Consider the following 71,777-nt stretch of genomic DNA (forward strand, 5'->3'; position numbering starts at 1 on the left):
TGAGTGGGGATTTGCTAGCAGCCTTCAACTTCCTGAAGGGAGGCTTCAGAGAGGATGCTCTCAGTAGTGACAGATGGCAGAGCAAGAAGCAATGGTCTCAAGTTACAGTGGGGAGGTCTAGGTTGGATATTAGGAAAAACTCTCTCACTAGAAGGATGGTGAAGCACTGGATTGGGTCACTTAATATGGTGGAATCTCCATCTCTAGAGATTTTTAAGTCCCAGCTTGACAAAGCTCTGGCTGAATGGTTTAGTTAGGGTTGGTCCTGCTTTGGACCAGATGACCTGAGGTCTCTTCCAGCCCCAGGAGTCTATGGTAAGGTGCTCTTTACATGTGCACTGAATTATTCCTTTAGGAAAGGTCCTGCAGCACCTTTAGTGCCTGCAACACACCCTCTCCATCACCCAGCCAGGCTTGTCCCTTACAGGGTCACAGGTGGCGCATTGCTACCATGGGGACAGAGGATTCGAACCGACACCTGCCGAAACTCTTACTGCCTGTCGCTAACCCCTCCACCACGGGCTACTAGGCGAATGCAGCGCTGCATGCCGGGACGGATCTCTACACCCCAGCCTCCCGCTTCCCCCTCCCTCTCGGGGAAGGAGGGGTTTCCGCTTCTGGACACGTCGGTGTGCGTGGGTCACGTGGCGCGCTCCCTTTCCGGCCCAGCAGGCTGCCTGTCTGGGCGCACGCAGCCGCCCGCCGCCGCCCCGTGAGGAGACGCCGCTGCCCCCGCCGCCATCATGCCGGTGTATTTCCAGCGGCCCGAGAATGCCCTGAAGCGGGCGAACGGTGAGTGCGGGCGGGACCCGCGCCCGCCCCGCTCCCCTGCCTGGCGGCGAAGGGCCGGGCCTAGGCCCAGCCGCGGCCCGGCGCAGGGACCATCGCCCGGGCAGGCCGCGGCAGGACCCGTCCCAGGCGCGGAGGATCCGGGGGCGGAAAGGGGGGGGGGCGTTTTCAGCATTTCCCCGTCTTGGGCCTCGCTCCCGGCAGCCGCGGCAGTCGCCGCCTCAGCGGGGCCATGTGGCGCGGGCGGGACGAGCGTGACAATGAGCCCTCGCGCCTGCCCGGCGCTGCCCGCGGCCGATTTGCAGCGGAGCCGCCTCGGGCCCGCAGCTGCCCGGGTTTTGTGCAGCGCGGAGCAGGTTGTGCTGGCCCTCAGCCCGATCCCGTGTAAACGCGGCCTCTCACGCGGCGGCATTGCACGGACTGTCCCCCACTGCGGCTGCCTCTGATGAAGCGAAGGGAAGTTGGCAGCTATTGTCCAGCACTCTGCGTGGCACCAGGCGGAAGGCAGGTCAAGGGCACCCCTTCCCCCCTCTATTTTTCTGTGTTGAAGCAGCCTCTTGAACCATGAATCCGCAATCAGACTGTTGTACTATGTGCTCCGCGGGCGGGCGCGCAGCCCTCAATCACATGTCATCAGAGTGTGACAAAACGCTGCCAGATGGATGAAATAAACCAATGGGATGAGGCTTCAATGAAATGGGCAAGGTGCTGTACATCACTCTGACCTCTGCCTAGCCAGTTGATAAACTGAAGTGTAGGACAAAGTGTAGGACACTTCATTTGCATGCACTTGTCCTGAGGCATCTGTCATGATATTTTTAATCTTGATGCAGAGTGAACAGAGCTTTTTTTATTAAAGGTCTTGTCTGAGAGACATCTTCACAATACATTCTAGAATTCTCTCGATATTTTTGGCTGAATCAGGCCTGCTACAATTTGAGATGTTTATGCAGTCATCTACTTTCCTCATAGTGTTCTTTGCAGGTCCCATGTTTAACAGCCCACCCCTAGTTAACTGATCTTATTTTATAGACAGTAAAATGTCAGTTTTTTATTTAATGTATAAATAATATCCTAGGACAAATGCAGACTAGGGATGTGAACCAGTAGTTGACTGTCTGATAAACACATGCTTATAGGATAGTCAGCACAGTAATAGACTAGTCATTCTTCCCCCTTGCTGTCTCTATCAGAAAGAGGAAGCAAGGGGGAGAAATATGGGGGACAGCTGAGGAGTCCCCAAGCTGCACGTGGTGTTTCAAAGCAGCAGCAATACGTGGAGCCCAGGATCAGCTGGGGACTCCCCTGCTGACCCTGGGCTCCACACAGTGCTACCGCTTTCAAATGCTGCGGGAAGCATGGAGCCAGTGGGGGACTGCCCCACTGGTTCCGTGCTCCCTCCAGCACCTTTGCGTTTAAAGTGTAGCAACAGCTCTGGGACCGCTTCTACACTTCAGAGGCGGAGGCACCCATATTGACTAATCAAATATGCAATTTGCATCGACTATTGGATTACTCAATTAATTGAAATTTAACATTCCTAATGCGCACAGGGTTTTAAAGCAAATATCACTAAGGACTGCTGCTGAAGTATCCCTTACCAGCTTCCAAGAGTAAAGCCTGACTGGCTGTGGGTATCAACAAACTCCTGCCAAATTGAATATGCAGACTTAACATTTTTTATGTTCAGTGTAACCTGTTTTAAATAGCCAGCAAAACTATCTAACAGAGATGATGTCTGTCTAAGGCTCTGATAATACTAGATGCGCTGTGTGTGAAAACAGCACAAAGTTTTATTGGATGGCATGTGGGTTCGATGTGCCACACTAGTTTGTAATTTGAAGACGGTCCTGAGTACAGATTTCTCTGTCAACTTAATAATGAAGGTTGGAATTGTCAAAAGCCCCTAATGGAGTAGGACACCTGATTCTTAGCCTTTTCGGATGGGATTTTCAAAGAAGGCTATCTTCCCTCCAAAACAATGATTATACAGTAGTCTTTAAGAGTGTGTCTAGACTATAGGGTTTTGTTGACAAAAGTGGACTTTTTTGACAAAACTAAACCTGCGTCTACACTACCGCTGAGTTCTGTCGACATAACGTCAGCAGAACTCAGCAGTTTTGTTGACGCTGGTAAACCTCATTTTACGAGGAATAACGCCTTTTGTCGATGGAGTTCTGTCGACAGAAGATGTTATTGCATCTACACCGTCCTTTGCGTCTACACTGCCATGTCGACAAAGCAGCGTGCTTTGTCAACAGAACTGAATGTAGTCTAGACGCTCTTTGTTGACAGAAGCTATTTACAAAAGCCTGTAGTCTAGACGTACCCTGAATTACATCGGTCTGACAAACTACCCATGTTCTGTATTTCCTACTCTCAGCATACGCAGGTAGGTCAGCCTTCGTCATTCACCTGATGACAGAGTGCATAAGCACCTCATAAGATTTTGAAAGCACATCACAAATATTAATTAAACTTAACAATTTTCGTTGTTTTGATTTTTATGGTACTTCACACAAATTAAATGATACTTAATTTAAGATTTAAATCAATATTTATAGGATTGTCATGGTGAAATAAGCCGAATAAATGATCTTTGTAACTCCATGGTATGGGGGAAAAGAAGATCTGATGTTTGTATTTTGTATGCAATGTATTGAAAAGAGGTGGTTGCATTTTATATTTGGTTCCATTTCTGAATGAGCAATACATATAGCCTTTCATAGATAATGTTCCAGTCATCTGATCTTGCAGAAACAAAGGCACAGATAATTGTAACGATCTATGTAAAAAAAGGATAGTTTTCCTGTTTAGTAACAGATGGGGTAAAAGTCACACATGGCCACTGCCATTCATTTGTTTTTTCCTGTCCACTTGCACAGTGAAAACTCTGTCCAGGCACTCACATCTTAGTTACTGAAACATCCTTTGCTTTAATTTTAACAAATACAGTCTCACCTCATTCAGAACGCTGTGCAAATATAATTTTCCTAGCCTGTTTCTTAGACCATATCACTCTATTTGAATCCCTCTACTGGTATCCCTTATGAAATGTAAGCTGCTTCACTTCATTTTCAAAATCTTTCAAAACTTATGCAGGCTCTACATATTGTGTCTCATGCACTAGCAAAATGACAACTCCCACTTCTGATTCATCAGTGATGTCAGATACCATCACCGACTTTTAAATATTCAAATAGTTACCTTTGTGCTTTCTCTCATGCTGCCCCATATGCTTTTGAACAGCTTTCTGTACACACCCTCATAGCTATTCTATTCTTCTTCAGATCTCTCCTTAAAACTCTTCTTTGTCATAGTGCCTACAAAAATTTGACCACGGTTAGACCACTGGTGTATCAAGATGTGGGATGTGAAATCTAGTGACGTGAAAGAATAGTCAACTATACAATTAACTGTCAACCCTAGGTTAATTGTTTAATCTAGTCAACTACTTGCATCCCCTTTACTATGCTGCCTCTGGGAGGAGGGGAGGAAGGGAAGCAGGAGCTAATGCTGGAGGGATCTGACTTAAAAGCCAGTTTCCCGCTAGCACTAGCTCCACAGTGCTGCCTGTTTCCCTCTCCCCACCAACTGCTGCCTTTATCAGAGACAGCAGTACAGTGAGGGGCTTAGGGGAAGCTGCCACAAAACAGCCCCTGCCTGCAGTGGGCCCAGGCTCACCACAGACAGGCTGGTGCTCAGCAGCAGCCCCAGTCTGCAGGAGGTCCAAGCTCCCCTCTGGAGCAGCCTCTGTCCATGGAGAGCTTAGACTTCCTGTGAACAGGGGCTGCTGCCACCCTGCTCTGTATCAGAGGCAACAGTGCAAAGTGGCAGGATGCTGCCCAGGAGTGGGGCTGGAGCACATTGTCTGCTAGCCCTGGGAATATAGAATAGTCGACTAACCGCTAAGAATTCATGTGGTTAGTTGACCATTCTACTACCCGTGATCTAACATCCCTAGTAAAATCCTATTTAATCAGTTAACCGGTTAAACGTTAGACTTAACCGATTAAGCAGGATCCAGGCCAAGGACCACTCCAGCCCAGCTGGCATTGGTTCCAGCCCACAGGGCACTGCTGGCCATGGCCCCAGCCTGTTGGGCCTTATCTGTCCACCTGTTTTGTTTTACATGATGATTCTAAATTCTTTTGGGAAGGGGTTGTCTTTTTTATTTACACAGTGTCTTTCGCAGTGAACTCATGGCCTGTGACGGGATCCCAGACACTGTGGCAATACAAATATTTAATAATAATCGGAGAACTGATAAATGGCCAAAGATTTACTATAGTTTCTGTGTTGCATATAGTGGACATGCTCCCTCAGTGAAGCGTGTTGCCCAGCTTTTAAAAACAGAAGAATGGCCATTCTGGGTCAAACCAATGGTCTAGCCCAGTGTCTTTTCTTCTTATAGAGGGCAATGCCAGAATCTTCAGAAAGAATTAATAGAACAGGCAGTCATTGATTGATCTATCCTTGCCCCACACATTTACCTAATTCTTAATTGAACTAGGCATATATGTGAGTAGTTGACTACAGGATAAGCGTAGGCTTATCAGGTAGTTGAGATGACTACTTGCATTCCTCCCCACACCTTGCTGCCTCTATATCAGAAGGAGGGGGGAGCAAGAGCTGGTACTGAGGGGAGCCAGCTTAAAAACCGGTTCCCGCCAGCGCTGTCTCCGCTGTGCCGCCTCCCCCTTTTTTCAGAGGCAGCAGCATGTGGGGAGTGGGGAAAGGAACAGAGGAGGCTGCCATGAAGCAGCCTCTGCCCACGATGGGCCTAGGCTCCATTCATGGTGGCTGGGGCTGGCTGCAGCTGGAGCAGCCCTGACCATAGGGCCTTCCATAGTGAGAGCCCCTGCAGACACTGGCTACTGGACCTGGCGTGAATTGAGACTGAGAAAGCCTGGCTCAGTCGCACCTCGTGCTGAGTCCAGGAGCTGGACCTGCTGTAACTCTGCAGTTTAAATGTAGTATGAGCCAAGCTGCCTGCCCGTCTGGTTCTTATGACATTTAAACTGCAGAACCGCAGTGGGGGGTATCTCCTGAAGGCTTCCTCTCTTATTGACTAATTGTGTAGTTGCTAGAAATTCTATCGACTACACATTTTTCTATTTACTCACTTCCTAACATCCCTAAATTAAACACAAGTATACTTTTGCTGTTCACAGCGTCCCTGGCAAAGAATTCCACAGATTAAGTGGTGTATGAAGAAATACTTGCTTATGTTTGTTTTAAATCTGCTGCCCATTAATTCACTTGAGTGATTTCTGCTTCTTTTTTATTTAAAATAGTAAATACTCACTTTTTCCACACCATTTATCATTTTGTAGATTTCTGTCATATCCTCTTTGAGTTTTTTCCAAGTTAAAAAGTCTGTTCTTTTTAATCTCTTCTCATTTGGAAGCTGTTCCTTATGGGTGAGGCTCACCACTTCTGGTTAACTTTTGGGGGCTGGAGCAGCTCCTTGCCCTCCTTGGGGCTAGTCCAGCCGGAGCAGCCCCTGTCTGAGGCGGGTGGGAGGGAGGCTCCAGTCCAGCCTTTAAAAGGCTGGTGCACAGCAGGGGGACCCTGCACTAGTCAAGAATCAGCCATCCCAGTTTATACTGGGTCCCTCCTGCTGTGCTTTAGCCTTTAAAATGTATTAAGAGCCAACAGACTCTTAATACATTTAAAAGGCTGGTGCGCAGTGGGGCAACCTGGTTTGAGCTAGGAGTCAGCTGTTCTGGCTCGTGCCATGTCCCCCTGCTGCGCTTCTGGGACTGGGTGCAAGCCGGGAATCAGCTGATTCCCGGCTTGTGCCCGATCCCCACTTCCTTCCCTGGGCCTGCAGAGACAGTGCTGGGGAGAACTGGCTTTTAAGCCAGCTTCCCCCAGCACTGGCTCCTGTTCCCTCTCTTGCTGTTTCTGATAGAGGCAGCAAGGGTGGGGGAGAGTGACTAATCAAGGACTAGTCCATTATAAGCTTTTGCTTATCTGATAGTCAACTAGACACTTACATCCCAAATCTGCAGATTTTGCCACCTTAATGTTTATCTCTTTTTCCAGATCATTTATGAATATGATGAATAGCACTGGTCCCAGCACAGTGGGGACATTGCTATTTACTTCTTTCCTTTTGAAAACTGATCCTTTATGCCTACTCTTTGTTTCCTATCTTTTAATCAGTTACTGATCCATGAAAGATTCTTCCCTCTTGCCCCATGATTGCATACTTGTCTAAGAATCTTTGGTGAGGAACTTTGTCAAAGACTTTCTGAAAGTTCAGGTACACCGTATCCACTGAACTATCATTCTGTGTTTGTTGACACTCTGAAAGAATTCTAATACAGTAAAACTCCAATGGTCCGGCATCTGACAGTCCGGCACTCCTGATGGTCCGGCACCATCAGGAACCCGGAAGTGCTCCGGGCAGCCGGACCATTGGATCTGCTCTGCTCCCAGCTTCCCCGATTCAGCCGCTGCTAAAACAGACCAGCACTGAATCCGGGAAGCAGGGGGCAGAACAGCTGGAGTGCTGCTGGGTAGGTCCAGTAGCACTGCTCCTCGGGGCTGCGGGACCAACCCGGCAGCACCCCAGCTGTCCCCGATTCAGCCGCTGCTGAAATTGACCAGGGCTGACTCCAGGAAGCTGGGGCAGAGCAGCTCTGTCTCTGGCTTCCTGGAGTCAGCCACTGATCAGTTTCTGCAGCATCTGACTAGGGTACACCTGGGACAGAGCAGCTGGGGTGCTGCTGGGGTGGTCCCCGCAGCGCCGAGGTTTGGTGCTACCAGACCAACCCAGCAGCGCCCCAACTGCTCTGTCCTAGGCGTCCCGATTCAGCCACTGCTGAAACTGACCAGGGCTGACTCCAGGAAGCTGGGGCAGAGCAGCTCTGTCTCCCGCTTCCTGGAGTCAGCCACTGATCAGTTTCTGCAGCAGCTGACTTGGGGACACCTGGGGCAGAGAAGCTGGTTGGTCCAGTAGCGCCGAGGAGCGGTGCTGCGGGACCAACCCGTCAGCACCCCAGCTGCTCTGCCCCAGGCGTCCCCAAGAGCAGCTGGGGTGCTGATGGGTTGGTCTCGCGGCGCCAAGGGTCGGTGCTACTGGACCAACCCGGCAGCACTCCAGCTGCTCTGCTGCAGGCATCCCCGATTCAGCCACTGCTGAAACTGACCAGCAGCGGCTGAATTGGGGACTCCTGGGGCAGAGCTGGACTATCAGAAGGGAGGACTATGAGGGGGTCTGGGGTAGCATCCCCCCACCCCACCCCAGACCCCTCATAGCCCCCCCCCTTCTGATAGTCTGGCATATTTGATAATCCGGCACCCCCTGGGTCCTAAAGGTGCCAGATTATTGGAAGTTTACTGTAGATTGGTGAGGTTTGATGTCTATTTACAAAAGCTGTGTTGACTATTCCTCAACAAAATGTGTTCATCTTTTTTCTGTCTGATAATTTTCTTCTTTACTACTTTTCAGGCAGTCTGCCTGGAGCAGAAGTCAGGCATATCAGCCTGTGATTAGGGATGTGAATGTTTAACCGGTTACAGTTAACTAGTGGGGACTGGAGCAGCATCCTGCCCCAGGTGTGGAGAGTTCTGGGCTGGAGTGCCCCCACTATTTAATTAACGGGTTAAACATAATATTTAACTGGTTAACCAGTTAAATGTGATTTTACATCCCTACCTGTGATTGCCGGGATTGCCTTTAGAGGTTTTTAAACATATTGAAGTCACATTAACTATCCTCCAGACATCTGGTACAGAAGCTGATATAAATTATAGGTTACATACCCCATCACTCTTGGATGGATAGTAGTGATTCATTACTGTTTAAATAATCAGTTTGTCCCAAAATCTCCTTTGATACCTTGATCTGGGAGAGTCCCTCATATTTGTCACTTAAAAGGAATGGCTTAGGTGTAGGAGTCTCCTTCACATCTTCTGTAGTAAAAATTGATGCAACAAATTCATTTGGCATCTCTGTAAATATCTTTTAAGTGCTCCTTTAGCACCTGGATAGTCCAGTGTCCATATTAATTGTTTGGCAGGCTTCCTGTTTCTGATGTACCTAAAAATGTTTTTTTGTTAGTTTTTGCTAGTTTTCTAATATTTCTATCTTGTCAAATTGAGCTCCCAGACTAGTATAGAAACTGGCTAATTTGTTCCAAGGAGAGTGTTTTCATAACCAGTGAAGGATGAATAATTTGAAGTTGGCTACATTTAGAATTATTGATCTTCCACATTCCAGATATAGTGACATAGAAAGGTTTTGTTGCAATTTGGCCCTTCAGGACTCTTTGGGTGTTCTTGCTTTTGTTAAAAGTTTCTGCTAAAATACCATTAATTACTTGATCTTCTGCAAGACTTGCCATACATGAGCTTAGTAATTAAAAGCTCCAAAATCAGAGGCATTAATTGTGTGCTGTAGTCAGCACTGAGAATCATGACTGGGCAGACTAGCATTCTCATTCCAGGACTGGACTAGCCTGTCATGTTTGTTCTCATATGTTAAAACCTCCAGAGCTGAATAGTATTGCCCCATAGGTTGTGTTCAAGCAGTAGGAACAACCTAAATTTTACATTGCCTGTACTTTTATTTAAAACATCATGGTAAATTTAAAATAATGCTGAATGTCATGGGCTATCCAGATTTTGAATGCTGTAATTTATATACTGTTTTACCTTCAGAGGAGTCAGTTCCTTTTATGCAAAATGATTGCTCACATAAAATTATTACCTAGTATTTAGTACTATGGTTCCAGAATTATATTATGGAAATGTTAGCCATATTATAACTTTATTTTCATGTTAAAATTCTGAGACAAGACAAGACCTAATACACATGTAATTTTCCTATCTAGCTGCTAGCTCTTTCTCCACTTTCTGGCAACTAGATGTTTTTTGAGGTTAGCTCTAATTGTTAGACTGACAAAGCAGGTAATGTGCTGTTCTGGCAAGTTGGATTTTTTTCTGCTCTTGTGTTAGTTTTCTGTCATTTCTTTGTTTCTCTGAGCCCTTCCTCCATTGCCTCTTTCCTCACTTGTGTGGTATAGCACCAGTTTTTAAGGATTTGGAAAATAAATAGGATTTGGTCCCTTGACCCTTTACTTGGTCTGTTTTTCTTCCTCCTTTTTTCAGTCGTTTTTGTCCTTTTCATCCTCTCATTTCTTTTGCCTCCCATTTCCTTTTTTTAATTTTTGTTGCAGTTTAAAAATGCCTTCAGCTAGTGCCTATGTATGTCTTGGCAGTTTTGTAAAGAGCTCCAGTGTAGTTTGTTCCTGAGTGGCTTGGTGTATTTCATGCTCCATTTTATACATGCTACAGGGAGGACAGAATTGAGCCATGATTACAATGTGAGATCCTGTTAATAACTGCACTTAGCCTCTGTGCTTGAGGGTTGGTAAGTGGTAATTGGCTGTCCTCCTTGGAGAAATGATCCTTAAAACTGGGTGTATATATTTTCCTGTATATTATTAATAATACTTACATAGATCCTGATCCTGGATTTATAGCCAGCTTTGCTTTGAGCCTGAATGGAACTCTTGACTTCATTATGAGGATCGTCTATCACTAACAGCACTGAAAGAACAGAACCATGCCTACAGTGCAGTGTAAGCCTAGATCCATGAGACTCAAGTTCACAAACCAGGTGATTCTAAGCTCATAGTGACCGTGGTTTTAGAATTTCTAGGTCTGCGTTTTGGACTTACACTAATATGTCCAAGTGCACTGCACAGACCCAAGTCCAACCAGCCTATCCAAGGCTGTTTAGTGCCCTCCCCAGCGGTAGCCCTTGGTTTATAGTGCACTATGGGAAAACTTGACTCTCCAGCCAGCAGCACTTTACCATAAGTTGCCTCTGCTCATCAGCACATCTAGCTGAGCCATCTTTGGGTCTGCATGTTCTAGGCATTTGGAGCCAGTCTGGAGGCACCATTTGAAGAACTTGTACTGCTTATGTTTTTGCCTCAGGAAACTGGCATTTTCATCCAGGAGATAGTGTTGGGCATTCGGTTGTCGTTTTCTGTGTTCCCAAAACACCTCTTGGAGGAGGAAAATGATACAAATATTGCAGCTAGGGATGTTAGAAATAATTTATTTTAGTGATTGTGTAGCTGCAACAATTCTTAGCTGTTACACAGTTACTAAGAATGTTCCCTCCCCAGGGGTGGGGCTGGCAACCAGTGTGCTCCTGGCCCCACTCCTGGGGAGTCCACTGCTATCCCCTGTTGTCTCTGTATCAGAGAGGCAGCAGTGCAGGGTGGCAGCAGACTCTGTCCATTGTGGACCTGGGCTTGCCGCTGACAGAGGCTGGTCCGTGGGATGCTGGAGTGGCATCTATCCACTGGGAGTTCCAGCCCCTTGTGGACAGGGGCTGCCTTTGCCCTGTACTGCTGATACAGAGGCAACAATGTGGAATGGCAGGTGTGAGCTGGTTTTTAAACTGGCTCCCTCTGCAGACTGGCTCACACCTGCTGCCCTATGCTGAGCCAGCCAGGTCCAAGTTTTAAATGCAGAGCATGCAGGGAGGGAAGGTTGTTTCAGTTAAACAGGATCATTAACAGATAAGCAATCACTTATTGGTTAAACAGTTTGCCAACTAGCTGATAATATCCCTATTGCAAACTCCAAGTGGCAAATGCTGCTTGTGGCTCTTGATGCTCCTTTTGTAGACTGGCACTTTTGGAACAGAGCCATAAGCAGAAACTGGTGGGATCTCATTATATAGACATAGGATGTCCAGCAGTGGGCCCAGAACTTGTGTGTGAAGAAAACAACATTTCTAGAGCTTTGTGAGCAGTTTGCCCTGACCCTCCAGCATCAAGAAACACACATTGAACTCGGGATGTGAATGGGTAACTGGTTAACCCACAGTTAACAGTGTAACAGAATTTTTATTGGTTACATGGTTAATATTTTATCTATATTTTTACATCCCTACCATGAATTGTGTTTTTTACAGATTTGAGAAAATATGAGATGTTTTGTTGCATACAAGTTCTCACTATGCCTCATCATGTTTGTACCTTTTTTTAAACATTTATTTTATACAATTCATCTTTAGAGATGATAATAACATTTGTTAATGAATCCAGCACCTTTGTCATTCTGTAATACAAGGCTGTAAACTGGCCAGCTGTCATGAAATGACCAAAAGAGAATTTAAATAAAGTCATGTGCATACACAAAAAGCGAGCAGTGCAAAACCATGAAACCAGTACAAAAAAAAAAATCTGAACGTCTCTGACGTCTGAGTGTCCCTAACCCCTCCATTCTTGTCCTTTGAAGGCATTTTTTTGCGCTCAAAGCTGCTGCATGAGGATGGAGGACTTTGCACTGTGTACATTTTCCCATCCCAGTTAGGATTAGGTCCTGGTTGCATGGGTCTCACAACCATAGAATTGTCCAAAGAGTTCCTGGTCTGCAGGATAATGCTACTGGCTTAACAGGTGCTGGTGGAGCCAGGAGCCTGCACTCTTGCAGCTGTTAGCAGCAGCAGCAGCAGCAGCCTCTCAACGAGGTCTTTCTCTCACATAACATTCCCCCTCAAAGAACTGCACTGGCAGTCTCTTCTCTCACTCTGCATCCTTTTTGCCTTTTACTGTGTCATGATTTTTTCCCTCTGGTACTGGTGCCTGCCTTTATCCGGAATGTTCACCATGAGATTGTTGCAGGCACACTTTCTCTTTGACTACATTTTAATAGTGCAAAACCCCAACTTCCTTCTGGATTGTGGCTGGCATGCAGAAGGAGACCAGCTTAAAAACTGAAAGCAATCAGGTTTGTTTCAGTATTACAGAAGTGTTTTTAGAATCTCCAAACCAAAAAATAACTCCATCAGTGTGTTTAGAAAGCTAAATTTTAGTTCCTAAATGCTCTGTGAACACTAAGAAGCATTATACATAAAGCCTTCACACGTGACAAAAAGGTGAAATTTATCTTTAAAAATTGCTGATCACTTCAGCCTGGGGTTGGAGGGCAAGGAAATAAACCATGGAAATAAACTTGCTGTGGTTCACTACCTATAGGTTCACTATCCTTTCAGGTTATTAGTATTTTGGAACATAACAGTTTTGGAGATTGCTGAATGTCAAAGGGATACTCTGTTCTAGTGTGCTGGTGGCAAGCCAGCCATTTATGCTAAAGAGGTTTTCAAGTTGCAGCAAGTGAACCACACATCTGAGTTGAATAGGCTGGTGACCTGAAGAAGAGGGCCTAGAAAAAACACCCAGTTCTGAAATGTGACTCTCCTTTTGGTGTTTGTACCAAGGGAAAAATTTGCAGCTATCAGCACCCTGATTGGATCACCGTTTGTAGGGAAATGAACAAAATTCTATGTTATCTCCCATGTGGATTGCTGCTTCTCTGAAAGCCCCATGCAGCTAGCACATAATTATATAGCCTGTCTAGATATATGTAGTCCATAGACTACTAGATGCAAATACCTTGGACAATATGGACTCTTAATTGCATTCATGGACTATATACATATCACAAGGACTCTCTGGCATAATAATGGGGAATGCAATAGGGATGTGAGTGAGTAGTTGAGTACTTGACTACCTGATAAGGCTAAGTTTATTGTGTAGTCAAGTTGAGTACTCAACTACTCACTCCCTGTCGCTTGGAAACAGGATCTATTGCAGTGGGGAGCTGGCTTAAAAGCTGATTCCTTCCAGCTCTGCGGTGCCACCTCCCCCCACCTCTGTCAGTCCCAGATCCACCGGCTCTGGGATCTGTCTGTGCTGCGGCTCTGCATTTTAAATGTAGCAAGAGCCCAGTGGCTCTTACTACATTTGAAATGCAACGCAGCAGTGGTCTGAAACCGGCGAGAGCCAGGACTAATCAGTCCTGGCTCACGCGGGTTCTGGGAGCTGCCCCCACTGCAGTTCTGCACAACAGCTCCCCTTATTGACTAATTGTGTGGTCGATACAAATTGCTCCATAGCATTCTTTGAATGCAGTTTACCCTTTTCCCTCCCCCCCCAATATACTTAGGCAACTAAGACCTGTAATGTGTCCTCATTCTCAGCAGATATTGTGGACTGCATACAACAACCTGATCTATTTCAAACAGTTCTTAGAGACTAACAAAAATGTAGATGGTATCGTGAGCTTTTGTGGGCACAACCTTACGCTTATGATACCATCTACATTTTTTTTTAGTCTCTAAGGTATTGCAGAACTATTTGGGTTTTTTTTGTTTTAAGTTTTTCAGTTACAGACTAACAGAGCTATCCCTCTGAGATTATTTCCAATGGTTAATTCATCACACATGAACTATGTTCCTCTTATGCCAGTTCCATTTAAAGGCAGCTTATTATGCTCTGGCATAGCTAATTTATATGATGCTGTGTACTGTCAGGGAAGTGCTAGCTTTTAGTGCTCCTAAGCAACTTTGCGACAGTCTGTCATTAGCAGATACATACTGCTATGTGTATGCAGCTTGCAACAACAGTTTCAGTGGGATGGCTGGGGCTGGAACAGCAGTTGAAAGTCACCATGTCAGGTCTCCAACTGTTAGTTCCCTTCTTTTCCCCCAACTTTTGCTAAAAACAGCTGAGACAAAATCTTAACCTTAGTCATAAACCAGAAATCTCTCATTGGTATATTAATAACAGTCATGGATATTGAAATTTACCAAGCCTCGGACTACTTTTGTCTTTTCCATTTCTATTGCTTGTTCTGTGGTGGGCTGCTCCTCTAGGAAGTTAGCACACAGGTCCTGTGAGTATGGCCCCAGGATGTGCTGTAGCTGCTGTGGGAGCAAAGTATCCTTAGGGACAGGCCATGAGCACCTGAGTCCCTTCTGGTGCTGTAGTGGATTCAGGAGGTCGTAAGGTCACCATCCTAGCTGATTAGTTGGCTCAGTGCTTGACACAATTCCCAGCACCTGGTGGTCATAAGAGGCAGGATGAAGTATGCTTCTTGTTGATGGCTTTCCAATACTGTGTCTGGATCTACCCTCTGCACTGAATCCCCAACACTGCCAGCTTCACATGTGGTTATTTCTAAGTATTCTTACTAGAATCAAACGTCTTTTTTTCCTCACACTAAAGATGTACCAGAATCTGGCTGTGGTCCTGTGACCAGGTGTACGAGCATGTTTGGCAAAGGACTTCCTAATGTTGGCCATAGCTAACGCAGGAGGTAGTTCAATCTCCTGCAGTTCAGTTGAGCAGTCAGAATAAAATGGAAGGATTAAACACAGAAAATATTTGAACCTGGGAGGGAGTGTCAATTTTCAGAACTTGGCCTAGAAAGGTCAGGAGACCGTGGCCCATCGGATTGTGAGATAGCGTTGGAAGACACCATGCTGAGAACCCTGGCCTGACCCGTGGCCACGCTGCAAAATGATAGTTAAGACTCGAGTCCCAGTGGGACTTTGGCACAGAGTCCTGCCCACTGCCAAGCAATAGGCCTGGACTGCTGAGCGTGTACTAGCCCAGATCTGTCTGACTTAAGTGTACGGGTGAAAAGCAGATTTGGGCTTGAACCTGAGTCTGAGCCAAGGGCTATGTTGTAGTGTAGACATAATTACATCACTGATATTTTTACTCCAGTCAGAAAAAAAAGATCTGCCAATTAAATGTGACCATTGGTTTACTTTGACTGTTACAATTATTGCTTAATTCTAAATTACAATGGGAAATAGAGAAAATGCATACCGTAAGTAGAACTTCTTTGGCATATGTAAGTGATCTGATGAAGAATTTGTTTTCAGAATTTCTTGAGGTTGGCAAGAAACAACCTGCCCTCGATGTTCTTTATGATGTTATGAAAAGCAAAAAACATCGAACATGGCAAAAAATCCACGAGCCAATTATGCTGAAGTACCTGGAGCTTTGTGTGGACCTCCGCAAGAGTCACTTGGCCAAGGAAGGATTGTATCAGTACAAGAACATTTGCCAACAGGTAGGGTTTGTGAATTGTTCATTCTTTACCACTCACAGCATGATGTAAGTTAGAGTTATTTTACTCCTAAAACATGAAATTGTTTTGTATCCTGATCCCCAGTCCTGCAAGTTGCTACGGTCTGCCAAACAACTTGCAGGGCTAGCGTCTAGATAGCAGAAACCCAATATAAGTAGATCTCCAGGTTTGGTTGGTGTTTCTGGGCACTATTACAAATGTAATCAAAGTGATAAAAATAACAACTAGATCTTAGATTTATAATCTAATTCTGTCTTAGCCTGCTTTAGATTTTACTACTCTAATTAGGATATATGCTTTTAATATTTGCTTTCCATGGGGGGGGGGGGGGGAGGTGAAAGCCACTTCAAACGTTCTACTCTTTTTCTAGGTGAACATTAAATCTTTGGAGGATGTTGTTCGAGCCTACTTAAAACTAGCTGAGGAAAAAACTGAAGCTGCCAAGGAAGAGTCCCAGCAGATGGTGCTAGATATAGAAGATTTGGATAATATTCAAACTCCAGAGAGGTAGGAGATCATTCTTTCAATTGTAATCCCTTGTAAGGGTTTATCTCTTCTGTGTTTTTACAGCCCCTAGCATAAGCGTACCTTAATTCCATATGGAGCCTTTAGGTGCTGTTGTAATATACAAATTTACGATTGTTGTGGGGGGGGCGGTGGTTATGCTTTTGCTATCTTTTTAGATAAGACATAGGCTGTATCTATACTTGCACTTGCTTGACAAAACTTTTGGTCCCTCCGTCCCCCAAGAATACGTGTGAGAGTTGCTTTATTGTTGGCAGGAGAGTGTTCTTGTCAAAGCGAAACCTGCTCACTGGGGGTGAAAGTATTCTGTTGGCAAAAGTGCCAACTTATAGCAACTGGGCTTTATCGACACAGCTTTGTCACTACAAGTTACTAGTGTAGATTAAGGATGTTTAATTGTGGTTACCTTTTTACCACTCTGCTCTTACTATATTTGAAATGCAGAGGCTCAGTGTCCTGGAATAGCGCGAGCCAGGACTGCTCGGTCCTGGTTCGTACTGAGTCCAGCAGCCCCTGCTATCCGCCGCAAACGGGCTGATTCCGGAGCAGCCTCTGTTTGTGGCGGACAAGGGTGGCCACCGCAAATAGAGGCTGCTCTGGCACCAGTCCCTGTCTGTGGGAGACGGTGCTGGAGGGACCCGGCTTTTAAGATGGCTCCCTCCAACACTGGCTCTTGTGTGGCCCCCCCGCCCCTTGTGCCTCTCATAGGTAGCTATTCTCTAACATTCCTAGTTCCCACTTTTGAAATGTAGCAAGACCCCCCCCCCCCATGGAAATTGGCTTGAGCAGGGACTGCTTCAGTCCCTACTCGTGCTGTTTCCTCACTGTGCCTCTGCCTCCCCTTTCCTCTGCGGAGATGGTGATGTGGGGAACCTCCTTTTAAGCCGGCTCCCCCCAGCTCTGGTTCCTGCTTCCCCCCCACCCTTGCTGCCCCTCTCTGATAGAGGCAGCAAAGGAAGGGGGAAACGACTAGTCGAGTCATTACTCAACTGTACAATACTTATAAGCTTATACTTATTAGATAGTTGACTACGTCTTTTAGCGAATATACCCCGCACCCAAGAATAACCCGCACCCGAATATACCCCGAGGTTTTTGCAGTTTGAGTAAAAAAAATCTTGTATACCCCGCGTACGAGTATACCCCGCGTACGAGTATAACCCGCAGGGTATACAAGACATTTTTTTCAAACTGTGCAGAGGAGGGGGTGGGGGTGGGGAATTAGCCACCCTCCGGACGGGGGAGCACTCACTCCACCTGGTTCCCGCACAGCCGCACAACCTCCGGGCGGGGGAATGAGAGCGCTCTCCCGCCCCTTCCTGCGGCTGCGCAGCCTCTAGCCTCCGAGCGGGGGAGCGCTCATCTCCTGGTTCTTGCGCATCGGGAGCGCTCCTGCACAAGAACCGGGGGATAAGTGCGCCCCCCACCTGGAGGCTGACAGCTGCAGGAAGGGGCTGGGGAAGCGCTTCTGCGCAGGACCCGGGGGATGAGCACTCCCCCACCTGGAGGCTGCGCAGCGGGGGAATGGGTGGGGTAGTGCGCTGCTCACCACTAGGTGAGTAAAAAAATTTTTGTATACCCCGCACCCAAGTATACCCTGCAGAGGGGGTGCGGGGTTTGTAAAGTATGGTAGTCGCTTACATCCCTAGTGTATATACACCCTAGTGTAGCTCTTACCAAGTGTACATTTTAAAAATAGAATTTCTAATTAACTTATAGATCCTGGTTTTGAATTTATGATTAGGCTTGAGAAGTTTTGAGTAAAATTAAATCATCAGTGTTAGAAAAAATGGCTTTGTTTTATAAATGACATATCTGACTTTTCTTGTAGGGTAAATGTGGCAGGCTATGTGTTGAGCCCTGCGTAAATCCAAGCCGCACCGTGGGCCGAGTAGTCCCGATGTAAATGGTTTTGAGAGTGTCTGGGAGTTGACGGAATCTGTGCCTAATTACAGATTTAAAATAATGTCAATCTTAAATTAGATTTTAAGAAGGAGTGTTTATGGGGTGTGTTTGTGTTTGTGTTTCCTTCAGAAAAACAAACTACAGGTTAAATCTCTCTAGTCTGGCACCCTCAGGATCTGACCTGTGCCGAACCATAGAATTTGTCAGACCATGGGAGGTCAATATTGTCTAGCAGCATAACCAACACTTCACTGCTTGTTGGACTCTTAGAAGACATTTAGGAGTAAAATAGAGTTAAATAACAACACAGAACACTGAGACCCAGGACTGTGGCTGTAAACAAACTTTATGGGACAACAGGAAACCTATGATAAGTGGACATCCTGCTAACTAAAATCATGCTGCACCACGGATGTTGCCGGACCAGAGAGTGCTGAACTAGAGAGATTTAACCTGAACACAGTTATTTAAGAGATGTGCCTGATGATAGGGTGTGGAAGAAACAAGCTTAATAACCTGCGATAAAGGTAACCCTAACAAAAATGATTATTTGATCAAGCATGATCTTGTTCAGTACCAGGGAATAGGTAGTTGGTGAGGCATTGGCAAGTCAATAATTATTTGGTCTAGTACATATACATTCACAAATAATTTAAAATGTGTTATGATATTATAAAAAATGTAAATTTTCCTTGCATTTGATATCTTGCAGATTTTAAACTAATAGGTGGATTTAGTTAGAAGTAGAAAAATATATATTTTAAGTAAGTAGAATGTTGAGCAAATACCCATTGAAGCTGTCACTAACTGCATATCTTCTAGGTTTATACAAAATGCTTTCTCTGATATTGTTTAGGCATATTGCTTTAACTTCTGCTTTGTCATATGCCAGTACCAGAAAGCACCTGAATTGGCTGCTGGTGCCTCTGGTACCATTGCAAGTTTGTTGGAGAGGAAGTCTGGGCCCGTAAGAGAGCAGATCACAGAATTCTAGATGTTTGAATCTGGTAGATGAGTCTGTAGCTCGCTTGATGGAAGGGGGAAAATCTTTTTAGATACGGTGTTCCCAAAATAGTCTTTTTGTCTGGTGGTGTGAGTGACAGAAGCAAGGAAACCTGGGCCTTTCAGGGGTGCCACCCAGTACCATTGGCTATCTACTTAGGAGCCATCTTGAGCTGGATCTAGCTTTGAAATTCATTGACAAGCATGTGAGTTCTTTTTAAATTCTTCCCAACAGCCAAAGTCTTGGGAGCATATGTAAAACATACAGTAAACCTTAGTCATTTCAAGTTTGATTAGGCTTTTTTGCAGGTCCTAATAAGAAAGAGGTGAGCAATGATAGTGGAAATTGTGAGAACTAAACATGTCACTTTCTCAATTATAGTGTTCTCTTAAGTGCTGTAAGTGGAGAAGACACTCAAGATCGTACAGATCGGCTGCTTTTGACTCCCTGGGTTAAATTTCTATGGGAATCATACAGACAGTGTTTGGACCTTCTTCGAAACAATTCTAGAGTGGAACGCCTTTACCATGATATTGCTCAGCAAGGTAAACTGAAAGCATGAAATGTGCTAAGTCACACTGTAATTTACGTCTGTTTGTGCACGTTCTCATCTGAAAACGTAAAGGTTAGTTTTGCTTGAATAGAGCTATTGTTGAATAAGATTACTCTCTCAGGCTTGTGTGAATGCAAACAGTATTTTAGAAATACCCGAGGCCTCTTCATTACAGGATTGCTGAATCTGTAGTTAAGATCTTACCTGGTGCAAGTAGTTTTTTCTAACAGATCTTTCAAGAACAGTTTTATTTTTTGCAGGAGTTTCCTCTATTTAAGAATATTTAGTTAATGCTGTACCTGTGTTAATCTCTTTTCTTAATCACAAGCAGTAGGCACATTTCCCTCTTGTTGTTCTTTATGGCCAGTGTTGTCCCCTTATGAGATCTGACACACAACTTATTTAAGGTGCAATAGTTTACTAGTTGAAACATTATTCTTTCAATCACAAATTATTGAGTTCCATGCAGGAATAACTGGATGAACTGTAATGCCCTTTGCTGAGAAGAAGGAAAGATGAGAAAATCATGATGGTCCTAATGGCCTTAATCTCTGAGTATTGAAAGAAGAGAAATGGGTGAATAAAGAATCTCCTTAAGAGGTTTTTTGTGTGGGAATGTGGAAGAAATAATCTAGGGTTGTCTTCTTCCATTTTCATGATAACATGGATATTTTTATCAGTATCCTCTATTAAAAGAAACAACTACAAGTTACTAGGTGTGCATGCGTCCGTCTGTCCATCCCCCAAAATTGTGTATATTGTGGATGGGTTCCTTTATTCCTTAAAAGATCTTCCTGTCACTCATCCACTGTTCACTACCACACTGATTTTTCTCATCCAAAATAAATCTGCTGATCACTGGGGGAAGGTGATATTTCCAGTAGTAAGTTAGAGCAGAAGTGTCCGAATGCAGGCATTCTTATTTTAAAAAGATAATTTTAAAGGGGGTGAAGTAGAAAACAAGAATTTACCCCCTTTTTGTGAATGTTGAAGTAACTTGCCACAATGGGATAATCTGAATTTTGTCAGAGTTTGATGAGAACCTTTTCCTGTTTTTCATGGAACCAGAAACTTTTAGATTCTGCCACCCAGATAGTTTTATTCAGAATTATTTTGGACACCTTGTGAGAGCCTGGTACAAAGTAAGAGCAAGAAACCATGTTTCCTGTTGAACATTTAAAAAAAAGTCTAATAAAGTGATCTTTTCAGGTTTTCAATTGAGTAATTCTGCAAAAGCACTCAATGTAGCATTATCCTGTATAGTATCTGGTTTGTCTCTTGAAAGTCTTTCAGTGGACTTCTTCAAATCAAGGCAACTTGATTTTCATATAATGCAGTTTGAAGCTTTAGGTAATTTTATAGCTATTCAACAGAAATGTAACTTAATGCTAACGTAAGTGTCATTCAATTTTACAGCTTTTAAATTTTGCTTGCAATACACTCGTAAGGCTGAGTTTCGTAAACTCTGCGATAACCTGAGGATGCATTTAGGGCAGATCCAACGTCACCATAACCAAAGTACAGCAATTAACCTCAGTAATCCTGAGAGCCAGTCTATGCACTTGGAGACAAGACTTGTACAGCTGGATAGTGCTATTAGTATGGAATTGTGGCAGGTATGTGTTAAACTGTATGCTTGTTAACAGGGCACCAATACTGTATCAAGATTCATTGACCCTCAGTCCCAAACTGGTATCAAATTGTGAATTCCATAGCATGTACTCCTAGGTCTAAAATGCATACGGGGATGCAGAGTTGTAGAGTGACACTTTAATATGTTGAATTTAGAGTTATGTTTGTATTACATATCAAACATCTGTTGATTCTGTTGCTGTCTAGAAGCAGAGCATCAAGATAAGCCACTATTTGTAATGGAAAATGAATTTCTTCTTTGAGTGCTTGCTCATGTTCATTCCAGTTAGGTGTGCGAGTGCCGTGTTCACAGATTCTGGAGCTTTTTTCCCTTAGCAGTACCTGTTGGGCCAGACAGGGAGCCCCCTGGAGTGGCGCCGATATATCGGTGCATATATACCCTTTCTGGCTCTCCATTCCCTCAGTTCCTTCTTACCACCCGTGATGGTTGCATAGCTGTTCTTACTTTTAGCTTGTGTACATAGTTCTTACTAGTCCTTCGAGTCTTTTGTAGTGTAGATAGTGTTAATAGTTTTAGATAAGTGAGAGAGGAGTTTTCCCTTCTCTTTGGCTCTCCCTGGCTGGGGCGGGAATGCCCGTGCTGCGGGGATTCAAGCCAGGTGCTAAATGCATTAAACCTGTACCTTGCGGTGATCCGCATGACTCTTGTCTTGGTGAGGGCTTTTGCATAGAAAATTGCCAAATTTGCAAGAGCTTTAAGCCCAGAACTAAGTGGGAATGTGATTGCCATTCAAAGCTCATCCTGATGGAATTGGCACGTCGCACCAGCTTTGGTGCAGGAAACTGCGACGTTCTTAAAAAAAGTCATCCGTGTCGAGGCACCGCTCACAGTCTTCAGCACTGGGGAAGAAAAGACAACATAGGGGAAGATTCCCTGAGCGGCATAGCCACAAGTGCACCCTTTGGAGGAGCACTCGGCTTCTACATCACACCACGATGCTCCCGTGCCAGCGAGGCACCAGTGGAGTTCGGCACCTAGGGAGAGTCTGGTGCCAGTCGTCATGATAGAAGAGATTCAGCAACCATTGATCCCCGAGACCTTCGATGTGGCATGGGAGGTCAACAAGCTGACTACATCCCCATGCCCTGAGGCAAGTCGACACTCATCTTCGGTACCATGTCAGCAGGTCCAGACCAGGATTCTGGCACCGATACCATCGGCACCGGTCCAGTTATCGGCGACAGCACCAGTGCCCAGAGATCCAGCCCTGACCATACTGCCAGCGCCGCTAGGGACACCATTCCAACCAGCATATGTTGCTCTCCTGGAACTGTACCAGCACGAGCCATCAGTCCAGTTGCTTCCCACGGTGATGGCAGCTCAGATGATGTCCCCACTGGTACCAGGACCAGCGCATAGGGGAAAGCCAATTGCCATGTCTCACCACAGGCAATCACATTGCTCACTGGCACCACCATGGTCAGTTTCCAAATATTCCTCCAACTCAGAGGCTGAATCAGTGCACTCCCAGGCCTCCACCTTTAGGTCAAGGTCACGGTACCGATCCAGTTCAGGGCACAGGTCTTGGAACCAAAGCCCATCGGTCCACCAGGCTTAGCCGCCTAGATTGCAGCTGCAGCCTGCCTTTTTGGACCCCTATCACCAGGCCCGAGGCCCCTCTCCATCCAGGACGGTATCTGTGGCTACACATTCTAGGAGTGCTCCCTTGGCCAGCCCCCTACCGAGGATTCTGGCATTAGAATCTGCCCAGTCTTGCAGTAAGGATGTGGTGAGACCCCTTGTGGAAGGGGAGGGCAACCTCCCTCCATCCGCTCCACTCACTGAACCCTCAATGCAATCAGGGAGTCGTCTTCCTTGTTGCCCAATGAGGCTTTGGCTGACCTTACTTTCCCTCAGCCCACTATGGACACCAGGGCTCACCAGGACCATGTTCTCTATTGGAGAGAAGCAGCAAGGGGGGTGGGGAGCAGGAGCCAGTGCTGGGGGGGAGGGAGGTGGCTTAAAAGCCATTTTCCCCCAGCACTGTCTGGGGGGGCAGGAGAGGAAGAAGGGCAGCTGAGTCCAGACGCAAATCAGGATCAGCTGATTCCCAGCTCTCACCCAGTCCTAGATGCTGCACCTCTGCTTTTTAAATGTATTAAGAGCTTAATTTAAAAAGCAGAGGCGCAGCAGTGAGGAAGGGAGGACTGGGAGTGAGTCAGGACAGCTAACCCTGCTGTGGCTCTGCCTTTTAAATGTATTTAGAGCTTCCAGGCTCTTAATATATTTCAAAGGCAGAGGCATGGTGGGGGGACCATGAGCAAGCCGGGGCAGCTGATGCCCAGATCACTCCCAGTTCCCCCACTATGCCTCTGCCTTTTAAATGTCTTTATAGCCACTAGCCTAGTAGCTCGGGAGCAACCCGGGGTCTGGAGCAAACTCTGCTGTAGCTCTGCAGTATCCCCCTTCACCGACTAATTGAGTAGTCAGTGGAAATTCCATTGACTTCTTAGTTAGCTGATTACACACAATTTAATATCCCTACTTTGTTATATTAATCTGAAAAATATTTCCAGTTTGTTCCTTTTTTCAGATATAGATTTGTCATGCTTCTAATATAGTAAATCTTAAACATTTCTGAGAATATTTTAGATTTTTGTAAGCTACTTTATTCAATTATGGTCACTGTTGATTAGCTGGGAGGTGGAGAAAAGGGCAAATAGTGGAGCTCATTGGAAAACATTCCGACGAGACTTTTATCATTGGAATTTGTCAGTTTGTCAAAATCAAAATGTTTTGCAAAGATCTTTCAATTTTGATGAAGTTCTGATGGAAATCAGCTAGGCCTCTGAAACCTTGTATGTCTGGTTTCTTGACAGTTCACCCACCTGCTGCTTTGCATTCCGCCTGGTGGGCTGACAGAGAGAGAGCTGTGAGTCTCGCAGGGAGTTTGTGTGTTATTCCAGGAAATATAATTCCTTTTGCTGTCCAGCTCTAGCAGATATATTGCAAATGTTTAAAACTGTGTAAATCATTTCTGTGTTAGAAAGGAACATATTGATTTTTGGGTAACTGACAAAACTGAAAATTGCAGTCAGTTATATAAAAGTAATAGAATTTAAATATATATTAAATATGCTTCTAAAAGCTATAGCTCTAATTTTATTGCAGGTAATATACTGGAAGTAATTCTTTTGTTCATTATTTTAGGAAGCTTTCAAAGCAGTGGAGGATATTCATGGGCTATTCTCCTTGTCAAAGAAACCACCCAAACCTCAACTGATGGCAAATTACTATCACAAAGTTTCAACTGTCTTCTGGAAATCAGGAAATGCTCTTTTTCATGCATCAACACTTCACCGACTGTACCACCTGTCAAGAGAAATGCGAAAGAATCTCACGCAAGAGGAGATGCAGAGGTGGGCAGAGATGCTTTTCACCTAGCTTCTGGTTTTATCCACTTATGTATAAATTTAGTGTGTAATAAGAAGCAGATAGAATGTGTATTTGAGAGGCTGGTATCAGACACTGAACAGCTTTGTTTAAAGGGATAAATTATGAATGTTTCAATAATTAGGGCAAGAAGGACATTCAACAAATTTTGAAATTAAGGTGAGCAATGGGACCTGGATGTTACATTATCTTAGCCACAGATCGAAACCTAAATATTAGAGGAAGTCACTGAACCTCTGTCTTGCCTCCATTTTCCATTCTGTGAAATGGTCAAATACTCCACATGACTTAGTTATTGTTACTAAAGTATTCTGAGATCTTTGAATTGAAAGCTACTATGTAAATATATGTTATTTACGTACATGGCGTTAATTACTTGGACAAGTTAGATATCTTCAAGTCACCAGGGCCTGATGAAATGCATCTTAGAATACTCAAGGAGCTGACTGAGAGATATCTGAGCTATTAGCTGTTCTCTTTGAAAAGTCATGGAAGATGGGAGAGATTCCAGAAGACTGGAAAAGGCGAATATAATGCCCATCTATAAAAAAGGTAAATAAGGGCAAACCAGGGAAGCTTACCAGTCAGCTTAACTTCTGTACCAGGAAAGATAATGGAGCAAATAATTAAGGAATCAGTTTGCAGACATCTGGAAGACAAGGTAATACATAACAGCATGGATTTGTAATGAACAAATCATGAAAGCTGTCAGGTTGCTTTGACATTGACAGGATATCCAGCCTTCTGGATAAGAGGGAAGTGGTAGATATATACCTAGACTTTAGTAAAGCATTTGATACAGTCTTGCATGACTGTCTCATTAATAAACTAGGGAAATACAACCTGTATGGGGCTACTATAAATTGGGTGTATAACTGGTTAGATAATTGTTCCCAGAGAGTAATTATCAATGGTTCACATTCATACTGGAATGGCATTAGTGGGGCTCCACAGGGATCAGTTTTGGGACCAGTTCTGTTCAATATCTTCATTAATGATCTAGAATTCTAGATAATGGCCTAAAGACTACATTCAAATCTAAAGTTTGTAGATGCAACCCTTCCCAGTTTGGTATCAAGTGCTTTGGAGGACAGGATTATAATTCAAAATGTTGTGGATAAACTGGAGAAATGGTATGTAGAAAATAGGATGAAATTTAATAAGGACAAATGCAAAGTTTCCATTTAAGGAAGAAACAATTAGTTGCACAACATATAAAATAGGAAATGGACTGTCTAGGATGGAGTATTATGGAAAGGGCTCTAAGACTCTCATAGTGGAATAACAAGGTAAATATGAATCAACAGTGAAATACTTTTGCAAAAAAAAAAAACACACCCATTCTGGGATGTATTATCAGGCTGTTATAAGCAAGACACAAGAAGAATTCTTCCATTCAGACTGCACTGGTTAGGCCTCCACTGGAGTATTGTGACCAGTACTAGGTGTCATATTTCAAGAAGGATGTGAACAAATTGAAGAAGATCTATAGAAGAGCAACAAAAATGACGAAAGGTCTAGGAAATATGACCTGTAAGGGAAGATTAAAAGAATTAAATTTGTTTAGTCTGGAAAAGAAAAGGCTGAGAGCAGACACAAGTTTTCATGTGTCTAAAAAGTTGTCACAAGGAGGAGAGAAAAAAATTATTCTTAACCTCTGGGGATAAGAGGCAGTGGTCTTAGATTGCAGCAAGGGAGGTTTAGGTTGAACATTAGGGAAAACTTGCTAACTGTGATTGAGGCTGGTTAATCACTAGAATAAATTGGGTGGAAAGGTTGTGGAAATTCCATCACTGGAGATTTTAAAGAGGTTAGATAAATACCTGCCAGGGATGATCTAAATGGTGCTTGGTCCTGCCATGAATGGAGGGGACTAGACTTGATGACCCCAAGAGGTCCCTTCCAGTTATGTGATTCAGGCAGACAAAGTGCTGGGTATGATGTTCAAAAGGCTTCTGAAGCATGCTAGGGCACTCACTAAGCAGCAGTTGTCTATCCAGGGATGAACTCTGTTGTAAATCTGAAATGTTAGCCCTTGTAAATTCAAAAATGGTAGGAAGGTATAATTTAAGGAATATGTTTACATTCCACTTAAATAAATGTATCTGGGCATTCAGCACATATTTCAAATTTTATTTAATGTCCCTTTCTACTACTGCAACATATTAAGTTAGATTGAGTTTTTTTTTAATTATTATTATTGCATACAATTAATCTTAGGGACATACAAAAATCTATTCCATAGCTAAGGTGCTATGCACCAAAAGACAGACTGAGATGGGACTGGCTACCAGTCCTTTATTGGATGGTTATTTTTTTTTATTATTATTTGGAGAGGAGGATTCTCTTTTAGGAGGTTGAATAATAAGAACGGATATTAACTTAAGTACTTACCTATAGAAGTTAAGAAGCATTCAGAATTAGTCTGAACACTAAAATTGCTGAGGTGTCTTGTTTTCTGGCATTGCTTATATTAAGAGTGTTAAGAATTGAGTAAATGACTAATCATGTACTTGATAATTTGATAAGTGGCCGCTGCAGCTCTGCAGTTTAGATGCAGTAAGAGCCAGATGTGCAGACAGCCTGCCTCCTACTACATTCAAACTGCAGATCCGCAGTGGGAGTAGGTCTGGGACCTGGCCTGAGCTGGGACTGCAGCAGTCCCAGCTCGTGCCGGGTTCTGCACTGTGGCTGTGCCTTTTAAATGTAGAAAGAGCCACTTGGCTCTTACTACATTTAAAAGGCAGTGCTGCTGTGCCTCTGCCTCCCCTGTTCCCCTACAGAAATGGTGGGGGGGGGGGGAACTGGCTTTTAAGCTGGCTCCCCCCAGCACTGGCTCCTGCTCTGATCTGCCTCCCCTTGCTGCCTCTGATATAGAGGCAGCAAAGGGGTGGGTGGGGGAGGGAGGGAGGAGGAATGTGGGTAGTTGACTCGACTACTCTTTTACATCCCTAGTTTATATGGCATAGTTTTTGAAAGAATACACCATTCACCCCGTAGTTCTTATACTGATCGGATGCTTCTGTTTTACACCTGAAATATATGTGTGTGTGGGGGGGGGGGAACACACACACACCACACAGTACAACAAAATGCACACACGAAGAGATTTCTGTTCTTTTATAATTAATTGTTTGTAATTATACTTTACCAACAGGATGTCAACCCGAGTTCTTTTGGCTACTCTGTCAATTCCTATAACTCCGGAACGAACTGATATTGCTCGTCTTCTGGATATGGATGGTATCATTGTTGAAAAGCAGCGACGTCTAGCCACGCTGCTAGGCCTCCAGGCCCCGCCTACACGCATCAGTCTTATTAACGATATGGTAAGTAATGGTGTTTGAGTAAAAGATTTTATATGTAATCTATATAGTTAGATGTAGAGCTGCTGTTAAAAACAGGCCAGTAAATTTAAAAAGTACATTAAAGTAAAAGAATTCAACATGATTAACTGTAAAGTTCATAATTTAACTATGTAGTAATAAACTTTCTTCCGATGTGCTAGAAAAATAGGCTGAAGTTAGAAATACAGACCAAGGAGATGGACTTGTTGCATTTGAAAACCAACATGGATAGACTAACCCTAACTCTGTGTCTTTGTACCCAGTGAAATTTAATATTGCACTGTATATTGATAAATATTGTCCATTTTGTGACAAAAAGCAAACCAGAGGCTTGCTGTGAATGATCTTGCAGCAAGTATCTTTGGAAAGTGTGATAATTTTCAGTTATTTCTTTTGCTTTCCCAAATTGAAGGGTAGTTAATTAGTTCAGATATTTTAATATTACTAAGGTAAGATTAGTACATTAATCTGAATGAAGGTTTGCAAAGAGCTAGGAAATTAGAAACATTTGCCTTTGATTTGAGAGGAGGTTAGCAAGATACAGTTTGCCTTCTGGTGATATCTTCCAGGTTCTCATAGGAAACAAAAATATAGTTTTTCTCCATTGAAAACTGAACTCCTATTACCTCTCATAATTTAAGCATTATTATTTTTGTATCTAGCAGTTTTTTTGCCACTTTTAATTTTAGAACTTTGGGATTTTACCAATAAGCAGTAACATGTGCAGCTGGAGTTTAGATTTACTCATGGATATACTAGCGATGTAAGAGTTTAACTGGCTAATCCATAAGCATTAGATTATCAGTTAACCTTATTGGTTAAACTCCCAGCCACCACTGGAGTCCATGGGGCTGGTAGCCATCAGGAATTTAAATCTGTTACACAGTGGGGTTTTTTTGTTGTTTTTTAATTTTTACATCCTTAGAATATACTCATGCAAGGACTATTTTCATTTGTCTGAGAAGTGCCTCACATGCTATGCGCACTAACCTATCAAAATACTTATCATAGACTAGATTTTTTTGTTTGTTCTGCAAATGTATATTTGCAACTGGAAACAAAATGATATAAATTAAAGCATAATACATTTAAGCATTTCATTGGCTGTATATTTAATTTCTTAGATGCAAAATTTCCGAGTGTAATTATTGCAGTACTGAAACAAATATTGAAGTATCTTGAACAAATATTTTTTTCTTCCATTATGTTGACTTTAGGTGAGGTTCAATGTTGTGCAGCATGTTGTTCCAGAGGTAAAGGAACTTTACAATTGGCTTGAAGTAGATTTCCACCCACTAAAACTATGTGGCCGTGTAACCAAGGTAAGAGTATATTGAGAAACATTAATTTGGGCAGATGATACCTAGCTAGGTTGGATGGATTGTCAACTTTTTGGGCCAGGGTCTTCATTTAGCCCACTTTCGTTATTGCTCTGTGTTAACATTATATACACTGCTGTGCATGCCTGTTTTGCTACATACGTTTTCAAAAGCATTTTTAACCTGGTATATGTGTTGGCACCCCTTCAAGTGCAGCTACAGGGGAGAGAGTTTTGGGAGCAACTAAGGATGTTAAGGACTAGTTGACTATCTGATGAGCAAATGCTTATTGGATAGTTAGTTGACTAGTTGATTTCCTCCCTCCCCCCATTCCTTACTGCCTCTGTCAGATAGAGGCAGCAAAGGGGGGGAAGCAGAGGGTGCTTCAAAGCAGCAGCGCCGCACAGCTGATCCCCGGCTCAGCTGTGCAGCGCTGCTCCTTTGAAATGCTGCCCTTGATGTTTCAAAGTGGCAGCACCACATAGAGCCCGGGGTCAGCTGAGGACTCCCCAGCTGATCCCGGGCCGCCCAGCAGGGGCTCTTGTACATTTCAGAGGAGGAGTGTGGAAGTGCCTATCTACTAGTTGAGTAGTTGATGGAAATTCCATCAACTAGTAAATTAACCACTAGTTAACATCCTTAGGAGCAACTGTGAAGGTGATTATTGGGGGAGGCAGTTAAGCTAAGCTTTTGGTGGCTGACTTTAAGTAGTAATACACAGCCTCAGCGGCTAGTGTAGACAGCTGGCAAGTTTTTCCGCAAAAGCACCTGCTTTTGCGGAAAAACTTGCCAGTCTAGACGCTGCCCTAATGTTTAATGGGTTAACTGATTAAAACAGGATTTTACGTCTCTACTTGAAATGTGAAGAGTTTTTTGCAGGCTATCAGATGAAATAGATATTGTAACTTTCTGGATATTGTGACAGGTTCTAAACTGGGTGAAAGAGCAAGCTGAAAAGGAACCTGAATTGCAACTGTATGTCCCACATCTGCAAAATAACACCATCCTTCGTCTTCTGCAGCAGGTATGATTATTTAAAAAAAAAAAATAATAATTGTAAGAGGTGTCTGAGTTTGAGATTGTTTTGCAAAATCTGAAGCCAAAAATGTAACATTTTGTTTTACGCCCTAAGTAAAAATGTTGCCATTGAATGTAAATGCTCTTAATATGACTTTTAAACAGTCTTTTCCCCTCATCCATATAACCCACCCTTCTTGTCTTGTACTGTGGTGTTAAATGCAACTGAAGTTGTGATCCTATTTTAAATAGTAGTGGTATACACTGGTGTAAGATTTTTTATATAGATTTATTTGTTCCTTTACTTAGCTTTTCAGTCTTATTCTCTCTTTTCAATCCTTTGTTTCCTTGTAGTTGATATGAAGTAGGCTTGTTTTGTCAAATGCACATTTCATTGACCTGCACTCATTGCAATGGTGAGCAGTGTTATTTCTGATGTGCTAGACAATAGCTGAAGGTTAATTAGCAGCATTGCTGTATATAGTTACTGCTGCCAGTCTCTTTCACACAGAGGACCTAGTCAAGAAAATCACTTGATCCTAGCTTATGATTAAATGAAATGTGGGAATTAAGTGTTACAGTAGTGTTGGTAAAATATGAATCATAATTAAACACATCTTGGTTAATCTATTGTCCAAGTTAATCAGGCTAGTTTTATAGCCTGTGCAACAATTTTCGCCTCTATTAACCCTGCTTTTTAATGGGATGAAAACTGAATAGTTATATTGTGCAGGTGGCGCAGATTTATCAGACCATCGACTTTTCTCGTTTGACTACCCTGGTTCCTTTTGTTGATGCTTTCCAATTGGAACGTGCTATTGTTGATGCAGCCAGACATTGTGACTTGCAAGTAAGTGCCATAAAAAGACTACCGAAAAAGTGTATTTGTGTGTGTGATTATACTTGTGGCTTTCAAATGTGTGGCCAAGCTCTGGGGTCAGATGAAAAGTAGCAGGCCCTCAACCCCAATAATATAGAATGGATGCTGATATACAGGGAACGAGAAGCTTGAGGACATGATCTTTTTTGATAGGTTAATTTGTTACTGTTTTAAAGTTCTTGAATTGTATTGCTCACTTACAGTCATGAAGAGGAGTGTAGTATGTAATGTAAGTGCAAAAAAAAGAAAAAGTGAAACTTCAGGTGTCTGCCCAAGGGATCAGATTGTATAATAGACAATGCCCTAATCAAAAAGTTTAACAAAACCATACCGGAAACTTTGGGCATCTCTCCAAAGTAATCATTTAGGGAACTTCCAAAAGCTGTACTTCATGCACAGTTTGTCTATCTGTAGGCACAGAAATAAAGCAGCGGATAGCTTGAGGCATTTTAACTTCCACTGTAGATAATAGATGTATTGCCACTGGAAGTAAAGTATATGCCTATGTATTAAACATATCCTGAGCTATAGCCTGCACTACCATATTTTTGCATATGATCTTGAAGAAACGAACTGTATATATTACAGAGCACTTTACATCCATTCATTTAATGTAGGGAAGATGTAGAGTCTAGTTAGTACCTAAAATAAAACACATGCAGTTGAAGGCCTCATTGAAGTTAGCGGCAAGATTTCTAGTGGGTACATTGGACTTGGGCTTTCACTCTTGGGGTGTGTCTAGACTACAGAGTTTTGTCGACAAAACTAAACCTGCGTCTACGCTACCGCTGAGTTCTGTCGACATAAAGTCGACAGAACTCAGCAGTTTTGTCGATGCTGGTAAACCTCATTTTACGAGGCATAACGCCTTTTGTCGACAGAGTTCTGTCAACAGAAGGTGTTATTGCATTTAGGGTTGTGTCTAGACTACAGGGTTTTGTCAACAAAGCAGCTTGCTTTGTCGACAGAACTGAATGTAGTCTAGACGCTCTTTGTCGACAGAAGCTTTGTCGACAGATACTGTCGACAAAACTTCTGTCAACAAAAGCCTGTAGTCTAGACATACCCTTGGTTTCTACTGCCAAGTGTAAGTATAATAAAGTAGGACAAGTGAGCTGGCAGTAATGAATGGGAAATAGCACAAACTATTCATGTCGCTGGTTTTCACCTCATGCAATGTTCCCTGCATAAAATCATTGAAAGACTGCAACTTACAATCATGCTTCCGCACTTCTCTTTATTCCAACTTTGGAGAGACACTTCTTTAGGGGTGAGCTTTTTTTGTTCTGTTGAATATAAGCCAGATACAGCAGTAATTTTGTTCCCTAATTGTTCAGACAAATTTCCAATATCTAGGTGTTTTTTTTAAAAGTATCCTACATTTAGAGCTTGTCGCATGCTGAAGTTGCACCATTTTTTAACTTGGTTTATAAACAAATTTAGTTAAACTTCGGCAAACCCCTATGTGGACAAGCTTCTTTTGCTTAAAATTATTAATTGTTTCATTTTGTGTCTGTAAATTTAAGCTGAATTTAAACCAGTCACATGCAGTTTCACCTCTTTAAATCAGTCAATTTAAAATCACATGTTAAATTAAATTGGTACATCTTTGTGTGTTGATCTGGTTTTGAAGACACTGTCAATTTAAAATCACACTTCCAGCAATGAAGTTGTTTATGATAGTAGAATTATTTTTTTCCAGTTCATTTTTTATATTGGTTCATATTTTGTGCATATTCAGTTTTACAGTTTCCAGCTATGGGTCGCTTGTTCTACAATGAAGAGACACACATTATTTAAATGTAATAGTTAAAAAAAATGTTTTTATAAAATCACAATGAGGAAGCTAGACGTAAATAGAGGTCACTACTTTTAACTCACTTTTTGAAACTGACTGTATTTCACATTAATGTCTCATTTTAAATATTTCATCGTGCTTTAATCTAATAATCTTTTTTCAATTTATTTTGCAAAGGTTCGTCTTGATCATACTTCTCGAACACTGAGTTTTGGATCAGATTTAAATTATTCAACTCGGGAAGATGCCCCACTTGGCCCTCAGCTGCAAAGCATGCCCTCTGAGCAAATTAGAAATCAGCTGACTGCTATGTCCTCTGCTCTTGCTAAGGCTCTTGAAGTCATTAAACCTCCAAACATAGTGGTAAGATATTTTAAGCTTTTGAATTTGTCAACAAAACTATCAACATTCTATGAAGTGAATTGTGTGTGTGTCTCTTATACTGCTTCTGTTCAACTTTTCAAAAGCACATTTCATTGACTTGCTCTCATTGCATTGCTGAGCAGTGTTATTTCTGATGTGCTAAAGAAACAGGTGAAGGTTAATTAGCAGCATAACTATATGTAGTTACTGTTGCCAGTCCCCTTCAGACAAAACAACTGATCAGGAACGTCAGTATGTAAAAAAATTATGTAATAATAAAATGATTATTAGTAGCAGATGGTTAAATGTGTCTTAGCAGTGATGAGAAGGTTGAGAGTACCTGAAGGAGAAATTACCTATTGTAATGTGAGAATTACTTCATTACTCTTTTTAAACCCTTTTTCAGGGAGTAAAAAGTATAATTATTCACTATGATTGACCCATGTATTATGGCCCATATTTATATTGTGGAGATTAAAATAAATTTTCAATTATAATAGTGTTTAATGTGTACTTTTATTTTTAGGATTCATCAAATAATAAATATTTTCTCCATAGGGACAGTGTTCTCGTAACAGAGAGTGAGTGAACAGTTGAAGTATTACTCCTTTTTTTTGGTAGTCATCTTAATATTTCAACCATGATTTATCAAGTTTCAGTTTATTATTGCTTAAGTATTACTTAAGCAATAAACATTATTCCAGAGTGTATTCCAGAGCTCATTAGTCATATGAGTGCACATTGTGTAATGCAAGTTATCCAATGCTTTTGTTAACTGAACACATCCTGAAATTTTGTGCTTAAAACATTTTTATATAATGCTTTAAATAATGTTTTCCAAATATAGTTTTGTTATGATGAGGGACAACCAATTGTGTGCTAGTTTTTATGAATCTGCCTAATCTGACCTGCAGTTTAGATACCTGCTCGACTTGCGGGTTGAGTGAGCTAACTAGACATGTAAATACTTGCAGTTAAATCTGCAGAAATTCACAACTGCAGAGTTCTGATTTTAAAATCAAGCACCCTTTGTGGTTACAATGGTTATCTTGGGGAAGCTGTAAACCAATTACACTGTTTTTTATGTTACATTCAGAACTTTACTCTGTATCAACACACCCTGTCAGTCAGTGGGTCAAATTCACTACAGTGTATATGGGTGATTTTTAAAATAAATCTTAAGCCTTTCCTCCCCCTCCTCTTTTTTTTCCCTCATACTCCCGTGTCATCTCTCCCTTTAGTAGGACTTGTAAGTGGTTCAAGGGCTTCCAAAAAATGTACATACTTATTCTTTTGTAAAGCTTTGCAGGGCCTGATAAACTAATGTGAAAATGGGTAATGAATAGCAAGTAAAGAAAGTGGCGGACGATACTTAAAAGGACACAGTCTGTGTGAAATATGGTTCTTTTTATAAATAAATTAAAAATAGTCTCAGATACTGCACTTGCTTCTGAGTCATCCTGTTAATTTTTATGGTCCTACAACTTTCTGTCCTCTGTTGCTGTATTAAAGATATAAAGAAACATGGAAAACTGAGTAAATGATTGTACAAGTGAAACTGGCTATACATAAAGTGCTATTTAGTGGATAAAAACAAACTGAAGAAAGTATTCTTTTTCCATCTCTAAGTTGTAGAATCATAACTGTTCTTGTTATAATAATATGTAAAATATTTTCAGACCAAATTGGTATTTTTTAAGGAAGTTCAACATTTCACAACTAGGGCACACTTTATAGTGCGTTGATCTAATACTGTGTTTGATGTGTTTAACTTCATGCATGTGAATAATCTCTTTGAGACTACTGGGATTTCAGTTTCAGTAAAGTTTTTTTATACCAAAATATAGGAAATAAGACCACTTTCAGTATTTGTTTTACAATGTTTCACTTTCCCATTAGGGATGTTAAATTTAGATTAATCAACTAATCAAATAGTCAATGGAATTTCCATCGACTACTTGATTAGTCGATAAGGGCGCCTCTGCCTTTGAAATGTGTAAGAGCCCCATGGGGTTCTTGTACATTTCAAAAGCAGGGAGCATAGGGCTAAGGGAGGACTGCTTGAGTCCCCCGCTCGCCCTGTGCCCTCCACTGCATTTCTGCTTTTGAAATGTAGTAAGAGCCCCACTACATTTCAAAGGCGAAAGCACTGCCAGTTCGCTGCTGCACCCCTGCCCCTCACCCCAGATGGTCCTGGGGGGGGGACTGGCTTTTAAGCTGGCTCCCCCCCCCCCCCCCCGGCACCGGCTCCGTTCCTGCCCCCCTTGCTACCTTTCTCTGATAGAAGCAGCAAGGTGTATGTGCATGCGTGCGCGCGCACATGCTTATCAGATAGTCGATTAGTCACTTACTAGTCCCTATTTCCCATTACTTGGGCATTTTAAAGGGATGCTAACCAATTTGCTTTCTGGTTCTTGATTTGCATTCAGCAAGAGAAAGAAGAACAACATCAGTTGGCTGTCACTGCTTACTTAAAGAATTCAAGGAAAGAGCATCAGCGTATCCTTGCCCGTCGTCAAACTATAGAGGAGAGAAAGGAGCGTCTTGAAAGTCTAAACATTCAACGTGAGAAAGAAGAGTTGGAACAGCGTGAAGCTGAACTTCAGAAAGTTCGTAAAGCAGAAGAAGAGAGACTGCGCCAGGAGGCAAAAGAGAGAGAGAAGGAGCGTATTCTGCAAGAACATGAGCAAATCAAAAAGAAGACTGTTCGTGAACGCTTGGAACAGATTAAAAAGACTGAACTGGGAGCCAAGGCATTCAAAGATATTGATATTGAGGTAAGCAACTTATTACTGGAATATTTGAATTATTCTAGATTCTTATACTGTTACTCAACTGCCTAAATTTCATATTCTCACTTGCTTTGTTTTTATGTCAATAAGATGTTCCTAAAAATATGAGGCTACCTATTTGGGCAACTTAAATATTTGATTTTTTTCAGTCATTGGGGGAGGAGCTATTTACATAGAGGAAAGATGTCCGGCCATTTCAGAGGGGACTGAAGATTTCTTTTATCTAGATACCTATCTACTAGTAAAACATGAAATAGACAACTGGTGACAACCGACTATATCGTAGAGTTCTACTGGTGACAACTGACTATATCTTAGAGTTGAGATAAAAATCCACGAGATGTTGTCAAAGTATAATGCAAGTTACACAACAGATCTTAACAGGAGTCTAAAATTGTTCAGAAAGTCAGCTAGTTTGAAAGTTAAATGAGAGATTGCATAAAAGTTGAAGTAAACATAGTTGTTTCCTGGCATAGGGAAACTACATTCATTTGCTTTTTGTACTGTTTAGTAACTCGAATATCTGATTGTAGGATCTTGAAGAATTGGATCCCGACTTCATCATGGCTAAACAGGTTGAACAGCTGGAGAAAGAAAAAAAAGAACTCCAAGAACGTCTGAAGAATCAGGAAAAGAAGGTATATAAAGCAATACGAGTATGGGTTTGCCACACAGACATTTACACAGGTTTTGTTAAACCATTGGAAACTGCTGTGTAGGTTTATTTTAATCTAAAACAATACCCGTTTACCTTGCTCTAGAGATACAGGAATAAGTTGAATTGATATAAGCCAGGTTTTAATTGACTAGTGTCTCCACACATAAATCTGCACCAATTTATCAAAATTGATTTAAAATCAGACCATGAATTAAACAGGTACAAGTAAGCATGTTTCATAAACCAGTATGCTGAAAATACTGAGGTAGTGAATATATTGAGGTAGAGATTTTTTTTTTTTTTTTTAGCATATCTGGTTTGGTTTTTATTTTGTACAGTATGTGTTATACATACGCTGACCTTCTGTCCCGGATTTTCCGGGACAGTCCTGATTTTTAATCTCCTGTTCTGGTGTCCCCATGAAACACTGAAATGTCCCGAAAAGCCCAGAGACTCCAAGGCAGCTAGAAGCAGCGGTGCACTGTTTCCCCTCTCCCATCCTTGGCTTGGAGAATAAGAGTTAGGGAGACTTCCTGCAGGCTTTCCCTGCTACTCAGGAATCTTCCAATAGGAGCAGTGGGAGGCCTGCCTGTTGGGAGCGTGCAAAAGCAAGGAATTAGCGGGGAGAGGGGGCACTGGTAACCAGCACTTGGGTCACCTGGGGAGTGGGAGGCACTGGACTGGTGCGTCTCAGCTGGGGTGGGGGTGGGGGAGTGCTGGGCCACTACATCTCAGCTGGGCTGCAGGGAGGGGTGGGGGAAGCTGGTAACAAGCACTTGGCTTAGCTGGGCTGTGGGGATGGGGGATTCTGGGAAATCCAATGGGGATGAGGGGGAAGGAAGCAGCAAGGGGCATGAAATGACCTCCCCTGATCCGGAAAAACCCTCATCCAGCACCAGTCAGGTTCTGAGGATGATGGACCAGGGAAGTCCAACCCCTATACCCAGTCCGCTCCTGAACCCTTCTTCCTGTCCAGACTCTGCACCCTCTCTCCTGGTCAGACACGCTATACCCAGCCTGCTTCTGCACCCTACTTCCCACCCAGACCTTGCAACCGCCCCCCCCCCCCATCTCCCTCCCACATCCTACACCCCGTCGTCCCTATTCCACTCACTGGCAGCCCTGTCCCAAACACTGAATCCCTCAATTTTGTCCCCACCCCAGAACCTTAAGGGGGTCCATAAAATACACCAGAAAGATCAGATTTACCTGTGGGAAGACCTGATCCTCAGTCCTCCATGTCGCTTCTCCTCACCCCTTGGGGCTGGAGCACCAGAGGAGTGAGGTATCTCAGTTGGGGGCTACCTCAGTATGGTTTGGGGGTTTTTGGAGGTGATTTTTGCTTCTCACTTGTGTGGCCCTCAACTAACTTTTCTGTGGGTCAGTGGCCCCTGACCCAAAAAAGGTTGACAACCCCTGCTATAAATAAAGAAAACATTGAAACCTTTTGGTTTGACATAAATTCATATTTCATTTTATTTAAAATGAAATTTGATAAACTAACATGAGAATTAAAATGCCTAATCTGTTTAATAATTTAAATTAAGCTGTTCTCCCCTGCTGTATAGAACTAGCAAAATGGCTGGGGTGTAATTATGTAATTAACGGTGAGTTTCCATTAGCAACTCGTAGTCCAGTTGTAAACTGGAAAGGTTTACACTGAGCCAGGTGGTCCACGGGTCAAAAAATTTGAAGACCCTGAAATAGAGGCACCATGTCGCCGCCCACCCCCACCACCATCTCCTTCGGCTCCCTGCTGCTCCACAAGAGTTCACAGAGAGATTGGATCTGTTACCATGGCAGTGAAATCACCGGGTCACCCCGGTGTGGATGATGGACAGACTCTTCTGTAAGTCTCCCTCATCCAAGCAGTTGATGATTTAAACATCATGTTAAGATGCCACATGAAAACACTTGGTGCGTCCACAAAGAGGCAGGATGTATATTTTTCCTTTTCCTTTTCTTATTTTCATGACTTGTGTGTCTGGGTAAACAAGTCCTTGATGAGATATTTTGACCTCCAGTGTCAAGGGATTTGTTCTTCTGTCTTTGGGCTGTATGTTGCCTAGACCTAAATGGAGTTATCTGTGACAATGTATTTCTGAGTTATTCTGAGACACAGTGAAACCTGTGTGAAAGACCCCACGTCAAGTGAGAGAAAGTGCTGCTATCAAAAGAAATCAATTCAAAGTCTCTCCAATTTTCTTCAAAGATCACCTCAGCCAGGCAGTGGGACTTTTACTGATTGGTCCCTTATATTTTTGAAGAGTGACTAAATGTTAACTGAATCTTTTTGGGTAATGTCAGCAGATTGCTTTGGTCCCAATCCTAGCTTAAAGTTTAAATTATATCAGGCCCTTTGTAAGCAGGTTAGGAAGTGGTCTGATTTGGCAATTATTATTAGATATTATTTACATAATATAGGCATTGCTATCATGGTATTGACATACACATTTCTCAGTAGCTTTACATATAAAATAGCCCAGCCCCATTGATCTCCATGGGAAATGTACCTTGCAAGCAGTGGTGGAGGGGGTTAAGTAAAATGGTCTTCTCCACCCTGTAATTGTCATGGTTAGTTCAATATTGTCATTATGGCTTATGGAAACAGAGGATGCTTGATAGTTTTGCAGTAACTTCAAAAAATGCAGTTGCAGCACATCTCATTAGGGATGTAAATTTCTATTTAATTAATCAGTAAACCAGTTAATGTTAGGTCACACTGGGGCTGCCACTGGCTGGACTCCCCACGGAAAGAGGCTGCTCTGGACACTGGCACAATTCCCTGCCTGTAGGACCCCTGAGTTCTGCACAGACAGGGGCTTCTACGGACAAGAGCAGCTGCTGTCTGCAGTGAGCCCTCTGCGGGGCTGAAGCAGCTCCCTGCCTGAAGCAGGTAGAGAGCTGCTCCAGTCCCCCTGATTACCTGTTACCTTATGATGCCTACTAGGCTCAATTAAGAGGACTAAGGAAGTTTTCCCGTGAAATTGTGAGATCGTTCTGGCCCTGAGTCAAATGGGGCTGCATCTACACTGCAGAACAATAGGGTTGGATCTGAAGTGCTGCAGTGTCATGAGACCTTAGGTCTGGGGACTGGGTTAATGCGTTTGCAGTATAGTTGCATGGGGACTCCTACAGTGACCAAACCCATCCCTATTGGTAGAGGACAGTGGGAGTACTTGGAGGAGTCACGTGACACTTTTCCAGTCATGTGAACCTCTTGACCCCAGAAGTACTATCGCCAGGGGTGGGACTTCCTGTGACAGGAGGGTGGGGCCTTAAAAGGTCAGGGGCATGGCTAATGTGTCCCTATTTTTGCTTCAGAAAATATGGTCACTGTAATTATACATTTATTTTTTTATATTTAGATTGACTATTTTGAAAGAGCAAAACGCTTGGAAGAAATTCCCCTGATAAAGACTGCGTATGAAGAACAAAGAATCCGAGATATGGACCTTTGGGAACAGCAAGAAGAAGAAAGGGTAAAGATATTTTGATTTCATATAGCAGCATCATTTGGTCCTAATTATATTAGCTGGCTCTGTGCCATTTCCCCTGTCCAGCTGAATCCAAGAAGAGGAGATGTGATTTAGTTCATAGGGGATTCTTTCAGTTTATCGTTATTTCCTTCCCACTCCTGGACAGCAGAGTATTTTGTGGCAGTCAAGATAGAGTAAAGAGGCAGTTATCTGATAAACTGCCTCTGGATTTGGATACTAAGGCTGGAACAACCTGAGGAGATTTGCTGTGTGTTATAAAGACAAATATTATGTAATTTAAAAAAAAATATTTTTTACTTTTGCATGTTTGCAGATCACGACAATGCAGCTGGAACGAGAAAAAGCCCTGGAGCATAAGAACAGAATGTCAAGGATGTTGGAGGATAAAGACATGTTTGTAGCTAGGCTCAAGGCAGCACGACAATCAGTTTATCAGGTAAACGTCATGTGTTCTTGTTGCAAAAGCATTTCCATAAAGTACAGGACTTAATTTGTGAGATCAGTTTTCCACTTGAAAAATACAGATGAATTAAGAAATAGGCCTAGAAAAGATGTCTGTTTAAATTACAATGATAATGCTCTGCTGTGTTTCAGAAACTATGGGGGAAAGTCCTTTCTGACAATCTAGAACAATCCCAGTTCTGACAGAAGTCCCTTTAAGAGACAAACAGTGGTGGCCACAATGTGACATTGAGCCACAGAACAGTTTTCTAAGTCCAGAAAGCCATGGTTCTTTAATTGAGAGTAACGTTAATGAAGTATGAATGGGAGTGGAGATGTCCATAGGATTATCTAGCGGAGCTACTTCCCACATACCGTCATTTGAAATGGTTGTGGCAGCTCCCACTTTTGCTTACATGGATAAGTAATTATTAAAACATTCCGTTTATTTTAGCTGCCTTTTAATGCAGTTTAGAAGCTGTAAATAAGGGGAACAGCAGGATGTGACTAGTCAGCTCTTCCAGACCACAGATGATCCATGGACCACAGTTTGGAGTTGCTCCTCTGGTTAGAGTAATCTTGAAAATGTTTAATAGACTTAATTTTGAAAATAGACTTAATTTAACACAATTAATGAGTTTCATTTGTATCTTGTTAGTTGCTTCAGCAGATCACCTGTACGTTACTGAGGTTACTGGTATTTTAGATGAAAGACTAGGTTTGTGACCTGAAGAGGTCATACCTAAATTAGATAAATGAAAGGGGAGAAGACATGCACTAGAAATTGTATGACTTGGTTTCCTTTTCTAGCATTTTGAAAACTGTACTGTATTTCTCTTTGGTGTACAAGAGATTTAGCAGTTTTCCTCCTGTAAATATTATGGAATTTAGAAGGGAAAATTATTATGCAAAAATTTATATGTGGAGTAACTCTTTAGGAGTTACCTCAACAGAGTTTTTTCTTATAATTATTAAGGATATGAGAAATTGTTAAACTTAATATTCTGCAGAAGTAGGAATCTAAATTGTTTTGCTGTTCTAACTACTGTTAAAGAAGAGGTTTTAGCAGCTCTCTGATAGTTACGCACAACTTTTTGCGGGGAACTTCATATGATTCCTGAAAGATTGGGCATCCATATATCATACTTGAATTTCTGATCAGCACTGAGGCTGCTTATTCTGTTTCTGAGAGGTGGACATTGCATCCCTGTGTGCTTTCCTTCCCAGAAGAGGGCTGGCAGGAGAAAAGTTCAGCCATTACCCCGTAAAATGGCCAGCAGATGGAAAGTAGTTGATTACTGCATAATTTATTTGTCGTTACTATTTTGTGGTTCTTTGCATCTGTGTTGAGTGACCTAAATAGCTCTCTAGCCATTTAGATTGAGTTCTGAAAGTTTTTCTTGTACTCTTGCTATTCTTCAGGAAAAGCTCAAACAGTTCCAAGAAAGATTAGCAGAAGAGAGGCATAATCGTTTGGAGGAACGCAAGAGACAACGTAAAGAGGAGAGGCGTATTTCTTATTACAGAGAAAAGGAGGAGGAAGAGGAAAGATTGCGAGAGGAAAAAATACTTAAAGGTAAAAATTGAGACATGTATTGAGTAAACAGACTGATATTATATTATATCTCTGTCTTGAACCATCCAAAAATCTTTCAGAGTCAAACATAGGTCACCATATTTCACCGGATAGTAGGAAATTGTTATGTTCAAGAAGGTTCTATATCCATTGCAACCAGATGGTGCATCTTGCGAACTACATGTTTGTGCAGCCACCCAGCCTGCTGGCAGCCTTTCTGCATTTATGCATGCTTGCTCACTCGCTTGGTCACTCTCTCTCTGAAAATGGGGACAGAGGTGTGTGGGATGAAACAAAAATAAAGAGGCAGTAATGAATGAGGGAGGGTATAGAGTAAGAATGCTAGATATTCTCTGCTTATAGGTTTCAAATTAAAATTCTCAGTCTTTCAGTACGTAAGCAGAAAAAATAGAGGGAACATTGTGGATCATTGCAGTGTTCTTTCTAGTCCTACTTCTTTTGTCTGTGGTGGTCAGTACCTGAGATGACAGAAGATGATGCTTGGAAGCCCTTCAATTGGACAGTTATGAAGTAGCTTTCCTAAGGCAAATGTTTTCCCAGCCTGTTAGTGGGTGGCTGAAGTCTTGAAGTGACAGTTGTTTTTCCTTTATAAAAACACTACAAAATCTTATCTTTATTCAGGATTTTTGTGTCTGCCTTATGAAATAATGTGCTGGTTTTTTTTAATATGTCCTTGAGAAGAGCTTCTTGCCTATGCTTGAGGTACATCAAGATTGTTTAGTATTTCACAACTTAGTTTTAATAAATTTGATTTGTGCAGAAGCATATACGTATGTGTATAGTTCCTTTGTTAAATATCCAACAGCTGAGATATGAAGTTATTCAACTATTTTTGTTTTTGTTTTTTTCTGTCACTTAGATGTTAATTATTTTCAAAAGAAGAATACAGGCAGTCCCCGGGTTTCGTCAGCCCGACTTAAGTCGGACCCCTAGTTACGAATGGGGGGGTGGGGGGGAGGAGAGAGAGAGACGCACTAGTGCGGGGTGCCTCCCCCACTGTCGCCGCCTCTGGCGGCGCGGGGGGCACTTCCCCCCAGCAGACCAGGGAGATGCAGAGCTAGCGGGGACCTACCCGGCAGCGCCCCAGCTGCTCTGTCCCAGGTGTCCAGATTCAGCCGCTGTTGAAACTGATCAGCGGCTGATTCCAGGAATCCCGTGGCAGAGCAGCTCTGCCTCGGGCTTCCTGTAGTCAGCCGCTGGTCAGTTTCAGCAGCGGCTGACTTGGGAACCTGGGGCAGAGCAGCTGGGGTGCTGCTGGGTTGGTCCCGCCGTGCCAAGGGTCGGCGCTACCAGACCAACCCAGCAGCACTCCAGCTGCTGTGCCCCAGGCGTGTCCGATTCAGCCGCTGCTGGTCAGTTTCAACAGTGGCTGAATCTGGACGCCAGTTCTGACTTACATACAAATTCAACTTAAGAACAAACCTACGGTCCCTATCTTGTACGTAACCCGGGGACTGCCTGTACTGCTGTTCACAATAGGGATGTCAAAGGTTAACTAGTGAGAGCTGGAGTAGCTCCCTGCCTGCTCTGGGCAGGGGGCTTCTGTAGTCCCATGGGGCTCAGTACAGACAGGGGCATGCCAGCCTGGCTGAACTAGATCCTGTCCGTGGCAGGACCAGGCATGCCATAGGCTGGGTTGCAGCAGATATCCTGCCTGCCCCTCCTTTAATCAGTTAACCAGTTAAATATTATGTTTAATCAGTTAACCAATTAAACGGGATTTTATATCCCTGGTTCACAGTTGCTAAAGTGGTTATTTAGATTTTTGTGGGCCTGAGGAGGACTATTGTGTACCCTTTCTCTTTTCTTCCAGTTAATGAACTGTGAGAGAACATGCTATATCGATAGTTTATTTTATTTTAGTTTTTTAAATACAAATTCTTGTTACAGAGCGCGAAGAGAAGGAACGTGTTGAGCGTGAAAAACGAGAGCAGGAACAGCGTGAATATCAGGAGCGTGTCAGAAAATTAGAAGAAGTAGAGAGGAAAAAACGTCAAAGAGAGCAGGAAATTGAAGAGAGGGAGCGTCGCAGAGAAGAGGAGAGGAGAGGTCTTGATGACCCACTTTCAAGAAGGGTATTGTGTGCGCTTTTTTTTAATGGGATAGTTGCTCTTCTATATTTTGCAAGGAGTTGAAAATGCAGCTTAGGTGAGCTCATGAAAGCAGTGTAGGGGTGCACAGCTTGTAAGGAAAAGTTTAGTTAAATTCTCTGTGACTATTTGCTTGTCTAGTTAGAAGTTATTACTGGGGTGTCAGCAATTGACAGTTTATTCATTGCTTTGCCATAGAAAATTAGTTGTCAACAAATTACACCAATATGTTTAAAGCGGGGCTACTCAACATGGAGCCCGTGGCCCGTTTGTTTGTGGCCTGCAGCACAATTTGGGTTTACACGGGGCACAACATGTGGCCCGCAGGTGGGATCCTTTGAACATGGCCACCACTGGGAACATTCTCCACAATGGCGAGGTGTCTCCTAGGCGGGATGAGCATTGAAAGACACAAGTCGACAGACTGGCTGGAACAGACAGGTACAGGGTGTTGGCGTTTCTAGCCCCCAGAAAGGAGGTGCTGGGAGCGCCGGAGCACTATGGGAAGTGCTGGCTGCTTAGCCTTGTGGGCAGAGCGTTAGAGGTGCTGAATGGCTCTCACTGGCCACATTTGAGTCCGGCATCGCAGCTTAAGGCTTAATCTTTGTATTCATGCCCGTCATGAAAGAAGCTATTTGCATGTCTTCTTTGAGTGTTGTACCTGTGGGTGCTCCACAGTTGGCGTCAGGCTCATCATGGCACCACACATCGGAGACTTCGAGAGCAGTGATCAGGTGGGCTGCGCATGTGTGAGTGGAGAGCAGTGCTCCTGCCTTTGAAGTAGCACGAGCCGCCCGCTTCTCCTCAGTTCCTTCATTGCCGCCCTCAGCCACAGACGGAGCTCAGTTCTCTCCTCCTCAGTGTGCTCTGCAGGACAAAGCAGAACCACCTTATCAGATTAGGTGCCTCAGTACTACCTTCTTTTTACACAGAAAACAAACAAAAGAAGCCAGCGCCGCCACCAGGTTTACCGCCAGGCAGCGGCAAGCAAACAAAAGAAAAAGGAAACAGAAACCCACGACCCACAGTCAGTCTCCGATGCTTGTACAGTTATAGATAGCTTCTGGGACACATGCCAGACTCTGCTAAGGAGAAAAGATGTGGCAAATGCCGAGAATTTATGCCCGCCACTGATGCCCACAGTAAACATATATGCTATGTGGGGTACACACATGTACCTCAGAAATGTGTCCATTGCTGTAGCCTCACAATCAGAGCTTGCAAAGAAAAGGAACTCAGTGTGCACGCAGTCTATGGATCCTTGGACCCCCATAATTATCAAAGGGGCAATAAGGGCTCGAGTGCAGCTTCTCCTCAGGGAAAACATCCAAGCCCTTCTCCTCAGAGAACACGCTCAGAACCTAGACCCTCACCAGCCTGCTCCCTCCCCTCAAGAATTAGCAAAGGAGAGGAGCCAGGCACTTCAGGCACGGCAAAGTCTCGAGCCTCCTCAATAACGGCCTCAAAGACAAGAACATTATGGCAGATACCCTCAACTTCCTCACAGAACACAAGTGGGAACTACATGATCAGATCACCCAGAAGCTGTTCCACCGATGGGGGCGACCACAGAGAGATCTCATTGCCACCAGGCAGAACTCCAAATGTCCCCAGTATTGCTCCTGAGCAGGCACAGGGCATAGCTCATTTGGGGGGAGCCACCTATTGTGTGCTTTCCCACCCATTCTTCTCATTCCCAAAGTCTCCCGGAAGACAGAGACGGATGGGGCCCAGGTGATTTTGATAGCCCCAGCCAGGGCCCGACAGACATGGTTCACATGTCTTTATCACCTGTCTCTACGCTCTACCTACTCACTTCTGAACTGCCCCAGAGCTGCTCTCCCAGAACCAGGGGTCAGTACTTCACCCCCAACCACAAATTCTGCGCCTGATGGCATGGTACCTATCTGGTTCTCGGCAGCAGAGCAACAGTGCTCCCAACAAGTGAAAAATGTTCTGCTGCATAGCAGGAGACAAACAACACACAAGATTTACCTATTTTGGTAAATGCCCTGGTTTACACAATGATGTACACCCAGGGCATTCGAGCCATTCAGGGCTCCGCTCCACCAAGTACTGGAGTACATCATGCACCTGAAATAACAAAATTTGTCAATTTCACCGCTCAGGGTGCACATGGCCGCCATTACAGCTTTCCACCCTCCCATTGATGGGTTCTCCATATTTGCCCATCCCATCTCAAAAAGATTGTGAAAGGGCCTGCAGAACCGTCACCCTCCTCAGAAACCCATTCCCCCCATGTGGGACTTAAAATTGGTCCTACACTCACTCACAAGACTTTTGAACCAATGGCAACCGTACCACTTAATTTTCTTACCATGCAAATGTTGTTCCATCTGGCAATCACTTCTGCAAGGTGGGTCAATGAACTCGCAGCTCTCACGTCCTCGCCTCCAAACACGACCATATGGTCATTCTGCAGCCACACCTGTTCTTCTTACCCAAAGGAAACTCAGAAGTCCATATCAATGAACCGATAGTCCTTTCCACTTTCTATCCAAAACCCCATAATTCCAGGGAAGAAGACATTTTACACACCCTGGACGTCAGAAGGGCATTTGCCTTCAATCTCAATAGGACTCAATCCTTTTGATCATCCCAGAGATTGATGGTTTCCTTGGCTGAGAGGTCCCAGGGAAAACCGCTGTCTTCCCAGTGCATATCAAAACTCATAACATGCATTGCTACATGCTACTTGTTCCAGAATAGGGCATTACCAATGAATCCAAAGGCCCACTCTACCAGAACTATGGCGACATTGGCTGCTTTCCTAAAGGGAGTCTCACTCCAGGAAATATGCAGAGCAGCAACATGGTCGTCTAATCACACCTTCACAAAGCATTACGCTATTCCACCGTGCTCCACAACAGATACCGCAGTAGCCAACGCGGTTCTCTCCACAATCTATATCAATTGATGGAAGCCCACTGTCCATCTCAATGGGCACTGCGACACAGTCACCAACAGTGGAGCACCTATGGGGACATTACTCGAAGAAGAAAGAAGATGCTCAGTTACCCGCCCTTCTCCCCAGTTCTTCAGGCAATAATAGCAGCCCACTAGGGCGTCAAAGAAGAAACAGGGGAGAAGTGGGAGCGCCGCTTTCCACTTTCGCATGAGCAGCCCATCCAATCACTACTTGCAAAGTCTCCGATCTGTGGTGCCAGGACGAGCCTGACACCAACTATGGAACATCCATGGGGTCACCCATCTTGAAGAACAATCGTTACTGCATGAAGTGAGTAACTTCTCTATATATTTGCATGAATATGCAACCACACCTAATTCTGCGGCCCTCAGCATGTGCTGTGAGTATCATTGTGGCCCCAGACTTTCCAAGTTGAGTAGCCCTGGTTTAAAGGAATAGAGAATAGATTTTCTTGGTAAGCACAGATGAATTGGGAGGGACCAATGAGGAACAAAACTGTAATGGCTTATGCTAAAGTTGTGAATCACAATAGCCATTAAAGGAAAACTCCAGTCTAAATATAATAATCTACTCAATCTATCAGGACTAAAAATATATTTAAAAAGTGAGCTTATTTTGAAAATGTAATATGAAATGGGACTGAAATAATACTCTTTCCCAGTAGAGTACACTGAAAATAATCATTTAAAAATCCAAAATTTTAAGTTAAATTGTGTCGTCATTTTTTGGGACTAGTTTAATTATAAAGGCAATCCAAAAATGTGTGTTACATCCTGCATCTTATCTATACAAAACATTGAACTTTTTTCTATTTTTTAATGCTTGCTAATGGGAAGGCTTGTTTTAGGTCCTCCTTTTGATGTGTTGTTCACGGAGATACTGAAACAAGTGTACTTGTAGAAGTATTTTTCTATAAATATTTTTGAAAAAGTGGTGGTTCTTAGCAAACATTTTTTGCTACCTAAATCCACCACCCCATTTAATACAGGTGACACCCTTCACAATCACACTAGATTCTTGTGTGAATCTAGAAATTAAACCTAAAGAAATATAATTTGAAGGGCTCGACAAATTATACATCTACTTGCCCATGGCGAGTAGATTGTAACCCGGAAGAGCCGGGTCCCATCGATCTGCACATGCTCAGATCGCCGGACAACGCGGCCGGCAAGCAGGACTCACCGCGGTTTGGCGAGCCCTGATCATTTGTATCATTTCATCTGATAGGTCTGTACCTCATCTTACCTAATTTACAGTTATTCAAGTTTTACATTGTAGAGAATATCAGATTAATTGGTGCCAGAGCATGGTGTTATGTAAATGGCCCGCAAACATTAAAAGTTTTTTTTTTTTTATGCTACCAAAGCTGATGCTACTCTTTACCTGTGGTTACAGGAATCTCGTTGGGGTGATTCTGAAGGCACCTGGAGACGAGGCACTGAACCAGAACCAGATAGGAGGCGAGCACCACCAGACAGGTAAATAGAAGGAAATACATTCCTATGGTTGCTGCCCACGTGTCTCTCTTCTACAGCTACAGCTCTGGGAGGGGTGGGTGGAACGTGGACAGAGGTAAGGGGGTTGAGGCTGGGTCCGACAGCTGGAACAGTGACTAGATCCCAGTCATGCCCCCTCCCCCCCCAAATGTTCCTCAGCACACCCCTAGAGACCTTTGCCTAGACTCTGGCCCCTCAAATTCCTTTTCTGCTCTTCTTCGATTCCTACAAATGAGCAAGGAAGAGGTAGTGAAGCAGCCAGACTTATTCTCTTTGTAATTCAGCAGGTGGTTAGCAGGGGAGCAAATGTAGTCTGGAAGGGACAACAGTTGTTCCAAGCAATTCCTGGGATAGGAGGGGAGATGTTGCCTCCTACCTCCTCTTGACAGTGATGAGGCTGAATCAGACACTTCCAGTTAAAAATGGCAATGGGACTGGTTGGGGAGCGCATCGCACACTTTCTTCATAATGTGTGTCAACCCACTGCTCTGAAACATAAATCTTTCTTGTATGTAAAGTTCCACTTCTCACTCTTTTCATGTGGTTTCATAGGGAATGGCGCCGTGGAGAAGCACGTGATGATGAAAGACCTTTTCGAAGAGGAGATGATCTCCTTAGACGTGGTGGTGCTGAAGAAAAAGACCCTTCTCTTCAGGAAGCAAATGAAGACAGAGCCCCCAAGCAGGATGTAGATGAGGATGGGGGGCCCAGGCGGGGCGTGGATGAGGATGGGGGGCCCAGGCGAGGCGTGGATGAGGATGGGGGGCCCAGGCGAGGCGTGGATGAGGATGGGGGGCCCAGGCGGGGCGTGGATGAAGATGGGGGGCCCAGGCGGGGCGTGGATGAGGATGGGGGACCCAAGCGGGGCGAGGATGAGGATGAGGATGAGGGACCCAGGCGGGGTGTGGATCAAGATGGGGGACCTAGGCAGAGTGTAGATGAGGATGGGGGACCCAGGCGGGGAGTGGATCAGGATAGAGGGAGTTGGCGTGCTGCAGATGACGACAGAGGACCGAGGCGCGGCCTGGATGACGACAGGGGACCGAGGCGCGGCCTAGATGACGACAGGGGACCCAGGCGTGGCCTGGATGATGACAGGGGGAGTTGGCGTGCTGCAGACGACGACAGGGGTCCCCGGCGCGGCCTGGACGACGACAGGGGTCCCCGGCGCGGCCTGGACGACGACAGGGGTCCCCGGCGCGGCCTGGACGACGACAGGGGTCCCCGGCGCGGCCTGGACGACGACAGGGGTCCCTGGCGAGCTGCAGACGACGACAGGGGTCCGAGGCGCGGCCTGGACGACGACAGGGGTCCGAGGCGCGGCCTGGACGACGACAGGGGTCCGAGGCGCGGCCTGGACGACGACAGGGGTCCCTGGCGTGCTGCAGATGACGACAGGGGTCCGAGGCGCGGCCTGGACGACGACAGGGGTCCCAGGCGCGGCCTGGACGACGACAGGGGTCCCAGGCGCGGCCTGGACGACGACAGGGGTCCCAGGCGCGGCCTGGACGACGACAGGGGGAGTTGGCGTGCTGCAGACGACGACAGGGGTCCCCGGCGCGGCCTGGACGACGACAGGGGTCCCCGGCGCGGCCTGGACGACGACAGGGGTCCCCGGCGCGGCCTGGACGACGACAGGGGGAGTTGGCGCACTATGGATGAGGATAGGGGGCCTAGGCGAAGCCTGGATGAGGATAGGGGGCCTAGGCGAGGCCTGGATGAGGATAGGGGGCCTAGGCGAGGCCTGGATGAGGATAGAATTTCCAGACGAGATGAGGACAGAGGACCCTGGCGTAGTGCAGATGAGGATCGATTGTCAAGGCGTGATGATGACCGGGGTCCATGGCGTGGTGGGGATGATGACAGAGGGCCTAGACGTGGTGATGATTCAAGACCTGGACCTTGGAGACCATTTGGTAAACCAGGTAAAATAATTTTGTAATTAAACTATGGATTATTCATGGTTCTCTCCATTTTCTAAAATTTTCATGGTTCTTTCTTTCCATTTTCAAAATTTGCTGAGTTTAGTAAGATGTATAATTAAGTATTAGATATTTGAGAGAGAGCAGAAATAACTGTTATTTTAAAACCAAGATTAGATGTGTTTCTGAAAGATATGCTATTGTTCACTCTAGAAACGAGGAATTAATATGAATCAAATAATTTTCTGTTGTAAATGACTGGATCAAACAGGTTAATCTGGATGCTCTTTTTAAATGATCCTTTTCCATTTTATTAATTTTTTTAAAATGAATCAGTATTTATTGCTTCTGTAGCAAATACTTAAAAGTCAAATATTAATGCTAGGGCAGAATCAGATACTGTATTAATAGTTTTGACTCCCTTTTTAATCTGTCCCAGAGCTCAACCTTATTTAAAGAGAATTTGGAATTCATCAGCCAAAACGGACTTTGGTATTTCTGTGGTTTTGTGCGCCTTTTTATGTATAGCATGCACAAAATATTTCGAGTCATTTATTTGAAGTCTTAGCTAATAATGGCTAAAACAGTTGTTTTCTGTACACATATGCGTAGCTAGGTCTGAACTATTGAGGGTATCGTCAATACTTTTATTATCTTCTGGTAACTTTTTTAATGTTGTAGTTAAGAAAAAGCACAGATGTTAAATGCAAAGATTTAAACAATAAATGTAATAATTTTGAAATCCAGTTCTAATATGGTAAGTGAATAAGCCCCAGTACTCACCCTTCAAAAGCTTTCCTTTCTCCATTCGTAAGAAAGACGGGATGAACAATGTGTAATAGAGGAGTACTACTAATACATGCAACTAAGAATTATAAATCATGGAATGGTATGGCAAGAGTATCAAACAAATTGATTGAAATAGTAATTCAGATTTTAAAAGTAGTAACTATGATCCCCAAAATTAATGTTGATTTCTGATAAAGTTCATCTTGTTTAAAATCTTTTGCCCTGATAGAGTAGGCTGAGGAAGTGTTGGCTGTTAGAGGTTATACTAATGACCTGTTGTTTAGTGCTTATTTTGACGTTTGCCAGTGAGGTCTCTGAGGTGTTTGGCATTCTATTAGGTGAAAGAGATTTGACTATAGGTTCTTCTTCAAATCTTTGTTTTTTGTGGTTCCCACTTGCGGTGGGAGCCACAGGAACAAAAACATGAAGCAGAATCATTGTAAAGGCAAGAAAACCGTTCTCTCTTGACTACTTTGATTGTCAGAAAATAATGTGATTCCTTTTGTTACTAATAGGTGGATGGAGAGAACGAGAAAAAGCTCGTGAAGACAGTTGGGGACCCCCGCGAGACTCCAGACCTTCAGAAGATCGTGAGTGGGATAGAGATAAAGATCGTGATGAGAACGAAAAGGATCGTGAGTTTGACAAAGATCGTGACTTTGATCGGGATGATCGCTTCAGACGTCCAAGGTTTGATTTTCCTATTAATATTGGTAGGGCTTTTATTTTTTTGATATTTTTTGTAAAGGGAAAATAACATTTGGCTTTTTTCCTTTCATGAAATTAGTCATATCTTTAAAGCAATAAACAAATTAAATTTTTTCATATTGTGAAGAAAACGAATTGTTTCCAGAGCAACCACAAAGTGGTTTTACTGGTCACTTTTAAAAATAGTTGCAATCTTTTTCTTAATCAATACTGAGCATTGACCTTAGGTTTCACTAAAATAAAAGATCTGAACTTTAAACAGTCCAATAAATTTTTCTCAAATGCTGCCCAGTGTCTGGTATACTTATCATATTGAAACAGTGTTTCAGGTAACTATTGCAATTTTTTACACTGTTGTGTTCACTGTCTCAGAAGCCAGAGTATAAAGTGTTACTTACATTTAGTTCTTTTTAATTGACAAAAGGGATGAGCCTGGCTGGAGGAGAGGACCAGCTGAAGAAGTTTCCAGCTGGAGAGATTCCAGTCGTAGAGATGAATGGGATAGAGGTGGTCGTGACCTCAGAGATGACCGGGGTGGTCGTGATCTTAGAGATCGGCGTGTTGATGATAGAGACAGAAGAGGACCTCCAATCAGAACAGAGCGTGAAGAAAGTATGTTTGTTTCCCCTTACCAGTTGAAATATTTGTCACTGGGGCTCATTTACAATAAGGCTCCTTTACAATACTCTGACAATGTAAAAGGGCCTTGAAGTGGAGTAACTTAACGTGTGTAGTTAAGGTCCCTTTTACTGTCAATCCCCACTGCCAGATGGTATAAAAGGAAGGGGGTTTCATGTAAATGCATCTGGCCCTGAATCTTTAAAAAAAAAATAATTTTACCCCAGTAGACCTTCATCATTTGGGTTGTTAGATCAGTGAGAATAAGACTATTACAAATTTCCAAGGGGTAGCCAAGTTAGTCTGTAACAGGAAAAACTTAAAAAATGACAAATTTTCTGGTAGCACTTTAAAGACTAACAAAACATGTAGATGGTATCATGAGCTTTTGTGGGCATAGCCCACTTCTTCCACTATTAAAAATGTCACTAGGAGTTCTTAGTGAAAAAACATACTGTTGTCTGACATGAAGCTATTCACAGGTTTCACCCAACAGTGTTGGCTGGGGAAAAGTTTTTTGTGGCCAGTAAACTGTCCTCCTTTACAGTCTTTAACCCAGTAGTTAAAGCCATTTGCCTGGGATGCGGGAGATGTAGGTTTATATCCCCATTCAGGAGCAGAGACTTGTACTCATATCTCCGCTCCCAGGTGAGCGTCTTGACCACCAGATTATAGGCTGCACTGTGGTGGATTGCTCTTAATCTTTCCTCTTAAAGCAGTTCCATTTTGTAGAAATACTTAAATATTCATTGAGCCAAAGTGAGTTGGAGATGTGGATTCAAATCCTACCTCTGAATTGGTCATTTGAATCCACATCTGACTCACTGGGTAAGTAAGTGTCCTCATTACAGCCACAGTGTATGTGAATGTGCTTAAATCCCATTTGCTTCAATCCAGAATAGGGCTATTGCCCTGTATCTGGCCCTCACTGATAAAATGGAGTAGGAAGTGCTGTGCAAGACATTCTGACAACTGAAAGGAGGAGGAACAACTTGTTTTCAGCCCTGAGATTGTTTTATTTTATGTTAGTTGTGTATTCAAAAGTGTCTTCCATTTAACTTTCACATTATTGGAAAACAAATTGTGTTCACCTTCTCTCTACTCTGAAATAGTTTCCTATACAGTTTAGTATTTCTAGAGCATTCTTATGTGTAGAATGAGGTATTAATCCACTGAAACTTCTGTTATTTTTGACATGGGGCACATCTAAAACCGTTTTTTTCATATTTATATAAAATTTGGATTTTTCAGATTCATTGTGTTATGAAGTTCAACTGTTTTCTAGTCAGTTTTGAAGTATCTCAGGATTTGGTGGTATTGGCTAATTATCAATTTTTATTTTATTTGCTTTTTAGCTACATAAACAGTGAGTTTATAATGTATATTACACAGTGCTCTAGCTAGATTAAGGCTGGTTCTGTGCAACTGAAAATGGGTCACTAGTGGCAGATTTTCACTACAGCACTGTAAAATTACATTGTGGGCTCTGGACATGGGTGTCACCCTCATCTTGCTGTATTGCTTAAATGGAAGCAGTGATTCCAGCGTGGTAAAGATTGAGAACTACTGAATTAAACAATCAGTGCTAGACTTGTTGATTTAAGCTCTCGTAAGGGACTATAATAATGCCAAAAGTGGTTTCTAATGATCTTGCATGTTTTTAGCGAATTCATGGAGGCGTGGTGATGACAGAAAGGAAGAACAAGGGGAAGAACATGAAACTATCCGGCGAGCTGCTCCAGCTCCTACTTCTACTCCTCCTGCTCCCACTTCTGCTCCTCCTATTTCAAAAGATAGGGAGAAAGATGCAGAGAGAGAGAAGGGGCCTTGGAGAACAGAAAAAGAGCGAGAACCTCTTCGTCGTGCAAAAAATGAAACAGACGAAGAAGGATGGACAACTGTACGACGTTAAGTCAAAAATTAAACACAGTTTAAACAGGAGTTTTAGTGTTGATTTGATCAAATACACAGATTATTATATTTGTGCTTATAAACATTCGGAATTCGTATTCTTTGACAGATGTTTTGAGGTAACATGAAAGCATGAGCCCGTATTACCTACTCATAATAGATTGATCATGCACAAAACTAGCAGCAGGAGGTTGGAAATTGAATGCCGGTTTCTGACATTTCAAATGCTGCATATTTCACAGATCACTTGTTGCTAAAATAAAAATGTGAACTCTGTAGCTCTCCTGAGCAACACTTATATCTCAAACTAAAACTTACTTTTAAAAAAAAATCTTAATTTGGAATGGGGTATGATTATATCACAGAATATGCAGTTGAAAACAGATCTCACATAAAGTGGTCACATTATTGAAAAGATGGAGCTGGATACATAATTGGCCAAGATGAACTGTAAAAACCCCTCCCCTATTTAGGTATTTTTGAGGGCAAGAGGCTTTGGTAAGGTATTTTATCATTATCTGAATTCAGTAAGTTGTTTAAATTTAAATCAATTACAATAAACATTATGAACATTAGCTACACTGGGATATTTTCTATAGATTTTACTTGAATGTGTATGCCTATGAAGCCATTTTGCAGTGATTGTTCTAATAAAGAATACTGCTGCAGTGCGAAACAACAAAACATCATTAGATTTTTAGAACTCAAGCATGACGGTCAACATACTGCTGGGTACTTTGTTTTGCCAATAGCATAACTGCTTTTTCCATTACTGGATAATTCAAGCCTTTCAAGCATTTATAAATATTGTCATATTTAAAATGTGTGGTTTTGGAGGAATTGTTCGGATTTTTCCCCCAACTCTTTGTCTTCAGGGTAAATGCTTTCCTTTTCAACAAGTGCTTTGTAGTAATGGCTGTGTTGACTGACTTCAATTTTGGGGGTGCAGTAACATTGTTAATCATTAACTATCTGGTCTAATGGAAGCCAACACAGAACTTGCTACTGTGTGTTTCTTCAATGATAAATAAACAACTTCTAGAATTAGCTTCTATAGTTTGACTTTTTAATTAACGTTACTGATGTATTTTCATACAAAAAAAGGCAAGCTGCTTAACTTAATCCCTTCCCTTTTCTGTGCTAATTGAAAGTAACTTGCTTCTTGAATGGTTTTCTTACTGGGAAGCAGTGATTAATTTATGACAAACATGAACTTAAAGTTATGCCCTTCATCTTGTCCCTTTTTCTGCACCCTCCATGAAAAACCTTCACTTACACCATTATCTTCTTTTGAGGGTCAGATGAAGGTTGGTCAGCTCTGTTCCTTAGTTGGTCATAGCAATTGCTTCAAAGCAACACTATGCTGCTTAGCAAAGCAGGACCTTGCACCACCTCTGTATCATCTTATCCTGAGAGAGGTGGAACCAGAGAATAGGACTCAACCCTTTGTGATAACAGTGTACTGACCACAAGTACACACTGGCTAGTCTTTTAGATATTTGTAGTTGTTCCTACCATGCACTTCTAGACTGAAAAGTGATTATAACAAACCAATTGTTTTCCCCTTTTTTCATGAATAAAACTGTACTTGTTTGGGGTACATGTTACATATATACACATGACTTTTTTCTAAGATTCTTCCACCATGGAATTCTTCTCTTATAGCAAAAATCAGTTCCAGAATCTAAAGCTTACATTTAAAAAATTGAGCCTGTGTGACCCTTGAAAATACAGATCAAGTACAGACAGGCTTGAGGTCTGTGCACACCCTAGAAAAGTTCTGAGATGTGAACTGTTCCCATTCATCTTAGTGGCCTACTAACTTGAATTAAAAGATAACCACTTTAAATGTTATGTTTTTTATTTTACTAGATATGTCTCCCATGCTTCTTCAGATGCTGAAGCCTCCTTCCCAACAGCTTGAGATACAACTATGCATTATTAATACATAAGATTTTTTTAAATAATTGTGATAAAGCTCAGTTTGATGGAAATTGAGCTGATTTGCTTTCATCACTAACTCTTCATTTTTGTTTAAACTGTTTGAGAACATAGGTCCAGCTTGCTCATTTTTAAGGATGTATAAAACATGTTCAGGTGTTAAATCACTGCTAGATTACTCCTTTTGCCTCTTATATTTGTGATGAGAGGGGGTAGATTGCAATGAGATGCAGTTTTTAAAAATTTCTGATTTTGATTATTTGCCACTCTTTTGTTGCTAGAGGGTCTCAATACGCAAACTCCTAGCTACATGTTTATTAATTCCCTGGGTATTTCGAGTCATCTTGAAATTGCAAGTTACATAGGTTTTATAAATGTCACCAAAGGAGTGCATTAGAGGATCACTTAATAGTGAAATGTATACATTTTTTGATGAATCTGTAGTAGAACACCTAGCCAGCAGGGGGAATGCTATTACTTTGTCTGCTTTTCATTTACATTTGAAACTAGGCTACTTTTTGTAGTAGTGGAATGCTTATATTGCAGCTCTAAGGACAAGATTTGCCATTGCATAATTAGAATCTTACTTCAATAATGTAATGCTACTAGAGTGCTGAGTCATCCTGCTGTTTGTTGTACAGCCAAGTATCTGTAGAATGTATTACAAGTATCCCTCTAAAATGTTCATGTGATGTGGCTGCCAGGTTAGCTTACTGGTTATGGAGTATGAATCTTTGTGACAGAAGCCATCTTGCTATGGTCATTTAAAATGAACTTCCATTTACTATATTACATGCCGAAATTGCTTCTGTACTTCACACTAGGGATGTGAATGGGTGATGCTTCAGTTGTGTAATCATCATGAGTGGAAACAACCCCAATCCCTACCCTCACCTCTTACATCATGCAGGGGGTCTGCCTTAGTCCTGCAGGTCCTGCCACTAGTAGGGGCACTGTTAACTGGTCATCTGAAGAAGAGCTGTGCCCACAAACTCATGATACCAGCTATAGGTTTTATCTGTAAAATGCTACCAGACTTTTTGTTCTTTTACATTTATTCTGTACCGACTAATTTGGCTACCCCTTGAAGCAGCTGGTTAAACAATGTTTGACCAGTTAACTCAACAGGCTTTTACATCCCTACTCCACACAACTTAAAGACTAAGTTACTCTTAAACTAGCCCTCTCTGCTTAACCTTCCCGTGATGCCTAGGGTTTAGATTATCTAAAAATATCTGATTAAATAGAACGACTTGACAAAAAAAGTGTAAAATTCACTTTCACCGGAGAATTTGGTTTAAAAAGTAGCTTTTGCCCACCTCATTAGTGACCTACCCCAGTGCATGTAAATACTATGCTTAACTACAATAGGCTGGAAAGGGGAGAAAGAAACAGACTTGATAATTAAATTAGATTTTTTTTAAAAATCCCCTTGTTCCTTAAAATTATTGTTAAAGTGAATCATTCTTCAGAGCACAAAATACTTTTTATAAAAGGTGTAACATGTTCATAAGATGGATCCCAATTTTCACCTTTCAGGCCTAACATACATCTTGTTGATAATCTCTAGTTTGTTTATTGGAACGTAACTCTGCTGGATCAAGTTAAGCTATTAGCTGACCATTGTTATCTAATTACTAGTACAAGCTAAAAGACAACAAATGATTTGGTAGCAGTTTATAGACTAGCATACTACCAGACCATTTGTTTTTTCCCTGTACAGAGTAACTCAGCTATCCCCTGAAGCTTTAGTACAAGCTAGTACATGAGTTGGGGTCTTCAAACAACTCTAGTTCTTACAGCTGCCAGGCTTGCATGTGTTGCAGAATGAGTGAAGTGTCAAGAATTGGCACATACTTATGGAGGTTGTTAGGTCATACTCAATAGCATCAAGAATGTTATTCTGATTCCTTGAAAGACCAGCATTAGTGATTGTAAGCATAGAGTATGTTTTCTATTACACCACATAGTAAGGGTTATACTAGCTGCTTGTGAACAACTCTACATACAACTGACAGTTTTATGCATCCCCTAAACAGGATTTTGGACAAAGAAGGGTGTTTGCCCTCTCCAGCAGCATAATGGGTAACCTACAATAACCACCTTAATGGCTACAACATTGCTGATGGAAATACTGAGTTACAACAGCATTAATTTAGCACTCCCAGTTCAGACATTCTTCTGATGAAGACTGCAGTTTAGATTCTAGCATTGGATGTAGTGTTCATTAAGTGCATTGACAGTTTCCACATGAAACTCATGCTAAGTGATACCCACATTTAGAACTGACATTGAGGGGCTGGAAACCTGATATTACAATACAATTGCCATAAGCAAATTTGTACACTAGACTGCTATTTAAACTACTTGTTTTAGTAGGTACATTCCACTGGCATGTGCTACTGTAATGCAAAGAGTCTATTTATGAAATCAGATTAGGATGGGAAGAGACTTCAAGAGGTCATGTGGTCCAACCTGAACTGTTTATACTTCTAAATTCTCATCTACACAGCAATGTAAACACAAAGATCAGCTGTGAAATCCCACAAAACAAGCTCTTTGGAGAGTCTTTAAGTGCAAATTGGAGAGAGTGAGGTCTGTTTATCTGTAAGGCAAAACATAGTACACAACTGACATCTAAAGGAAAGTAAGAACAGCATATGGCTAATTAAGTTATGTTGATTAAGTGTTACTTAATGAATCTTCCTTTAAGCAAAACACACCCAACACTAGCTTTGAAATTCAATGAATTAGACTACAGCACTCTCCCATTAGAAACAAATAGTTGCTTAGTCACTGTTAAAAGCTCCCTAGCTTAAGAATTTTGGAAGGTTGACCATATGTACTTCAGAGTATAAATAGTATTGTCATACAAGCAAGAAGGTATGTTGCTTTAAGATGATCAGTCTACTTGCTACTGTTAAATTAGCCTAAGTCACACATGGCATTAATCTAAATGCAGGTATAATCTAATCTGCAAGGCTCTAGAACTTCATCAGTCCTTTTAGCTGTAAAATGTAATGTGCACAGTAGATTACTAGAAAGGGAGAGATTCACTCCATGAAACATTAGCAAGTCTTCTCTCCCCCTCCCCTTTACAATGCAAACAGTGAAAGTGAACACTTTGCTTGGTAGAATCTAAATGTACTATGCTGAGATTAGACTTCCATCCTGAGCAAATTTAATTAACTTTTTGGACCACTGCTGCTTACCTACTGTAGTCTCAATATGAGATTGAGAGAATCAGAATACAGTTTGGCCTTGCTCTGTAGTAACTGTTTTCTAGTTATGACCTCCCTTGTGAAAAGTTATGACCTCCCTTGTGAAAAGTATCTCAGCACATAGACCTGAGGTAGTTTGAAAAAAGCCTTGCACAGAAAGCAGTAGGGGGCATTCTCTCATGTTTGAGAGAGCACTTCTTGCAAGGGCTTTCTAGCAGCTTTTGCACTTAAAATCTACCTAGGGCTCTTTCCTTCATCCCCATTAAAAGCTGTGTTTTCTTCACAAGCAAAAGAGCATGGTAGCTATCAGAATCTATGCTATAAATCTGAGGGAAAGCCAACAAGAATTTTGGATACCACTAATTACGCATTAGGGATACAGAACATGGCAGCTAATATTAAGTTGAGTGACTATAAATATAGCAACAGGGTAACAAAACCACCTAGAAAACATGGCTGTCATTGTTTAAGATATCTGGCCTTTGCTGTACATGTATGGGGAGGGAAAGAAGAGAACAGGCTTAAGTTAAATTTGTGTCGTCTTTACTTCACTCTATAAAACAAAAATGCAAATTTAAACAGCACCATTGCCACCTGTGGCCAGTAAAGGGCTTTACAATCTCGACAGTGTTTATTATTGGAAGGGGAGGAAAGGAAAGGGAATTTAGAGGAATTAAAGTTAATTTATAGACTAACTGAAGGAGGGCAATAGAATTAAAATAACACGAACTGTAGATCAATACAAAAAAGATGTGTACACAAAGGGGAGCTCTCCCCACGCTGAAATGTCATATGATCATTCTTGATCTCAAAATCCCCCACAAACACCAGACTAACAATCATACTACCTACTTACAACCAACATTGTTGTTTTGTTAGGACAATGCAAACAACCACAAGCAGCATAATTCCCCTCCCCTGTCGAGCTCACCCTTTAAACACAAAATTTAAAAACATCAATTCTCCATTTGGCTAGGATACTGTAGAAACAAAAATTCATTTGCTTAGCAGTACACAGAGGCCTTCTCTTCAGATTCTGTAAAATAGTGTTTAAAATGCCTCCTTTTCTCCAATAAACCAACATGAGCACCCCCAATGGGAGCTCTCTACTATTCAATTTCATCTTAATCCTTTTTAAAAATTAGATATATATTATACAATAAACAAATACAGTGCATCTAAACTGCATATTTATAATTAATTATATAGAGTTAACTTCAGAGCCCAGCTTCCCTGGATGCTAAGTATACAAACTAGAAACTATCATCATTATCGTACATAAGCCCAGGAGCTGTTTACATTCTAGTCTCCATGTTTTATATATTAATGTGTTAAAGAACAAAAATGTAATCCGCTTTAAGACACTCTTCTAAAAAACTGGGAAAAGAGTCTTTGTGGGCCACACCAAAATATTGCTGTCGGGTCACTTTCCACTGAAGTGGCCTCAGTCAAAAGGAAAAAAAAAACCAAATCCATCGCCAACAAAACAAACAGTCCCGAGGCCGGGCGGCGGCAGCCCCCTAGCGGAGTTTCTTGCCCAAGGCGGTCCTGGCGTTTCGCAGCTGCTGCTTGGCGGCACTGGCCTGCATTTTGGAGAGCGGGCAGTACTTGATGGTATGGGCATTGTCCCCACTGGCCCCGCACAGGGGGCACGTGTATCTCCGCAGCACGGGGCACAAGACCCGGCCGTCGGGGCCCTTGAGGATGTGAGTGGTATAGAGGGCTACGGCTTCCTTGTTATTCCTGCAGAAGACACAGACTTGCAGCTCCGGCTTGAGCAGCCGGGAGCCGGGCTTCTGGGCTGCGTGGGCGCCCAGCCCGCCGCCCCACGCGTGGGGGGAGCGGTCCCGCTGCAGGTGATCCGGGGAGCAGTTGAACACCACGGCGGCAGGGCTGGAGCGGCCGGAGAAGGGGCTGAAGTCGGCGAAGCGCTCCTCCAAGAAGCTCTCGCCGTGGTGGTGGCCGCACAGGTCGAAGTCGTGCAAATGCAGCGCGCCCTCGAAATAGGGAGTCCCCACTTCTTCCTCCTCCTCCTCCTCTTCCTCGTCTTCCTCTTCCTCCTCCTCCTCCTCCGGAGCCGGCTGCACGGCGGCGGCCACCACCACGGAGGGGGGCTTGGCCCCGAAGCCCTTCTCCTCGCCCACGGCCTTGGTGATCAGCGTGGCCAGCCCCAGGTAGTCATTCCACGAGTTGAACGCGTTCCCGTACGCGTGATGGCTCTTGGCCCCGTAGCGGGCGCCCTGCAAGAACTCCACGGGCGGGCGCTTCTCCAGCTTGCTGGCGGGGAAAGCCTCCATCGGAGCCACACCACGCGCGCGGCTGCTGCTTCCCACCCGGGGCCGTGGGACCCGAGTCCCAGCCACCGCCTGCGCGCTGCAGCCGCGGCTCCGAGGCTCGCCCGCAGCCAGCCTAGCTCTACGCGGCGGCCGCGAGCTGGGGCTGAGCTAGATACATTCGGGGGAGGGGAGAGGGGAGGAGGCTCAGCCCAGGGGCCGCGCGCTAATTGGCCACCAGCCAAAGCAGCCCCTCCCGACCCGGCTTCGCTGCTCCGGCCGCCGATTGGTGGATGCGTGGAAGCTGCGTTCCGTCTGCTGCAGCTGTGTGTGCACGGGCGGCACCGCCCCCCGCCTTTGATTCGGAGCAGGTGAGAGGCCGCCGGCCCTCTGCGGCGGTGGCTTGGGGAATGCGCGCACACTCACATGCTGCGTCACGTGTGGCCGCCAGGCCCCTGCCCAAGCCTCCCACCAGCTGCTGAGCATGATGATGTGCAAAACCCAGCATCCTCCTGCCAAGCTTGGGCACTGCCCTGGCTATTGACCTTCCTGCATGGGGAAGGAGGACTGGGCTGTCTTTCTGCGGTTTGTATTTCATGTCGGATGGGTGCAGTGTTGCTGGCCTGCCTCCAAGGATAGGGGGTTGGGAGACTTAATGAGGCCCTGATCCTGTAGAAAGATACTGCTGGAGACAGGTTCTTGCATCCCTGAAGAGCCCCCTTGATGTTAGTGGGGTTCTAAGCAGGTTCTGGGGTCCTTGCATGGAAAAGCTAGCAGGAGCAGGACACTTGATGCTTTTCAGTTAGTTATAAAATGCTGATAGTGAAATGCTAAATATGACTAAATATAGAAACCTTCAAAAAACATCCCAAAACGTCACCTCACAGGGACCTGCAAACAGAATTGCCCTAGCTTATAGACTAACTTGGGCAGCAATAAAACAACACCAGCCTCAAGCAGATGTAAGTATTTGTCAGGGCAACTTGAGCTTTCCAAACACACACAAAAAAGAAGGTCTGATAATATCAATCACAAACTGAGCTATAACCCCAGAAAAGGAGACGGGCTGGCAACTCTATGAATACTGCTGAGGAGTTCACTATTGCTACTGATTTTACAAAGGAAGACACTACAGTGATAAAACCTTAAGCTAGCTAGCTTGTAGCTTCACTTACACTGGTGCAAACTAGGTTCAGTTTTTCTGAACTCAACAGTATTACATTGGTTTTAATTCAGCAAATTAAGATCACTGTTTATTTCCACCCTTTTGTGGGCCCAGGGTTTGAGCAGCTGAAAGGTGCATTCCTATTTTTTTAAACAAATCCTATAAAAAGTACTGGAGCCAGTGCCTGTGTTGTATAAACTATAAGAAAGACAGACAAAAGCAAAGAGTTTGTAGAAGTGGAAAATGTATTGTCCAAGATTAGGCTGCGTATCTTTCTGCAAATTCAGAATTGTTAGGAACCCATCCGGCAAGGAAGAAACTGTGAAATAGCTTTGAAAATAAAGTTTTTAATTACACTTCCTGGCTGCCTGCTGCTGATAGCCATCTTGCAGACAAAGCATCACTTGCAACACTGAGCTCCAGTTAGTTTCCAACCTGTCTTTATACTAGTGTAACTCTCATTAAAAAATAACATTTGGTTAAAATAGAGAACAATGAAGTTCTTTGTAAGCAGCTTGGAACTTTTATCAGTCTATATTCTCTGAGCTTAATTCCTGCCATCTTGGACCCTGTCAGAATATGCCGAGGCAGAAGAAAGTCTTGAAGGGGGAAGGGAATATGGCATCTGCAGAAAACAGCTGTGATTTTCCTTACATCGAGGAACCTAAAGATAGTGCAGCTTGAAAAGTGTGTGGAACTGGTCTGGAAAAAAGGGGTCACCTAGGCAAGTGGGGATATGCAGATTCAGAACATCACAGTCTCCAGCAGCATCGAACTCGTGTAAGAGAGCTATAGCAATGCAGTTCTGATATACAGTCACTTGAGATCAAATCAGTGTTGGTCTCTAGTGACAATGAGAAGATTTTAATGCCTTTTTGCCCAGTGTTTCAAAGTGTCTAGTCTGAAGGCATGCTGGTCCTTGAGAGGTGGTTTCACTATATACATAAACTGAATTAATAATATAATACAACAGGTTTGGGATCAGGCCTTTACAGAGGGATTATTCTAGTAGTGCTATAGTGAGGGAGAATCTGGCCCATAGACGTTACCTATGTGACCCTACCAGCATGAGAAGCTAATGAATGCAAGATGGGTCAGACATGCAGCTGCAACTAAAAACATCTATTTCAAGTTTATAGTAAGAACTGCTGGGTTAAGTAAAGCAGGTTCAGGCTTTGGGTTTTTTTTTTTTTTTTTTTTAAGTGATAAATCTCTCTTCCCAACTGCCAGAGAGCAGTGTGGTTTCTAGCTGACAGACATTTTCCTGGTAATTAAATAAGGATTAGAATTTAGATGGTGTGTTATTTAAATACTTGGAATTGAATCCAATAAAATATCAGTACCTCAAGTGTCTGATTCTCCTTTATACCAAGGCTGCTCTGTGCCACTCTGGCAGTTTGAAGGGGCATTGGCGAGGAAGGCTGGTCACAAGCCTAGAGCACTACTAGCTGAGGGTTGTCAGGTGTCTGTTTTTTAACCAGAACGCCTGTAAAAAAGGCCTCCCGGTGGCTCCAGACAGCTTCCAGAGAACACTGATCCCAACTCCCTGAACCTGAATCCTTTCTTGCTCCGCAATCTCCTCATCCCCACCCCCACCCAGGATTCTCCTGGAGTCTTCAGGAATTAAAGATTAATCTTGAATTGGAGATTATGTCATGTGATGAAACCTCCAGGAATATCCAGCCAAAATCAGCAACCCAATATCACAGCCTAGCTGGAGCCCACGCCCTAACCTTGTATCCCAGTTCTGAGCCCCCTTCTGCATGCCAAATTCATTGGTCCCAGGCCAGAACCCTGTCCTGCACCTGAACTCCTCATATCTGGTCTCACCCCAGAGCCTGCACCCCTTCCCAGTGCTAACCCCCAGCCCAGTGAAAGTGAATGAGGGTGGGTGGTGGGAAGAGTGACCAATGGAACAGGAGGGAGGGAATGCGGGGTGGGACCTTGGAGAAGGGGCAGGCCTTAGAAAATGGGTGGGGCAGGGCAAGAGTGTTCAGTTTTGTGATTAGAAAGTTGGCAACTCTATACTAGCCTGGCACTTGGAGGACTGGTTTCAGTTCCCTGCTTTGATGCAGACTCCCTTTGTGATGTTAAGCAAGCAAGTCATTTATGTGCCTAAATTCTTCCAGTTCCAGGCTTCCTATGATGCAAAAAACCTTCTATTGAACAGTTTGGTACCTAAACTCACTCAGCACCTAAGCTTTCAAGGTAGAAATTCCCTCTTCCCCTGTTTCTGCTTCTAGGTATGTGCAGTTCCACCCCTAGTTAGTGTGTAGATGCCAGTCTCTCACCTAGGCTCCAGAACCTAACTAATAGCCCAGTTTTTCAGAGGGGCTGACCACCTGAAGAGTTCAGAAGCACCAATGAGTTCATCTCTACAGGAGATCAGCACTCTTGAAAATCAGGCCCTGATGCAGCTGGCATTGCTCACCCGCTTTTTGTGTAGGGGCACTTATGGCCTTGGGTCTCAGACAGTGAGAATCTCCTGTCATTTGTGCTGATACTTCTGGCCAAATGTTACAGAAATCAGAGCGGGAAAGGGCTTTGGTTCATTCTGTCAGTTTCCATTCTATTGTAGGGAATAGCATGAAAAAATCTACACCCTGAAAGTATTATAAAATATATGGCTGTTAGCACTGCAGTAGCATCAACATCATGTCCACCGAGAACTCTGGTGGAGCTTATGTCTGATGACAATACAAATACTGTGCAAGAAGCAGGCTGAAAGCATTATTCTCTTGCCCTCCCTGTCCATGTTTTCTTTTAATAACCTATCAAGTTTTAATAAGACACCTTCACTGAGTGTTCTCTTTTTTTGGAGATCTAACTTCAGAACCTTTAGATTTAACTCTTCCTATAGATTTTGAATTGGCTTGTTGGGTGCCATGTTACTGTGTTAGTTCTAGTGCAGATGACCAGATAGCAAATGTGATTTTTTTTCAGAGGGGGGCATTGTTGTCCGTATAAGACAAAGTCCCTAATATCGAGATGTCTGGTCACCCAAAGTGCAGGAAACATCTCTGTTGACATTGGAGGGATTAGTGTATCATTGAAACTGTTTCATTGGACGTTTCCATACTGCAAACAAAAATGCCTGTGATAAGGAGCTGCTGGGTGAGGAGCTGCAGCTTAAGAACAGAAGAACAGCCACAGTGGGTCAGACCATAGGTTCATCTACCCCAGTATCTTGTCTTCTGACAATGGTCAGCACTAGGTGCCCCAGAGGGAATGAACAGAACAGGGAATCAAGCTTGAAATAAAAATGAAAATCTGGAGGTTTAATCTTGCTTGATAACATGAAACCTAGGAACACTAAGGACAAAGGGGCCTTTAAAATTCTATTTAAAAATGAATCCTCCCTCCTTCTTGCATTTAAGTTGAAGCCTATATCTCAATCACCCCAAAATGTGCTCCCTTAATAGCCCCGGAAAAACTTAAACATTTAAGACAATAGTAGGATGAACATTTTTGGGTGCCTTGTTTCATCCTCATGTTGATTTATAGAGGTGGAGAATATAGATACCATGAGTATTGAAAGCTGCAGAAGAAATGGCCCTCGACATTGTGAAAGTAACACTATGGGCCAAACTCTAACCAGTGCAATGAAAAGTGGTTTAATCATCCCCTAAAATCAAGGAGACCTCATATTCTTGATCCATGTACAAAGAATGGATTATTTATGTTAGAGACATGAATAATTTGCACAGGAGGTGCGAGGAGAAGCCATTGTTGGGTTTGGGAACAAGTGCATGTAAACATGTCCTTGGCCTTGATGCCCCATTCTTGCAAATTTTCATCTGGCATGGCTGGGGTTAGAATGGAGATCTTTCGCCATGTGGTGCAGTAACAGTAGGCAAGTACATGTATTACACCACCAAGGGACATATGTGTCATTAGCTAAACCTTGGCACTATAATAGGCGTGATATTTAATTCATATGTGTGCAACCAATAGATCTCTGCCTTTAGCTCAGGCACTAGTGGCCCATTGCTTTTAGATCCACAGGTCCTGGGTTCAGTTCCTTTTGATAAATCCATCTGTGGGGTCATCACATTAATACATGTACATTAGTACATTTAGTGATGGAACGTCCCACTCCTTTCCCTGACCCAGAGCCAGTTCGCTGTTGCCACCTGCAAAGAAACAGACAATATACAGACTAACTGGCAGTGAACTCTTTATATCCAAAAGCCAATATCATCTAATAGGAGAGCTGTCAAACTGGAGATTCAGTTGGGACAGGGATCTTACTCTATGGGATTATTTGCTTTTTTCTGGATTGGGAGGATTTAGTATCTTTAGAATCTGCTGATGTATGGTGTATCTTATGAAGCCTGCAGTCCTGGCAACTTTGATATCATCAAGCTTTTCTTTGAAACCTCCCTGGAATAATGAAGCTGCTTTTATTTAATGTGGGAGATGCTGACAAGCCCACCCAAGAGAGTGGAGATCTCTTGAAAGGATCTTTGTGGTTAAAATATTAGCTTCACTGACATTTTTTGATTCCCCCCCTCTTCCTGCCCCCCAAGGATCAAGGAGCTGCTTGTTTCTGTCAGCAATGAAAAATACATTTGGTGCTCTCCTAAGAAAGACACGGCTCTGCCCAGGATTTCTGGGGTAGCATTTAGTGACCCCGTCCAAAGCCTTGGGTTGAACAGATCATGCATTGTTTGGAAATGAAAGTTTATAGTACAGTGTTCTCCTTTGGGTAAGAGACTGGGAACAGCTGGTGGGACAAAAATAGGTTAGATTTATTACAAAAGATGTAAACAGAAGAGTAATGAAAGCAAGGGCTCAATGACTGGAATATTTTCAAGTGCTCCAGTTCTAATATTAAATATTTGGGTAAAGAATAGATCCTGTTACATGCTCTCTTTCTCGATGGAAAGAGTGATGTTTAAAAGCTAACTGCAAAAACAGTCATTCTATCTTGACCAAAGTTTCTGAGTGGATTTTTGTTTATATTGTTTATATTTCCATTGTGCCTGTGAGTTCCAGTTAGAGACCAGGATTCCATTCTGCTAGGTGCCGTACAAACACAGGAAGCTTCCATGTTAGAAGAGTCATGAAGAGTCATTTTTCCATGAAATTGGTCTATTAGACTTGAGCAGTGTTTCTCAACCAGTGGTACGAGAACCCTTAGGGGTACTCAAGAGAAGTCTGGGGGGTACGTCAACACAACTGAAATTTGGAGAAAACGGAATTTTTGTTTAAAGTTTTACAGTGCTTTATTATTTTTGTACTTTTTACACCCAAAAATGTCATCACCCACCCGGTTATGATTAAGTTGTTTAAACAAATGTGTTGCAACGGTAGAAAAAAAAAGTGTGTGTCTGAAAAATGTAGGTACTGGGGGTACTTATATATATTTTTAAAAGGGGTAGTTTATATATATATATATATATATATATATATATATATATATATATATATATATATATATATATACACAAAAGGTTGAGAAACACTGGACCAGAGACATTGACAATACTCTTAAGGCTCTTCCTGACTTAGGTTTGATCAACAGTGTAGTTCTCGTGATAAGCAAGGAAGCTGATGAAAGATGTCAGATGCCGATCTTTCAACACTAGGGATTCTCAAACTTTTTTTTGTTAGTAAGGACCACACCTGCCTCACTCAATCTCTTGAATCCACTCATTCCCTTCTTGCAACTACATAACAACTCTGTGGCACCTGCAGTAATCGCTAATGTACACAAGTGACACCCACCAGGAATTAAATTTATTTTTAGCTGCCTTTTACTTTTATTCAGCAGCTGGAAACATGGAGCAGCACAAGGCACCATAACTAGCCAGATCTGAGCACCTTTGCTCTACATCTGCAAACACAGCAAAATAAAAGATCATAGAAAAATAATGCTTTGGATTGGAATAAAAGCAGTTGTTTGGGGGAAGTAAGCACCTTCCACTTGAAAATTGCACTCTTTTTTAAGTTGCAAACTCCAACACATCAAAGACAGTAAGTGCCAGAATTTAGGTTGTTCACATCATCCACAGAATTTGAACCCAAACCTCCAGCAGTGCCGCCCAGCCTGAGCAATGGGAGTAATAGCATTATCTGGCAGCAGAAGGCTCATGCCATGGGGATGACAGGAATTGGGTTTCGGAGGCTCTGAGGTGAGTTCTGAAATAATCTCTTTATGTCTGGAGCTTTGGGGTGGTCCCTTCCTCATTTGGTGCCCCCATACTGGGCAGTGGGCCCCTGGGGAATTGTAATGGCTCAGGAGGGGTTGATGGAGGAGCCTGAACAGGCTTTTTCTGAACTCCTAGAGAGGCTGTCTGCTTCTGAGGTTCCCATACAGTGCATGCTTAAGCTATCACTGTTTTGATGATGGCACAAGCATGACCTTAGATTAGAATGTTCACCGTCATTTATTATTTTTGGTGTAATGACAAAAATGTGTTGGCAATACAAGTGACAGAGAGAAATGGTGATTTTTCAAAAGTTTATTGCTCAGCAGCTCAGAGTAGAATTCCATGGGAGAAAGAAAAGACATTTCTCTACTCCCAGGGCTTTCTCCTGCACAAAATTAAAAGGCCTTCTGCAAGTAATGGGGACGGTGGCTCTAGACAAATAAAAGGCCCCAAAATATTTTATAATGGAAAATATTAGCCAGACTAAATAGAGGGGCTGCTACCAGATCCCCCTATAACATACACACACTATAATTTTTTCCTTTTCTTTATATATATTGAACATAAAAATGAAAACATAGGTTATCAAAACTAACAGAATTTCAGATTTATCTACCTGAGCTACAGTGTAATATAAATGCAACCCAGAAAGCTAATGTTTATCATCACAAGTATATTTTCCTGAGGTTATTATAACTCACACTGATAGCTTGAGGGCGGGGAGAGGAGAATAAGAAAGTAGCATAGAAATTCATATATTCTGTTTTAATGAAAATCAAACAGTTTTTATGGAAACTGAAAAGGATCTCTTATTTCAGAGCAACTTGTGCTTATGCATTTTGCAAATATGTGAGAGGAGCAAAACATGACAAATTCTGTAACCACGTCAGTTCATAAATATGATTTTACTTTTAAAGAAAATGAGTTGTTTGAAATTTAAAAAATACTCCTTCTTAGAGATCTCATTAATTACAAAACAGCTTAATATAGTTGTACATTGTACACGTTTAAAATTAGTGGTGATCAATCCATAGAGTATTATAATGACTTATTTCTGCATGATAGAGCAAGGTTTTTTCATTGTATTTGTTTATATCTAAAACTGGCTTGCAAAAAGTGTTTATATTTATCTGGACTGTGACACGGGTGTGCATAGCCCTCACTAGAACAGGGAGGGGGGGAAACCCTGTGGGCCGAGGAAGTCCCGCCCCTTCAACCAGACTGGGCATGCTCTAAGAGCTGGGGCAGCATAAAAGGCAAGAGAGCAGCTCAGTCCGGGCTGGTCAGTGAGGAAGGACCTGCAGCCAGAACTACAACAGCTAGTGACCCTGACAGTGGAAACTGACGGTCCAGGAGACTGTTGCCACTTGGCCCCAGTGAGAAGGTGCTGCTGGGGAACTGGAAGATCCCGCAGAACCGGTAGGAAGCAACCCAGGGAGGGTGCAGGATCAGCCCCTTCAGTCCAGGTACACTCAGCGTGTTTTGACCAGATTCCCCGCGGAAGGGAGCAGTAGATGGATTGGTTGTTCACAGGGTCCAGGTGGAGCAGGGTGGACCAAGGTCTCCTTACCAGAATGCAAACCCCAGGCTTTCTGACTCTGGCCCATAGGCCAGGCTGCCCTGAACCAAGGGTGGCATATTGACTCCGGCCAGTAGGCCATGCTGCCCTGCACTAGGGGCAATTGATGGACTCTCTGGGCTATCCCAAGATAGGGGCTATTTACTGATTTTGGACAATAGGCCATACTGCCCTGTGAGCAGGGCTGCTTACGGACTCTGTGCTACCCTGAGATGAGGGAATATTCATGGATTATTGAGGCAGCCAGCAGCCTCACAGCCTGGCAGGTGGCATCTGCACTCTGGAACATCCTCGTGCCTGTGACAGGGTTTGCATACGCCACCACAGACTGTAAAGACACAACCACTTTTCCATGGTAGATACAACTTGTTACCCCTCTATAATGCTTCTAGAAAGTCCCTTTGTCCTACAAATTGGTCTGCAAGTTGCGGTCCAGAAGGGCTATTTTGGGTGCATTGGCCAGGCCAATGTGGAGATACCAGGGCCAGATTCTCAGCTGGTGTAGG

General features: G+C 43.1%; 2 protein-coding genes and 2 non-coding genes across 4 annotated transcripts; 3 read left to right on the forward strand and 1 right to left on the reverse strand.

The window, feature by feature from the left end:
* Nucleotides 1–633: 633 nt before the first annotated feature.
* On the forward strand, nt 634–55,984 carry EIF3A (eukaryotic translation initiation factor 3 subunit A). Its single transcript, XM_075935372.2, has 22 exons — nt 634–792; nt 15,500–15,690; nt 16,079–16,215; nt 19,523–19,686; nt 21,111–21,310; nt 24,499–24,707; nt 27,899–28,070; nt 29,306–29,410; nt 30,333–30,431; nt 31,158–31,274; nt 33,280–33,465; nt 35,895–36,242; nt 36,791–36,895; nt 40,284–40,397; nt 40,729–40,851; nt 42,279–42,432; nt 44,344–44,528; nt 48,889–48,971; nt 49,542–50,914; nt 52,216–52,390; nt 52,833–53,020; nt 54,691–55,984. Exons 1-22 carry the CDS (start codon nt 744–746, stop codon nt 54,936–54,938), a joined length of 4,725 nt encoding a protein of 1,574 aa, XP_075791487.2. The 5' UTR covers nt 634–743; the 3' UTR covers nt 54,939–55,984.
* On the forward strand, nt 30,807–30,937 carry LOC112545840 (small nucleolar RNA SNORA19). The gene has a single exon (XR_003089394.1). It is a non-coding gene; the product is annotated as a small nucleolar RNA SNORA19 (small nucleolar RNA).
* On the forward strand, nt 33,567–33,698 carry LOC112545839 (small nucleolar RNA SNORA19). The gene has a single exon (XR_003089393.1). It is a non-coding gene; the product is annotated as a small nucleolar RNA SNORA19 (small nucleolar RNA).
* A 4,636-nt stretch (nt 55,985–60,620) lies between the features above and the next one.
* Nucleotides 60,621–62,722, reverse strand: NANOS1 (nanos C2HC-type zinc finger 1). The gene has a single exon (XM_075935373.2). It carries the CDS (start codon nt 62,394–62,396, stop codon nt 61,620–61,622), a length of 777 nt encoding a protein of 258 aa, XP_075791488.1. The 5' UTR covers nt 62,397–62,722; the 3' UTR covers nt 60,621–61,619.
* Between the last annotated feature and the right edge of the window lie 9,055 nt (nt 62,723–71,777).

This window comes from Pelodiscus sinensis, chromosome 8 (genome assembly GCF_052426305.1).
Source record: "Pelodiscus sinensis isolate ZL-2025 chromosome 8, ASM5242630v1, whole genome shotgun sequence".
Classification (NCBI taxonomy): domain Eukaryota; kingdom Metazoa; phylum Chordata; order Testudines; family Trionychidae; genus Pelodiscus; species Pelodiscus sinensis.

Bases quoted from the DNA above. Each gene is read 5' to 3' on its own strand.
- EIF3A (XM_075935372.2), top strand. From the start codon at position 744: ATGCCGGTGTATTTCCAGCGGCCCGAGAATGCCCTGAAGCGGGCGAAC. The intron at 33,466-35,894 runs GTAAGATATTTT...ATTTGCATTCAG, and splicing joins TTAAACCTCCAAACATAGTG to CAAGAGAAAGAAGAACAACA. The intron at 40,852-42,278 runs GTAAACGTCATG...GCTATTCTTCAG, and splicing joins CACGACAATCAGTTTATCAG to GAAAAGCTCAAACAGTTCCA.
- NANOS1 (XM_075935373.2), bottom strand. From the start codon at position 62,396: ATGGAGGCTTTCCCCGCCAGCAAGCTGGAGAAGCGCCCGCCCGTGGAG.